At 37.3% G+C, this 72,089-nt stretch overlaps 1 long non-coding RNA gene across 6 annotated transcripts; it reads right to left on the minus strand.

Moving 5' to 3' along the window:
• Positions 1-1,570: 1,570 nt before the first annotated feature.
• LOC118154590 (uncharacterized) lies at positions 1,571-57,990 on the minus strand. 6 transcript variants are annotated; one of them, XR_004744670.3, is made up of 8 exons: positions 57,939-57,990; positions 56,951-56,999; positions 55,793-55,887; positions 41,624-41,702; positions 31,767-31,872; positions 30,603-30,732; positions 4,956-5,115; positions 1,571-4,346 (listed from the first exon to the last, which is right to left on the minus strand). It is a non-coding gene; the product is annotated as an uncharacterized LOC118154590 (long non-coding RNA). The 6 variants fall into 6 exon arrangements; XR_004744671.3 differs by having other exon boundaries at positions 31,767-32,125; XR_004744675.3 differs by having other exon boundaries at positions 41,624-41,742.
• Between the last annotated feature and the right edge of the window lie 14,099 nt (positions 57,991-72,089).

The following is a 72,089-nucleotide window of genomic DNA, read 5'->3' on the forward strand; positions in this document are numbered from 1 at the left end:
ACAGTTAACCTCATTCATCTGATTAACACACTTATGTATAGCAAGCTTCAGCCACTATGCAGAACGTTTTCATAAAATGCGTTTCTTTAGAAAGTTATGGAAGAATTTTAGTTTTCTGGAATATTTTTTCCTGGTCTTGATATATTGTGAATGTTAGCTGTATATACAGCTATACTGGGGCACTGACATCATCTTACAGTCTGCTTTATTTCCTAAATGTACACAGCTTCTTTCAAAGAGATGAGAGAGGTGACTCCCACTGCAGCAAAAACAGACCATTCATTCCAGCAATGAATACTGCCCAACACCATTCAAATGTGACAGTGTGCTAATGTGGACAGAGTATTCCCTTGTAATTTCTATACCTGTTGCTACTTCCCACAACTGGCCTATATTTTCTGAGAAAAAGCCACAGTATCAAGATTTCATCTTCAAAAAAAAAGAAACCCCAAAACCGTAATATGATATCCTACAGTTTACTTCTGGTGGGCATGATTTCCAACAGAAAATATAAAACAATCCTGGCCTTAATTGCATTAGAATCTCAATATTCACGTAATATTTTCAAACATTTCATGTTTTACTTATCAAAATCCTGATCTATTTGATCTCTTCTGTCCTAGGGTTTAACCTCTAAAACTAGTTGACAAAAATTGTAATGAACAGAGATAATTTTTAACAGGTAGATAAAAATAGGCCTTAATTCAAATCAGAGAGTTTTGGAAAAGCCAATAAATTTTTAACGTGCTCTCAGTATATCCAAATATTTTGAAAAGTGAGTTCTTTGGAAGTTGCCATAGCAGCAGGTATTTGAGGTTAGAAAGATCTTTGAGATTATATGTTATGTTGGTGTCGAAATTGTCTTATTATAGAAAATGTCACAGATTTTCCATTCAACATTACTTGGTAACAGTCACGGCAGGTAAGAAAAATTTGAGAAATGTACTGAGGAAGGCAATTGCTAATACTCTTTTGTGTAACTTAGCCTTTCTTAAATTAAAGCAATTTAAGAAAGAATGAAATACGTTACCTGGCACATATTTCATTCATTCAGTGTAACTCTTATTTTTTTAATAACAATATTCAGCACATATCAATAACTAGGTCTGTTTATCTGCCAAAGACACACATTATGCTTCAGATAATACTTTCAATTTTACTAGGCTAGTTTTGTAAACAGAAGATGATTACTTATTCAACAAAGATCAGACAAAATAAAATAGCAGAAATGATAGATGTTACCTCTGTGGTGACATCCAGGGATTCCCCTTCAGGGTTGATTAACTTTACATAGGAATCTAAAATAATTATGATTACACATGCTGAAGAAGGAAATGTTCCCATCAGGCAATGATTACCACAAGTATCAAGAAAGAATTTCAGCAGGCAGTCAGAAATCACCAATTATGCAGAATATCTGCAAGAGATAATGTTGTGGGCTCACAAAAAAAGCAGAAATGAGTAACTGGGTAAGATTGTTTTATAGCATAATTTTATTTATAAAAAATCTATTCATACATATTTCCGTGTATAAACATATACACTAAAGCGTGAACAAAATTTCCATTAATTATGATTTGCGGAGGCTCTATGAAGGAGGCAGAGTGAGAAGAGAGCAACACAGAAAGTAAAATGTGGTGTTTACTTTGTAACCTATATAGTTCTGTATTATTTTAATTTTTTAAAAAACCTTTAGCCTATACATTTGTTAAAACAATTACAAAGATTCAGTATTGACCTTCTTTCTGATTTAGGAGTATTCCTGCACAGATTTTAAAGGGAGCAGATGGACTCATTTCGGCTCCTGACAGTTGACTTACGCGTAGTGTATGCACCTGACCCATGGTAACAGCTAACTACCCACACTCATTTGCAAAATGCTCTTGAGCCACAATGATAGAAAATGAAGCAGAACAATTCTTGTTCAAACAGAATCTATTTCTTCTATACTTTGTCTGCCCAAGTTCTTTACTTTTCCCAAAAGCATGAATTTCTAATTTATGTATCGATGATGCATGCAACAATTACTTTATGTGTTTGCCAGCATGTTTTTTTGAGATGCTTGTTATCCCATCACAACAGGAGCTACCAATGTCTATCTTTAAGATTTTTCTTGCTGGTTATTGTTATTGAACCTTTACAGCTTTATGCCATCAAGAATGGATTCAAGTTTGCAGATTTGGTGAAAGTTTCCATAACAGAGAAATAAGAAGGGACTTTAGTTTTTATGTAGTTCATGTTTCTACCTTTGAGATGTGACATAAAGTGCATAGAATCAAATGTAAACAACTGATGAGTGGCAAGGCCAAAACTAGAATGCAGGTATCCCTAGAACATAGAAGCATAAACCACGATGATTTATTTCTCATGATTTTGTGAGCTGATGGGTAACTTTTCTGCTGGTTTTACCTGGGCTGACCTGCATGGTTGCATTTTGCTAGAATGTCATCCTGGCCAGAAGGAACAAGATGGCTTCACTCACTTGTCTTGCTGGTTGGGGCACTTAGGCTCTCTTCTCAATGGGCTCTCATCCTCAGGGGGGTTGGGCCAGCTACGGGACATGGCAATCTCAGTCCATGTTGCAAGAGAGTAAAAGCAAATTTGTAAGACCTTTTAAAACCTGGGCAAGAACTGGCACTGCCACTCTTGTCCCATTATGTTGGTGAAAGCTGGCCATACAGCCAGATCAGATAAGAGGAGGAGAAATGGATTTCACTTCTTCATGAGAGGAATAGCCAAGAAACGTTGCAAAGGAGCATGGAAGAAATCTCCATAGGATCTTAGCAAATGCCTTTCTATATTTGGTCAGCAATCTCAACGAGTAAGGATTATCTTTCTGTGTGAGCCCAGCCTCTTCATTATTTGCATCATTGTTGCTTTTGCAGAAAATGGGTTCATCCTAGTTTTTCTGTAAACTCTTGGGCGACAGCCAATTTGTAAGGAAATTTACCTGATTTTGGTTGTTTGACTTTATATAACAGTGAAAACTTTTAAACTAGTAAAAATAACTAGGTCCCCTTTTTAAATTAACTTGATTTGTAACCTAATAAATTTTACAAAGTAATAAAACCTTGAAAAAGCCACTTTTTGCTCTTAAGTTGAATCCTTAAAGTTTGATTAGTTTCCAACTGAAAGCTGTCGAGTTGAGAAAACGCCGGTGCTCACAGTTTATGAGACATGCCATTTGGTAACCTGAAGGTGGCAGATGCGAAGGCCGAAAGTGGAGGATGGTAGTGGGGCCAGGGTCGCGGCCCCCAGCTGCTTTTTTGATGGGCTCTTTGTCAAAGTCTCTCCTCTAAGGAACGTGACTCAATGCGAGAGAGGCTGTAGGTCTCAGAATAAATATTTCATTAGTCATGATGGTTTTGAAAACTTAAAGCTGTGAAGGACACATTGGAATCTCTGTGATTTATGATAAAGCTGAAAGAAATTTGATCATTCCAGTCCTGCCATATGTAGCTGTGAGAAATGTGCAAATGAATTGAACTAGCAAACCCCACAGATTTTGTTTCTTGATTAAAAAAAAAGTCTTAAGTCAGATCAGCTAACAGGCAATTTGAAACAGGGACTTAGCAAGGCAGCTGTTTTAGATGAAATTCCTTTCAGATGCTTCTTTCTCCCTTCCCCCTTCCATATTTTCCTTGCAAGGACTCAGAGCAGCCTATCTTCCGAAACTATTTTGGTGCTGCCTATCAGTTTGCTCTTGGAGGGTGAGTGTTTTAGCCATCCTAGTATGCCCACCAATCTTATTTGGACATAAAAATTCTCTATATGGTACATCTAAGGCATTTAGCACAGAAGCTCAATAAAATACACAAATGTGCTTTCGAGTATATTAATAAATTTAGTTAATGTGAGTATCTAGAGAGAAAGAGAAGTAAAGTGACTTGCCAAACTTTATACAAGAGTTACGTCACTAAATCAATTTGAACCCAGGGCTCCTGACTTGTAGCTGAGTTCTTTTTCTGTTACAACATGTTTGACATTTCATAATAGGCGCTCAGTAAATATTTATGGAATAAATAAATCCTCATTGTAATTGTCTTTGTTACCAGGCAATGCCGCTGAGCCAACATAGCATATTTTAGGATCTAAAATTTAGATCAGCACATCTGTCCTAAAACACAGTGATTCCTTGACTTCTGTCTTCAGTGACCCATGAACAGACCACACTGGCCAAAAAGGAAGGAAGTGATTCATCGGGTCATTTGGACAAGGACTTTATTTCCCAATATGACAAGTCTTTCAACACTTGCCCACAGTGATAGAAGCCTCGAGGTAGTCAGACTCAGTGAGCTGAATTTTCTTTGCTTTGTGGCATGGGTCCACATTCCTTTACCAAAACCCTTAGGTGAAAATTCAAAATATTTTAGATTTTAGAAAGGAAATACAATGTATATTCTAAATATTCTGCATATACAGCCATGGGGCTGTACCACACAATAAATATATTAAAATTTATATAGTGAAATAAATATTCTTTCTTAGTAGAATAAACTCTATAAATAGGCTCACATCAGATTAAGGCAGATTTTGCCACTCAAAGAGCTTTGGAGCCAAAATTGCAAAAACATTTACAGATTCAGAATTTTCAACTTTGGAATAGTGGATAAGAGATTGTAGACTTGAATTCCGGTGATAAGACAAGTATCATAGAAATATAGGAAAGACTTTCTCTGAGTGACATTTAAACATTTGGAAAGCAAACAAACAGACACACTGCTCCTCTTCTGTGTCTGTGCCAATTAAAGAAAAAAGGCAAGAATTGTTTTCTAGATGGGATGGAAGAGGTATCTGTATAATGTGCACTTCTCCACTGTCTCAATTTAAATATCGTTCCTTTATAGAGAAGAACAGTCATGTTGCACCTTTTTAATGCCTAAGTTCTATAAGTCGCAAGTATTTCCAGAGAAATCCACGTTTGATTTTTATTGCATGTGAACAGAATGTCTTACCTGACTTTGTCTCTGCTTGTTCAGTAACCAAGGGACTAATAAATGTTACTCATTTTTTGGCCCAGTGCTGTCAGATTCCCTTAAGTCAGACCCAATGCAGAAAAAGATCAATGTAGAATCAGTACAAATGCTGTACATCTTGGAGCATTCATCAGTTCAACTAGGAAGAAAGGAGTGGGGTGGGTATAAAATTATTACTTTTCACAAACCCTACCTCTTGAAATCAGGACCCAAATTTCCTCCATGTCATTTTCTAAGTTCAAAGAGAGTTATTTTCTTAAATTGCATTTTATTCTTTTTCGGAACATCTGTCCCGCTGGCTTCATCTTGTGTGTAAATGAGCTACAATAGCAACAATTTCTGTCATCTTTGTCACTGATCTGGAATCAAAGTTACGAGAGAGCCTCCTGAGAACTGTGGTAGAGATAGTTGTGAACCCTGCAAAAATGTGAGTCCTACATTGCTTTTGTTAACCAAAAATTCTGGAAAATGGATATTTTCCTGATATCATTTCTAACAGCCAAAATGTCTCTGCATAAATCACATATATAAGGAAGGCACTTACACTTTCTAGAGTAATAACATGAATAAGAAATTAACTTTAGATAAAGAATAGAATAGCTATTTATGTGGCAGCGTTTCCTGAGATCTCAGATTATGAAAGTTAGCAAAATAAGATTAAGTCATCCAGGAAAAGAAGAAAGAATTTACCAGTGTGTTGGTTTGTTCTCACGCTGCTATAAAGAACTATAAAGACTGGGTAATTTTTAAAGAAAAGAAGTTCAATTGACTCATAGTTCCACATGGCTGGGGAGGCCTTAAGAAACTTATAATCATGGCAGAAGGCACCTCTTCACAGGGAGGCAGGAGAGAGAATGAGTGCCTAGCAAAGAGGGAAGCCCCTTATAAAATCATCAGATGTGAGAACTCACTCACTATCATGAGAACAGTATTGGGGAACAGCCCCTGTGATTTAATTATCTCCACCTGGTCCCGCCCTTGACACTTGGGATTATGACAATTCAAGGTGAGATTAGGGTGGGAATTCTATAGAGACAAAGCATATCAATCAATTATTTATCAAATTTCTGGTTTGAGCTTCCTAACTCACCTTTCAACTTCTATCCTTCTCTATAACAACCAGCTACAGTACTGTGAGAAGTTAGGGCATAATCCTCTACATAAAACTGTTTAGTGCCTTCCCATTTTACTTCAGAAATGTCCAAAATTCTTAGCAAACCCACAAGGCTCTATGAACTGGCCTTGGTCTACCTCTGAAGCCTCATGAGGCATGACCTACACCCCTGTTGACCATGCTGTCAACATACTGACCTTCCTCTAGCATTTTGAAAGTACCACTTTCTTTCTTGCCTCAGAGCTTTTACATGTGCTGTCTAAAATGCCGTATTCCAACTTGCTGGCCTTCAGCTTTCAAATTAAATGTCCTGTCTTCAAGGAGTTTTCCCCTAACTGACTTGATTTCAGATACTTACTTGTAAAATCTGTGCCTGTCTTCGAAAGAATCCCCAAATACTTTTCATTATGCAATTATTGGGGTGATTGTGAATTCATTGCCTATTTTCCTACAAGCTTCTGATTTCTTTTAGGCTTGAAATTGCACCTGTTTACCCCTTACTCCATTCCCAGTGCCTGGAAAATCTCCTTGAACATGAAAAGCATTCACAAATACTCAAATGAGATGTCAATTTTATCATACATATTTTTTCTTATTGAAGAATCACTCATTTGTGAAGGGTCTTGTGCCTCCTGAACAGTTTCTTGAGAGGTGAAATGAGCATAGTCATATTTCCCTGGGCAGTTGATGTGAGCACTGAAGGCAGAGGTTCATGATTCATGGAGAAAGGCCCAGGGGAGGAGTGAGGGCACCCAATTCTCCAGGCTCTCTCCCAACCCACTTCAGCATGTGTTGATTCACTTCAATGTTGATCACACTTCTCATTTGTCAAATGTGATAATGATGCCTCCCCAACTCCTTATAAAATTATATCAGAAGTAAGGAGATGAAGATGAATGTTGTGTGAAATATCCTATATAATTTAACTACAGTAAATTCCTTTTTTCACACTTTTATTTTAGGTTTGAGGTTACATATAAAGGTTTGTTACATAGGTCAACATGTGTCATGGTGGTTTGTTATACAGGTTACTTCATCACTCAGGTATTAAGCCCAGTATCTAATCTGATCTTTTCTGCTGTTCTCCCTCCTCCCACCTTCCCCTCTCAAGCAGACCTCAGTGTCTGTTGTTTTCTTGTGCTCATCAGTTCTTATCATTTAGCTCCCACTTATAAATGAGGACATACAGTATTTGGTTTTCTCTTCACCCTTTAGTTTGCTAAGAATAATAGCCTCCAGCTCTATCCATGTTCCAGCAAAAGACATGATCTCATTCTCTTTTATGGGTGCATAATATTCCATGGTGTATATGTACCACATTTTTTAATGCAGTCTGTCATTGATGGGCATTTAGGTGGATTCCATGTCTTTCCTATCATGAATATTGCTGCAATGAACATTCACATGCATGTGTCTTTATGGGAGAATGATTTATATTCTTCTGGGCACATATCCCAGTAATGGGATTGCTAGGTCAAATGGCAGTTCTGCTCCTACCTCTTTGAAGAATCACCATACTGTTTTCCACAATGGTTGAACCAATTTACATTCCCACCAACTATGTATGAGTGTTCCCTTTTCTCTGCTACCTTGGCAACATCTGTTATTTTTTGACTTCTTAATAATAGCTGTTCCAACTGGTGTGAGATGGTATCTCATCCTAATGCATCCATTTGCATTAGAGAAATGCAAATCATCCCTGGGTTTGATTTGCATTTCTCTAATGATAAGTAATATTGAGCTTTATTCATAGGCTTGTTGACTGCATGTATGTCTTCTTTTGAGAAATGTCTGTTCATGTCCTTTGCCCACTTTTAAATGGGGTTGTTCGTTTTTCTTATGCTCCCAGATACTTCTGTAATCTAAACCAAGCTGAACTGAAGGGAAAGAGTTGCAGTTTTCCAAATACACCTGCAGATGATAAGAGTATTATAATAAATAAACAACAGAATTTCCTTGAATTATGTCTTAGCTTTCTAGAAAACAGAAGACAACGTTGATCTGAAATGCTTGGATCTGAAGAGTGGAAGTTCTTATTAGAAGAGGAAAATAGTTACACCTGAGTAGTTATGTAGGCAAAGTAGTCTGTACCAAATATATTACCATATATCTCATTAAGTAACTGCTTAGAGCAAGATTGTGCTAACCCATAAAAGCAGGTGAAGACCCCGTCTCTACTAAAAAATACAAAAATTAGCTGGGGGTGCTGGCATGTGCCTGTAGTCCTAGCTACTTGGGAGGCTGAGGTAGAAGAATTGCTTGAACCTGGGAGGCAGAGGTTGCAGTGAGCCAAGATCCCACCACTGGACTCCAGCCTGGGGTCTGGTGACAGAGTGAGACTCTATCTCAAAAAAAAAAAAAAAAAAAAAAAAAAGGAAAAAAGCAGGTGAAGACATGAAAAAATGATATTGGGGATTTAATCTGGAAGTAGACTTGATGCACTTGCAGGTTCAACAAAAATCTCAAACTAAGAGTATCCATTATTTTAAGGAGATAAAAAAGAAGGAGATGAAAACAGTTGTTAAATCTTTGCCCTTTCAAGACTTGATGTATTTATCTTGAAGTCAGAGGGAAGGTGGGATGCACATTATTTCTGATTGAACATTTTTCATCACTGCCTACTTGACTGTGGGTGAGTGCTTGTGAATGTGTGTGTAAGTATGTGTATATGTAATTGTGTGTGTTTTAAGAGGAGTGACACGGTACTTCAAACAAATAATCTTGCAGCCGGCAGCAGCTGTTTATGATTTCTTTTAATAATCCATGACGAAAATATTGAGTGTATAGTAATGCAAACAGCCAAACAAAGAAATAAATATAGGCAGAAGAAATCATTTACTCTAAGTCCTTTTATTTTATTTGAACATACTGAGCAGGTTGATATGTTGAAATCACTGTCACTGTCTATGAAATAGCACAGCTGTGGCACCAATCTTTTATGTGTCGTATGTGTTTGTTTAAATTCATTCATTCTTGGGTTGAAGTATTTGAAGTCAATGTAACTACTCTTGTTATAAAGGTCTTTCTGCTTTACTAATTTGTCCTTTCTTTTTTCATTTTTATGTTATCCTCTAATTTTTTATTATCTAACTCAGCCAGACCTTGAGCAACCACATCAGATGATGAGTGCATAGATGAGTTAGTACATATCAACTTAATATCTGGTACCAGAATATCTCTTACACTGGGAATTGTCTTTTGCCAGGAACAAGCTTTATCAGGCGCCACCCACTCTCCTATTTACCATGCTCTGGAGATGCTGGTCTTTTTTCAGTTTCTTGAACAGGCAATTTTTTTTCTTTCTTTTTCCTTTTTTTTAATTGCATTTTAGATTTTGGGGTACATGGGAAGAACATGCAAGATTGTTGCATAGGTACACAGATGGCAGCGTGATTTGCTGCCTTCATCCCCTTTACCTATATCTGGCATTTCTCCCCATGCTATCTCTCCCAACTCCCCACCCCCCGCTGTCCCTCCCCTATTTCCCCCCAACAGACCCCAGTGTGTGATGCTCCCCTCCCTGTGTCCATGTGTTCTCACTGTTCAACACTGAACAGGCTATTTTCTTTCTGGCCTCAGGGCCTTTGCATGTGCTATAAACGAGCTAGAAGATGAGACTCTGGGGACAGGAGTTAGCACGGACAAAAGGAAATGGAACTGATAGATACAACACTTTACAATAAAAATATGTGGAGAATTGTGCACTTAAGATTCATGTATTCCATTCTGTTACTAATTTCCTGGGCTGATGTAACAAATTACTACTAACTAGAAGGCTTAAAACCACAGAAATTCACTCTCACAGTTCTGGTGGCCAGCAATCTGAAACCATGATGTCGGAACTACCCTGTTCTGTTGGAAGGCTTTAGTTGAGGTTCTGTACCATGCTTCTCCCAGCTTCTGGTGGCTCTAGATGGTCCTTGGCTTGTGGCCACATAAGTCCAGTCTCTTCCTCTGTGATCACACTGCCCTCTCCTCTTTTGTTTCTTTTTTAAAAGGACACTTGTCATTGTATATAGGGGCCATCTGGATAATATGGGGTGATCTCATCTTGAAATCTTTAGCTTAATCACATCTGTAAAGACACTTGTCCCAAATAAGGTACATTTACAAATATGAGGGATTAGTACATGATAATTTTGAATGGCCATTATTCTGATAACTTCTTCAAACTTACTTGCAAAATACTGAGCTGACCTATGTCCTCAGTTTCTTTCAATACACTTTTGGGAAATTCTCATATTGTAATTTTTTGTTTAAGTAGTTTTACATTGTCCTTTTTTTCATAATTAGGTTAGCTAATTTTTTAGGAAAATCATGCAGAAATTTGGTTATCAATTTTGTAATTGTGTTAGCTAATTATTTTTAATACATATTTATCTCATTAATTATTTCTACATTTATTAGAATTGTTGTAGGTTTTTTCTCTAACATTTTAATTTGAATGTTTCATTCAACTATTTGTATTATTTTTTATTTATGTAAGATTTTCATGCTAGGTATTTTCTTCCAAGTACCTGTCTAATCAAATCCATAGTGCTAATATGTATTTGAATCTTTGACCCAAGAGTATTTAAAAAAAAGTTTCTTCTAATTTAGAGGTAGCATGGTATTTTTATTTTTAACTTCTACTACATTAATTTTAGTGTAATACATAGTTCAGAGATTATCACCTTTATTATTATTTATTTTTAGGATTTAGCAAGTTTTTTTGTGGCCAAGATTGTGATTCCATGGGTAGCTGAAAACATGTTCTGCCTTCAGAGTAGGAAATTAAGTAGAACAGCCTTATTAATTATGTTAGTTAGGTCTCCTATATCCTTATTTTTTAAACTTGATTAGGCATAAATTGATAGTGATATGGTTTAAGTCTATGTCCCCACCCAAATATCATGTAAATTTGTAATTGTCAGTGTTGGAGGTGGGGCCTGGTAGGAGGGGACTGGATTCATGGCATGGATTCTTCATGAATGGTTTAGCATCATCCCCTTGGTGTTGATAGTGAGTGAGTGAGTTATCGAGTTATCACAAGATCTAGTTGTTTAAAAGTGAGTAGCATCTGCCCCCACCTCTTTCTTCTGCTTCCACCATGTAAGACTTGCCTGCTCTTGCTTTGCCTTCTGCCACGAGTAAAAGCTCCCTGAGGCCTCCCCAGAAGTGGAAGCCACTATCTTTCCTATAAAGGCTGTGCAACTTTGGGCCCATTTTCCTTATAAATAACCCAGACTCTGGTATTTCTTTATAGCAATGTGAGAAGTAACTAATACAGAAAATTCATACTGAGAAGTGGGGTATTGTTATAAAAACACCTGAAAATGAAGCAGCTTTGAAACTGGGTAATGGGCAGAGGTTGGAAAAGTGTGAAGAGTTCAGAAGAAGATAGGGAGGTGAGGGAAAATTTGGAACTTCTTAGAGACTTGTAGAATGGTTGTGACCAAAATGCTGACAGTGACGTGGACAATGAAGTTCAGGATGAGGAGGTCTCAGATGGACATCAGAAAGTTATTGGGAATTGGAGTAAAGGTCACTTTTGCTATGTGTTACCAAAGAGCCTAGCTGAATTGTGTCCCTGCTCTAGGGATCTGTGGCACTTCTGAGAGCAATGATTTAGGGTATCTGGCAGAAGAAATTTCTAAGCAGCAAAGCATTCAAGATGTGGCCTGGCAGTCTCTCACAACCTATGGTCAATGTGTAAGCAAATAAATAACCTAAAACTGGAACTTACATTTAAAAGGGAAGCAGGGCTTAAAAGTTCAGAAAATTTGTAGCCTGGCCATGTGGTAGAAAGGAAAAGCCCATTTCCAGTTGAGGAATTCAAACAGGCTGCAGAAATTTGCATAAGTTAAAAGAAGAAGCTAAGTGCTAATACCCAAGAAAATGGGAAAAAGGCCTCAAAGGCATTTCAGAGACCTTCGTGGCAGCCCCTTCCATCCTAGGCCAAAAGACCTGGGAGCCAATAATGGTTTTATACACCAGGCCCAGGGCCCTGCCTCCCTGTGCAGCCTCAGGACACTGTTCCCTTCATCTCAGCCACTTTAGCCATGGTCCAAATGGGCCCAGATGCAGTTTGGGCCACTGCTTCACAGAGTGCAATCCATAAGCCTTGGTGGCTTCCATGTGGTGTTAAGCCTGTGGGTGCACAGAGTCCAAGAGCTGAGGCTTGGTAGCCTTCATCTAAATTTCAGAGGATGTATGGAAAAGCCTGGATGTCCAGGCAGATGCTGCTGTAGGGGTGGAGCCCATATGGAGAATCTTTACTAGGAAAGTGCCTAGTAGAACTGTGAGAAGTTCCACTTCTCACACCACCATCTCCAGCCCCTAGAATGGTAGAAAGACTGGCAGCTTGCACCCTGCGCCTGAAAATGTTACAGGCACACAATGTCAGCTCTCAGAACACATGTGGGGATAGAACCCTGCAAAACCACAGTGGCAGAGCTGCCCAAGGCCTTGGGAGCCTAACCCTTGCACCAGAGTGCCCTGGATGTGGGTCATGAAGCCAAAGTAGATTATTTTGGACTTTTAATGACTGCCATGCTGGGTTTAGGACCTGCATGAGGCCTGTAGCACATTTCATTTGGTTGATTTCTTCCTTTTGAAACAGGAATATTTACCCAATTGCTTGTACCTCCATTGCATCTTGGGAGTAACTTATTTTTTGATTTTACAGGCTCATAGACAGAAGGGACTAGCCTTGTCTCAGGTGAGACTTTAAACTGTGGCCCTGTGAGTTGGCACCGGAATGAGTTAAGACTTTGAGGGATTGATCAAAGATGGCTGATCGCTAACAGCTCAGGATTGTAGCTCCCAGTGAAAGCGCAGAGAATGAGAGGACGCCACACTTTCAGACGAATTTTTGTTGCTCACGGACCAGAAAATTCCCAGCGGAGGAGCCTCATGGGTCACCAGTGCGACTCTTGTGGCCAGCGTGGCAGTTTTGCTGGTGCCTCAGTGTGGCAGCTCTTGGTGCAGAGTAAACGGGACTGGTTCCCCTTCTGACTGACGTTTGGAGCTCCGGGAAGGCAGAGTCGCCTATTATGAACTCAAGAAGAAAGCCAGACCAGAGATTCCCAGGCAGAAGAGCAGTATCAGTCTTAACACCACTGTTTTGGCCGGCACAGTGGGTTGCTCAGATTCCAGCGCTGGAATTAATTAATTGGACGTCCACTCAGAGACCTAATTTGAAAGTTGGTAATTACAAAGATGACAGGTGGATAAATTTACAATGATGGGAAGAAACCAGCATAAAAAGGCTGAGAAAACCCAAAATCAGAATGCCTCTCCCTCTACACAGGATCACAGTTCCTCATCAACAAGGGAACAAGGCCTGATGGAGAACAAGTGCGTTCCATTAACAGAACTAGGCTTCAGAAAGTGGATAATAAGAAATTTCTGTGAGTTAAAAGACCATGTTCTAGCCCAATGTAAAGAAACTAAGAACCTTGAAGAAAGGTTTGACGAAATCCTAATGAGAATAGACAATTTAGAGAGGAATATAAATGAATTAATGGAACTGAAGAATACAATATGAGAACTCTGTGAAGTATGCACAGGTCTTAACACTCGAATCGATCAAGCAGAAGAAAGGATATCAGAGGTCGAAGACCAACTTAACGAAATGAAACAAGAAGACAAGATTAGAGAAGAAAAAGTAAAAAGGAATGAGTGGAGTCTCCAAGAAATATGGGACTATGTGAAAAGACCTAATTTACATTTGATAGGTGTACCTGAATGTCATGAAGAGAATGAATCCAAGTTGGAAAATATTCTTCAGGATATTATTCAGGAAAACTTTTCTAACCTAGTAAGGCAGGACAATACTCAACTCCAGGCAATACAGAGAACACCACAAAGATATTCCTTAAGTAGAGCAACCCCAAGACATATAATCGTTAGATTCACCAGGGTTGAAATAAAGGAGAAAATTATAAGGGCAGCTAGAGAGAAAGGTCAGGTTACCCGTAAAGGGAAGCCTATCAGATTTACAGCAGATATCTCAGCAGAAACCCTACAAACTAGAAGAGAGTGGGGATTGATATTCAATATCCTCAAAGAAAAGAATTTTCAACCCAGAATCTCATATCCAGCCAAACTAAGCTTTATAAATGAAGGAAAAATAAAATTTTTTGCAAGCAAGCAAGCACTCAGAGATTTCATCACCACCAGGCCTGCTTTACAAGAGCTTCTGAAAGAAGCACTACGCACAGAAAGGAGCAACCAGTATCAGTCATCCCAAAAACTTACCAAAAGGTAAAGAGTATCTCCATAATGAAGAATCTATATCAACTAATGGGCAAAATAGTTAGCTGGCATTAAATGGCAATATTAAATTCACAAATATCAATATTAATCCTAAATTTAAATGGATTAAATGCCCCAATCAAAGACACAGACATGCAAACTGAATAAAAAGTCATAACCCATCAGTTTGCTGTATCCAGATCCATCTCATAAACAAGGACACACAGACTCAAAACAAAAGGTTGGAGGAAGACTCACCAATCAAATGGAGAGAAAAAAATCAAAACAAACAGGAGTTGTAAGTTTTTTCTCTGATGGAATAGACTTTAATAGTAACAGAGACTAAAGGAAACAAAGAAGGACATTACATGATGATAGATGGATCAATTCAACAATAGGAGTCAATGATCATAAACATATATGCACCCAATATAGGAGCACCCAGATACCTAAGACAGGTTTTCAATGACTTATAAAGATACTTGAACTCCTGCACAATAATAGCAGGAGACTTGACACCACATTGTTAATATTCGACAGGTCAATGAGATAGAAAATTAACAGGGACATCTATGATTTGAACTCAGACCTGAAACAAGTAAACTCAGTGAATATTTATAGAATTCTTCACCCCAGGTCCACAGAACATACATTTTTCTCAGTATCACATTACACCTATTTTGAAAGTGACCACATAATTGGAAGTAAATCACTCTTCAGCATTTGCATAGCATTTCACAGACTTAAATGAAATATTGGTTGGCTGTTTGTTTGTTATTTTCTTTCCTTATTCTTTCCTGTCTCTGCTGTTAAGCACAATTATCAGCATAAAAGAGGTTTTTAATACTACTTTTAGATTGCATTACAGCCTGGGTAATAGAGCAAGACTCCTGTTCTCTCTCCCCCTTTTCTCTTTCTCTTTCTTTAAAAAAAAAATAAAGATAAAAAATTGTGGCTTTACAAAGACATGGAATCAACCTAAATGCCCATCAATGATAGACTGGATGAAGAAAATGTTGTACAACATACACCATGGAATACTATGCAGCCATAAAAAGAATAAGATCGTGTCTTTTGGGGGAACATAGATGGAGCTGGAGGCTATAATCCTTAATGAACCAACACATGAGTTGGCAAGCACATTTCACATATTCTCACTTACAGGTGGAAGCCAAATGATGAGAACACATGGACACATAGAGGGGACACATAGAGGGGAACAACATACACTAGGTAGGGCCTTTCAGAGGGTGGAGGGTGGGAGAGGATCAAAAAAACATAATAGGTACTAGGCTTAATTAAAAAAAATTAAAAAATTAAAAAAGACTTTGGGGGATTGTTGGGAAGGCATGATTGTATTTTGCAATCTGGGAAGGACATGAGGTTTGGGAGGGGCCAGGGGCAGAATGTGCTTTAGACCTGTGTCCTTGCCCAAATATCATGTCAAATTGTAATCCTCAGTGTTGGAGGTGGGGCCTAGTAGGAGGTTATTAGATTCATGAAATGGATCCTTCATGAATGGTTTAGCATCATCCCCTTGGTGGTGTACTTGTGATGGTGAGTGAGTTACTGAGTTATCACAAGATCTGGTTGTTCAAATGTAGGTAGCACCTCCCTCTTCTCTCTGTTCCTCCTGCTCCTACCATGTGAGGTGTGTATGCTCCTACTTTGCCTTCTGTCATGAGTAAAAGCTCCCTAAGCTTGCCCAGGAGCAGAAGCCACTATGTTTCCTATACAGCCAGTGGAACCATGAGCCAATTAAACCTATTTTCCTTAGAAACAACCCAGTCTCTGGTATTTCTTTGTGGTAATGTGAGAACAGACTAATACAAATAGTAAGTGAGAGTCTCTTTCTCATAGTGTGATTCTTCTTTTTTCTTTATGTTTCTTGTACTATTTACTTTCTGATTATTCATGCTTCATTATTTGGTGTATGGCTATTCCTAATTGCTAAACACCATTGTAGATTTCATTCTTTACTAATCTGACAATAATTCTATAATCTAATGCCTTTTTCTCTGTATTTACTTTTTCTAATACTAAGGTCATAACCCCTGCTTTTCTAACTGTTTGCTTGCATTTTCCTTACATGCACTTTCCCATATTTTCATTCCCAACTTTTCTTAATCATTTTTAAGTATCTATTGTGTAAAACCTACAATTAAATTTAGCTTTATAATTTCCCCAAAAATCATTTTTGTTTTGAATGGGCAAATTTGTCTATTAATATATTAATGTGAAAATAATGTTTGATCTTAAGAGTATACAATATTTTATACCACCTTCATCTCAGTTTTTATTCTTACTTTGTATGGTTTTCTATAAGATCTGCATTTTCTTTGCTTTGTGGCTATCTTAATTCTTATAACTTAAAAGGTTTTCATATTTTTTCTGTATGATTGCCATTATACAACATACTTAATCCTCTATTTCTTTTGAAAGACTGTTAATTCCTTCCTATGAGCAATGACAAAATACATATTGTTCTATTTCTCATTCCTTTCCCTGGCATCATCCAATTTTTGGATGATTATGTGTTTTGTCCTAATATTTGCTTTTCTGTCTTCATGCTTCATCTTTTGTGGCTTAACTGTGCAGACTAAAATAACATTGTACCTCCAGCCCTCATGGATTGAGAGTCACCCCTGGAAGCTTAGCTTTCACTGCAAAGCTCCCCCACACTCGCTTTCTGAGCTGAATAGGCTGTCCTGACTTCGATGAAAGCCCTGCAGCAGAAGGGCAAAAAGCCTAACTGGAAATGTCCACATAACTGCACAGGATTCAGAAGTGGGTCCAGGGATGTAATGTGAGCATGAAAAGCATCTATTCCAGTGTCCACAGAAGAGTGGGTGTTAATTCATACAGCATCAGCTGGGCGTTGATATCATGCTTGAACCTCAGGTTGCATCACCTCTTTGATACCAGCAAGTGTGGGAAAGGCTGTGAAAAAGCCTGTTCAGTTCACACAGTCTGGGCTTATCTTCTCTTTTGTGTTCTGAGCAACAGCTACGATTCTTGTTGTTCTTGTTCCCATGAGAACAAACACAGGCCATGTGACTTAGGAAGGTACACACTAGTTTGGGCCTGATCAGGCTTCTGTTGGAAACAGACACTAAAACTAGATGCAGTCAATAAAAATACAGGTCAAAAGTATTATAACTATAGTTGCCAAAGTAGCTGGTCAGTAACAGCTTTCATAAATCAGGCTGTTAAAAATGGATTTCTCTGTGTCTCTTTCTGGCCTAAATACACAAGATGAAACAGGTCAATTTCTTAAACTGCTTAGATATGTCTTTTTTTCTAAATTGCAGTTACTAAGTGCACATGCCTTTGGGCCTCACATCTGTATTAAAATCTTGCCTTTGCCATATACTGACCATGTGAACTTGGACAAGTTACTGAACCTTTCTGGGACTCAGTTTCTTCATCTGTTAAATGGAGGTAATAACAGTACTTACTTCACAGTGTTAACAAGGAGATTTTAAAAAATGATATATATGTAAAGCGTTTTAAACAGTGCCTGATCCATAGTAAACATTGTATAACTATTATATCTAATCATTATTATTATTGTTAATATACTCCTATGATTAGGTGAAGGGTCCCTTCTTGTGTGTGTCTCTAATGCTTTTTTTTTTTTTTGAGATGGAGTCTTGCTCTATCACCACGCTGGGATGCAGTGGTGCAATCTCAGCTCACTGCAACCTCCACCTCCTGGGTTCAAGCAATTCTTCCACCTCAGCCTCCTGAGTAGCTGGGACCACAGGCATGCGCCACCATGCCCGGCTAATTTTTGTATTTTTAGTAGAGATGCATTTCACCATGTTGGCCAGGATGGTCTAGATCTCTTGACCTCGTGATCCACCTATCTCAGCCTCCCAAAGTGCTGGGATTTCAGGCGTGAGCCACCACACCTGGCCTCTAATGCTTTATAAAACTGATCTTACTTACAATTACTTAGGCAGTGCCCATCTTACCTACTAGACTGCATGCTGTGAAAACAGGGATCCTGTTTATCTAATCCACAGTTTTTTTCTAGCTCCTCGTAAATAGTGTGGAACATGGTATGGTTCAACAAATACTTTGTTGCATAAACGGATGAATTAACCACTGAATCATTCAATCAGTCCTTCTCATTTAGCTCCCTTTATGTGCAATTTTCTGAAGTAAAGCATATATTTTGAACTCTCTTACTCATTATAGAGAAGCACAAATTCTGATATAAGCTTTGAACATGCTTCTTAAAACTATATTTATATTTCCTTTTCAGTGATAAAATATAGATCAGACTGACAGATTAACCCAGCCCATAATTCTCCTCCCTAGCCACCATACACATATTGACTTAAATTACTCAGATAAAGGATACTTTTTCTCAACAGATTATTCAGACCCTATGACGTGACCATTCAGGCATATTCTTGAAAAGATTCTCAGTCCTGACCCTACCTCATCCTATTCCTGTTACCCTGGAGAAAGAACATTAATACCTCTGCTGCCATATGGGATAAAAATGGGTTAATTTCTAAATTGTCTGATGTAGGTAATTACCTTTTTCGCTATCTTTCACTCTTTTTAAGTTGTATGCCCCCAAAGTTAGAATTGATAAGCTTCAAACTGAATGGAGAGAAACTAACTCCAAAATTTCTGATTTCCAAGCAGTCTGAGGTGATTCAGGGGTACAGGACCTGGATGAAGGAGCTAAATGAGCAGGATTGATTGACTGATTCAGTGATTGTTTATTCATTTATGCAATAAAATATTTATTGAACCTGCTTCAGATGAGATAAAATTATCCTTTTTCAGGGGCCTGAGATTTCTTCCAACATGGCAACACTGCAATACACTAACACATTAAGAACACTCATTGGCTGGGCATGCCTGATACAAAACCATGAAGAGGGGCAAAAGTGGAAGGGAACTAGTATTAATTAACCCCCAGTTGTGCCGGATGCATCATCTTATTTAATCCTCACAGCTATGAATCCTATAATTAAACCTCTTAGACGGGAGGAAACCGAGATTCAGAGAGTTGATGCTACTTGCTCAGAGTCCAGATAGAAAGAAACAGCTGCTTGTTGATTACTTGCCATTGCTGATAACTAACATTGGCTCACCCAGAGTTTCAATTGCCCAGTTAAGTGGGTCCAGGGATGTGATGTGAGCGGTAAAAGCATCTCCCCACTCCCATCTTCCCCTCAATTGTATGAGACCCCACATTGCGGGAAACACCTCCTTTGCTGTGTCTATTGCTTCTTCAATCCTACCTACCCCTAGACATTGGTCTTTCTATCAAACAGCCCCTGTTTACATAGGGTTTCCTTACCTTTGTCCCACTCTGGGACCTGCTCAGGTAGAAAGTGATTTATAGAAAGTAATTAATAACATGTTTTATATTTGCATTTTAATTGGTGCTTAGATTCCAGTATATACAATCTGTTCTTTTCTTGACTTGGTTAGTTTCTTCCTGAGTTCTTCAAATTCTGTTTTTACTTCTCCATCTCCCTTGCTGACTCCTGCTCCCAAGGACCTGCCCTTATCCTCTTTTGTGAGCTACACAATGTTCTCTTCTTAACTGAAGTTTTAGTTAAGAAGAGAACATTGAAGTTTTTACAGCTTTTAGTATCATTTCTATTGAGGTGAATCTATTTCTGGCCTCTCTGTTAAGTCCAAGATGTGCATTTCCAACACCCAGTTGGACATCCAATAGATGCTTGCTCAGGTTTGGATATGTTGATTCTGATGCAGGCCTAATGTCTGTTGGAAGACTCCCATTCATATCTTTATTTATTTGTTAATCTCTAAATGGATGCCAAGCTAATGCTTCAAAATCAACAAGCCCAGACTTGTCCTTGCTCCCTGGTTTGATAAATGTTATCACTTAGCCACCCAAACTTAAAACCTAGTTACCTTTGTCTTGCTCTCTTCCCTAAACACTCACATGTGGTTGGTCACCAGATTTTGTGCACTTTACTTAATCCTTATACGCTCCCCTTTTATTGATCCTTCATTAGGATCCTAGTTAATCTTACCACCTTTTGCTTGACGACTTTCTATATTCTCCCAATTAGTCTTTATCCCTGCACATCTTTCTCTGCAAGTCCATTGACACTGACACTAGTTATTCTTCAAAATTACAGATCTTATCTTGTTTCTCATTTATCCAAAACCCTCTAGTTTTACTCCATTGCCTCCAGGATATTAATACAAGTCCATAGTGGGCATTTTAGGCCCTCTCAAGAATCAGCCTATGTTTCCCAGCAGTCCTAACTAGCAATGTGCTGCCCTAGAGCCAGACCAGACTAATTCAGCATGCACTGAACACTCTGACTTTCCCTCTCTGCCTGCATTCATGGCATGCTCTTTTGCTTAGAAAGGCCTGCCTTCCTGCTCTGTCACACTCAGAGCCAATTCAACTTTATCTTTCAATATCCCAATTCCCTCTGATATGGTTTGGCTCTGTGTTCCCACACAAATCTCATTAATTATAGCTCCCATAATTCCCGCATGTTATAGGAGTGACCCAGTGGGAGATAAGTGAATCATGGGGTGGTTTTCCTCATACTGTTCTTGTGGCAGTGAGTAAGTCTCATGAGATGTGATGGTTTTATAAGGGGTTTCCCTTTTCACTTGACTCTCATTCTCTCTTGTCTGCCACCATGTAAGACATGCCTTTTGCCTTCCACCATGATTATGAGGCCTTCCCAGACACATGGAGCTGAGTCCATTAAACCTTTTTTTCTATATAAATTACCCAGTCTTGTGTACATCTTTATCGTCAGTGTGAAGATGGACTAATACACTCTCCCAATCAGAGTTTATTGTCCCATTAATTAATTGAAATAGTATAAACATCTATCTTTCTATGTTTGTTTAAGCTTTTTGAGCAGAGAGAATTTTCACAATCATTTCTGTAATTATGCTACCCCAAGTAATTCAATACAAGTTGAAATTAACTTATGAGTATTTTATCTCTTAGATTAGAAATCTAACAATAGGACATTTATATTGAAGCAGCTTATATTTAAGTCATATTATGTCATTGATGTTTTTACTTAGGGACTATGAATTGTAAGCACCATTTTAAAGACAGGAAAATGAACACAAAGGGGATATTTGGTGAAGGTCAGCCAATAAGATTGTGAAAGATTTTAGAGAAGGATTTGGTATTCCTCATCTTTAATGCTATTTTCAAGACAGGCTAAGATAGAAACATAGACAAAAGTAACTATTTAAGTGTAAATTAACTAAAATTAGAGGAAAAGGCAAAACTCAGTTATTTATTCACATTAGAAACATTTTAAGCACTCAGTAGCCACATGTGGCTAGTGCTACTGTATTGAATAGTATTGGTGTAGACATTTTCATCATCACATAAAGCTTTTTCAACAGCATTGTTCTGTACCCCTTTTTTTCCTTTGTAGCATACACTTGATAATTCATTACCTATTAAGGTAAGATTCTACTTCCCTTTTGATGTTTTGTTCTTTGTTTATTTTTATTTGCTCCTGCATAGTGAGATCCAGTGTTTGGAGTGTGTCAAAATGAATACTATATAATTTTCCAAATACCTTTTATAAACTGGCTGACATTCTTCCAAGTCTCTGCAATTTCTTTCAGTCCAGCTTTTTCTCAGCTGAGGTCATGCAAAAAAATGGCTCATTTACACATGATACTTTCCTTGAGGAATTAAATAATAACTGTATCCTTTTGTGCAAATCCCTTACACATCTCAGTTATGGATCTGTACAGCTCCCACTTCATTTATTCTGGCTTAGTGATCAGCATAAGCCTGTAGAAGTAAACATTTGCTCACAAATGGAAGTAATAGCAAAGAAAGCTAAGGACGATTTGTTTCTCTCAGGAGATGGGAAGCAGAGATACAAACAACTTTGGTTCCGACACCCTTTTCACCTAAAACACACACACACACACACATGATATTTTACTATTTGAAAATGAGGGCATTAGAGTCAAGATAAAAGGGCAGAGTACATGAGTGTTAAGATCTCTTGTCAGTTGTACATTCTGAATAATCATTTCATCTTACCTTAATGCATAGGAAACCCAAACGTGTTTTCAGAACAGTGAAGTCATTACTCCCAGCTCAGTACTACTTCTAAGTTCTGTGCCTAGTTCAAATATTACTGTACATATTTTATTAGTTTGCAAAGTCACCTACTTGCCTATAAAGCTCTCTCACTATACTGTAAGTATTTAAGCCAGGTGTGCCTCTCATCTTTTTATCCCCAGCGTATATTCAGAATGGGCTGATACAGCCCATTCCTCAAGTCCTGAGTAGTCCAGCCTTCTGTATCCCTGGCCACATTCCCGATTCACCATCACCAGCTCTCCTTGCATTGCGTATTGCAAAAGAAGATTCCTAGAAGCAATATTCACCATCTCTCTTTCCAGTGATGGACAACTCTCTGCTGTGCCAAACATACTCATTTTTACCACCCACTCCCAAACTCACACCTCCTTGTTCAACAAGCCAGTTAAGGGTAGTGAATGAACCTAGGATGCCGAAGACCCCAGGGGCATCTTTTCACTGGGCACTGGCTGGAATGCAATTGGATTAGATTTTCACAATTGCTTTGTTTCCAAGCAAGGAAGGAGTAATTGAATGCAATTCACCACTTTTCTATATCCAAGATGAAAACACAGTTAGCACTCTTCTAAACTTCAGAGGTATAACTGAGTGGGTTAGTATTTCAGATCTAGCCTGAGGCAAAATTATGATTTTTTCCAAAAGATTTTTTTTTAGCATTATTTTCCTTATGCACAGGCCTTTCATCAAGCTACAGTTTTGAACTGATTATAGCTTTTGAAGCTTCAGAAGATTTAAAGACCCACTACATTGTTAACAATGGTGTTTTAGGTGTGTGGGGTATTACTCAGAGGAGTCAGGTAAGTGCAAAATCCTGAAATTTACACAAGGTTTGCAGCTGCCTCCTCCACTAGTCATGAGTGCACCTGGCAAGGATAGGTCTCAAATGGAGAAAAATCCTAAAGTTAAAAATAATTAATTTATCTTTGAGATCAGAGTTTAAAAGCTGTGGAAAGAATTTCATATTTCCCTCCAGAAGGGAAAGAATTATAGTCAGCTCAGTTCCAATCAAGTCTTTTTATGACATATGGAACAACTAAGTTCTTTTTCCACAGAGGACAGCTTTCATTAATCAAGTTTCTCACTTCTATAGAAGAAAGACTAACATACAACTTAAACAAGTGGTTAAACCAAAAATATGGCATAGTTTTTATTTGGTTAATCCATTATTTAATAGCTTAAGCTGAACTTTTAGGACTTTGTTTATTTTCAATTTTCTTTATCAACAGAATTAGATCTAATTGACTACATAAAATTGCTCATTAAAAAGATTGATCAACGAAAGGGAAAAAAAGAGTGAGGTAAAGTCAATTAAAGTGGCAGCATAAAGACAGAGCCACTGATACTGGGAAGCTCCAGGAAGCTTATACATCATGTAGAGATTTTTTTTTTTTTTCCAAAAACTTCCTTTTAAAAGGTGGTATCGATCTTGTTTTGGACAAAAGCAATATTTTCCCCAGGCCCACCTTATGTTTTTTAACGTTATCAGAGTTATTTCTTTAAATCTTTCTTTGGTCTGTTAACATAGCCTATCTGGATACCTCATAAACAATCCACAAAACTGTGTCTCTCTACTGAGACCAGGCTAATGCTTCCCTGTATTTGCTTTGTTCTCTCTGCTCTTGTGGTAGCTTTCCTCATCCTTTCATATTTAGAGCTTAATATAAGAAAGCAAAAAAAAAAAAAAGTGAAAAATACGGCAGAGGATTGAGGATGGGGAGGAATACCTAAATCTCTGCAAAAAGGTATATGGGCCATGCATTATTATTATGCCCATGTCTTGTCAGTATTGCATAGTCAATTTAGGGTGTCATTTTTTTTCAAGTATAATTTTACCAAACAAGACACTCAGTGTCTCTGCAGAGTTTGGACAGAGGGAAGTTGATCACACTATGATGCTGAAGAAGAGTATGCATCAGATGACTTTGCTCTGGATCCATATATTTAATACCCAAATTGACATCCTTGAAGCTCTGGCTGTTTTCTGAACAGAACATACTTGAAACTAAATGCCCAGTTGGAAGTGCCTTGACAGCCAACTAAAGAATTGATATTGGGAGCATACACTTTGGAGCATTAAGTGATTGAGAGCAGCAGATAAGCATTCAGACTTGAGAGTCCATTTTCCTTTTAAGCGGCATAGACGCCAATAGTAATAGGGCAAGGTTACCTTTTTTCACTTTTGGCGTCTGTCTTAAGCTATAGGATATAAATGCCCCAGACAATGCACACTTAAAATTGACTTTATACAGAATTTGGAGAGGGAGAGTAGTGATTGTGCAACCAGATTACAGAGGCCAGCCACATTCCAGCAAATTCACATTTACTCAGCATCTGGGATAGTTTAAAGCTTACAGAAAATGGGAATGAATGTTGACAAAGGTAGAATAGTACACATTAAGTTCAAAGATAATACAAGCAAACCATATAACCAATGACATTTTCCTTGAAGAGAAGCCTGTCAAAAGAACAGTGAGAGGCCAAGCTGTACACCCCTTTGGGTGTCTAGACATTCGGGTGGAAGGAAACTAACCAGATTGTTCCAAATTCTTCTCTTTTTGCCCTGATTGAATCTGGCTGCAATGACTTATCCTGTGTCTAAAACAGAACAACTCAGTCTTCCTCATCTTCCTCCACTGTTTCATGTTTCAGAGTTAATAGTTTGGGTCAAGGAAGTTACAGACAGCATATGAGTCCATGTATGAAAACCAGAAAGAACTCAATGATCTTGAACCTTAGCTAAGTGTTTCCTTCATTTATAGGAACTCTGACTTTCCTGAGTTGTCAACCTTTAGGTGCTCAAACTAGACACATCTATGGAGATGGCTGACCGCTACCAGGAGAGCCCTGCAGTCCTTAACACTGAGTACACTTGAAGGCAGGGGCCTCTCTTCACTCTCTTAAACCTTTGTTAACTTCTCTGTAGAATTCCAAAACTAACTTCTAGTAAAAAAAAAAAAATATGGCCAGGCGTGGTGGCTCACACCTGTAATCCCAGCAGTTTGGGAGGCCGAGGCAGGTGGATCACAAGGTCAGGTGTTCGAGACCAGTCTGGCCAAAATAGTGAAACCCGGTTTCTACTGAAAATACAAAAAATTAGCTGGGCGCAGTGGTGTGCACCTGTAATCCCAGCTACTCGGGAGGCTAAGGCAGGAGAATTGTGAATCCAGGAGGCAGAGATCACAGTGAGCCCAGATTTCACCATTGCACTCCAGTCAGGGACAGGGCAAGACTCCGTCTCAAAAATAAAGAAAGAAAGAAAAATAAAAATAAAGATGCAGGATATCTTTAGCTTTTTTTCCTTCTTACCGGATACTTTGACAGTTGCTACTAATTGACTGGGTTGAAGATATCCATTCTTGAGGTAATTTATAGCCATGTTTCTAGGGTCACCTTTATCTAAGGGTCAAGGATTAAACTGGGATCTTGAGAAGGAAAGTGAGTATTGACATATAGGCACACATTACAAAGGAAGCAAAAGAGCCTATTATCATTTAATTAAATAGAAATAAAACAGATAAGATTTTAAAGTGATGATATTTTGAAATCTACCGACTACAAACAGGGATTGCAAGACTTTTAAAACAGTGTCTGTCTACTGAGTGGAGAGAAAGCTAAATATTTAAGAAGAGAAAAACTGCCACACTAAGTCAGACTATCTTATATCTAGAAATTTTTTTTCCTCTTTCGACAAATAACTTTTTGTAAGAAAGTAGTTACTTCCTACATTTAACTCTGAAAGGTAGGGATGTGCCCCAAACACATAATTTACTCTAATCAAACATGGATGATGTTAAGTTCTTCCGAATCACTGCTTGCATGACTTTAGTATGTCCAACTGAATGATATCATCAGTGCAGACAGCCAGAGAAAAGCCATTAAGAACAAATACTATTGGCCAGGTGCGGTGGCTCATGCCTGTAACCCCAGCACTTTGGGAGGCCGAGGAGGGCAGATCATGAGGTCAAGAGATCGAGACCATCCTGGCCAACGTGGTGATCCAAGGTCAAGAGATCGAGACCATCCTGGCCAACACAGTGACAAAGTGGCCTGGTGACAAAGTGAGACTTTGTCTCAAAAAAAAGAACAAATGCTATTTAGGAGTCTATATTCACTGAAGCATCTGAATTCTTTTTTTTCTCTCCTTTTTTGAGATGGAGTCTTGTTCTGTTGCCAGACTGGAGTGCAGTGGTGTGATCTTGGCTCACCACAACCTGCGCTTCCCGGGCTCAAGTGATTCTCCTGCCTCAGCCTCCTGAATAGCTGGGATTATAGGCGTGCGACACCACACCCAACTAATTTTTGTATTTTTAGTAGAGACGTGTTTTCACCATGTTGGTCATGGCTGTTCTTGAACTCCTGGCCTCATGATCCACCTGCTTCAGCCTCTCAAAGTGTTGGGATTACTGGTGTGAGGCACCATGCCCAGCCAGCATCTGAATTCTCTCTTTTTTTTTTTTTTTTTTTTTTTTGAGACAGAGTCTCCCTCTGTCACCAGGCTGCAGTGCAGTGGCATGATCTCGGCTCACTGCAACCTCTGCCTCCAGGGTTCAAGCAATTCTCCTGCCTCAGCCTCCTGAGTAGCTGGGATTATAGGTGCCTGCCACCATGCCTGGCTAATTTTTTGTATTTTTAGTAGAGGTGGGGTTTCGTAGTGTTAGCCAGGATGCTGTCGATATCCTGACTTCATGATCCACCTATCTTAGCCTCCCAAAGTGCTGGGATTACAGGTGTGAGCCACCATGCCCGGCCGCCCAGCATCTGAATTCTTAAAAGGAATCCTTGCCTAATCTCTGGAAACACAGAATAGTCCTCATCCACCACCTGCAGAGTTAGCCTGCCTGGGACCAAAGCCTGGCTCTACCACCATACTACTGTGTGACTGTTTTTGTCAGAGTTCTCCAGATAAACAGAACCAATAGGATTTAGAGAGAGCAAGAAAGCAAAAGAGATTTATGTTAAGGTATTGTCTTACATGAGTGTGGAGGCTTGATGAGTCTAAAATCTGATGGAGGAGGCTGCAGGCTGGCAACTCGGGAGAGAACAGCAGTTGGAGTTTACAGGCAGTTTGCTGGCAGAGTTCCCTCTTACTCTGGGGACGGCAGTCTTTTGTGCTATTCAGGTTTCCTTCTAACTGACTGGCCGAGGCTTACCCACATTATGGGAGCAATCTGTTTTACTCAAAGTCCACCGATTTCAATATAAATCTCATCCCCAAAACACCCTCATGGAAGCATCCAGAATGTTTGACAAAATATCTGGTCATTATATCCCAGCCAAGCTGGCATATAAGATAAACCATCACAATGACCTTGGGCAGGCTACTTAAACTTCTTGTTCTTTACTATGCTCGTCTATAAAGGGAGATTATTTAAAGTATGGGCACATACTTCATCGGGTGATTGTGAGGATTAAATAGGTTCGTTTCTAAGTGGAGTGCTTAGAACAGTGCCTGGCTCATAGTAGGCAGTTTATTGCAGAACAGTGGAACAGAAGGGAACTTTCAAGTTATCAAGTACATTCTGAGATTCAGAGTGGTGAAACAACTTGCCCAAAGTTGCAAAGTTAGTTATTACTAGGGAACACCAGTCCAACCTATTGCAGAAGGTTTTACTGCTACTTCCCTTCCCTTGTAGACTCAACAACAGTGTATCAGATGAAATGTATTATCACTGAAATTTAGAACCCCTTCATTTTTTGAGATGTTATTAAAATAAGTAATTGGTAATCACTATTGCAGAAATGTATGTTTGATTATTTATATCTACACATTATTGAAAAAATACCTCTCTTGTCCACTGAATGATTTATTGAAACTGGGATTCCTTTATTCTTCTGCTGTTCCACATTAGACATTACATTCCCTTGGGACAGACTGAACTAACACTAACACCTGGTGTTTCCACAGAATCTACCCTCTAAGGTTCAGTGAGAGTCAAGGTAAAACTAATTGAAAATACTTGCCTAGTTTGACTTGTTTGGGTTTTTTTTTAACTTTCTCTAAGGCTTAGATTTGCATTCCATTCCCAGCCTGCTGAGAAGAGCTCTCTCTGCAAAGCCTTTTCTTCCTTTCTATGCAAAATGTTACTCAATCTGAGTTTCTAGATCAATGTTTCTCAGAGTGAGTTCTTCCAAGATTATTCGGATTATAATTACCTGCAGAGTTTGACAAAAATGTAAATTGGTCAGCACTACAGAATCACTGAATTTTAATTTCTGGAGGAGAGATTTGCGAAAAGATACTTTTATTAAGGTCGTCATGTTGATCCTTATGCCATAGGAGCTTGAGAATCACTGCCCTCAATTAGCTTGATCTTGCTAATAAACACTCCTTCATGGAATTTCAAAGCTGTAATAATGTCCATTAAAGTGTGTAGGTGTAGGTGGATCAATCTCCACTTACTTACTTATGTTGCATTACACGTTCCCTCTAGCTGAAAACAGTTTAGTTCTTCTGCATTAATGAAGTGTAGCTGTGCTTACACAGTATTTCCTGATACGAACTGCAAGGCTGGTGATTATTGTTAGCTGTGCCTTATAGAAGCTCCAGGATAGGTATTGTGTGTTTTAATGCTGACTGTTAACATTCCCGGTTGATTACATTAAGTGCCAAATTTTTAATCACTGAGTGTGAAAGTTTCCATTTTCAAAGCACATTAAATCCCAATGATATTCTCAACTGAAGTCATTCATATCCTTAAACAGTTTGGTAAGTATATTTGAAGGGCCAGTTGGTAACAGGTGGAAAGATACATGTGTAGATATTGGTACTGATGATAAAAACTTACATTGAGGAAAGAAATCCTTGCAACCTCAGGTGAAAATACCCACTGGAATTAATCCTTTACTCCTGCCTGATCAATTATCATTGACAATCCTAAGATCAAGAACAATTCAACATTTTAACATTTAAATGTTCAACAATTTAACATTCAGTGAATGTTCACTACACTGAGGTGGACCAGTATGCATTATATTATTTAATTCTCCAACAACGCATTCAATTAGATAATTTTATTTATCTCCACCTTTCAAAGAGTAACTGGGGCTTGGAAAGGTCACGGCTCTTGCCCATATTCACACAGCCTGTCAGGGAAAGAGTGAGGATTTGAACACGGGTTGATCTGACCTCAAAGCCCTTGTTTTAACCTTGTCTTTCAGTAGACCAGCTTCCTGCTTCTCTTCTGTTCTGACATTCATAAAATGAGACAGTAGACAAAAAGAAAATGGGATTTGGCCTTTGAGAACTGTGTCAGGGCATTTTGAGCATGCTGCCACTCCAAAATTAGAACCATGCCATTTTAGTTTCAGTGCAGAGGAATATGGCGTTGCCTAGGGCCCAGCTGAGCTGAGCCGAGCTTTGGAATAGCTCATTTACTAGTTAAATATGGACTCTGTGCCAGTTATTTATTTCTGTGGACTCCATTGGCCATATGTAATTCCAAGGGACTAGAATCACATGCCTTCAGGCTTCCGTGATTTTACAAATATTGTGATTTTTGTATATTTTCACAGAACTTGAGAACCAGCAGGGATGATTTGGTCAGGAATCATTTGGCTGTAAGAAAAAGAGATCCACCCAAGTTTCCTTAGGTAGAGAAGTTTATGGGAAGGAAACTGGCTTATCTCACAGAAGCAAACTTAAGGGATACAGCCGGGAAAGAAAATCAGGAAAGAAAAGTCATCATTTGTCTTCTGTTTTTCTTTTTTCTGTATGGCTATATTCATTTCTGTGTGCTGTGACTTTGTTTCTCTCCAACTCTGGAGACTGGCTTTCTTTCCTCGTGTTCTCACGGCCAGTCAGAGCTGCCCGACTGGCAGAACTCAACACTGGCTCACTTCAGTCTCTGGGTATGAATTCCAAATTTTAAGACAAGAACATCTAACTGGTTGAGTGTGGGTTCCATGTCTAACATTAATTATTCAAGCCAAAGAGATGCGGTGGGATTGTTTGGTATTTGGTGCTATTCTTTCAAGAAATTATTTTAGTAATTTATGCAGAGATTATACAACTTTTGTGAGAAATTGAAGATGACCCTCTAATGTATAGGATAGACGTGGTTTGCACTAGGAAAACCAACAGCGTTTTTTACTCTCTGTTATTCTAATTCTGTATCTTTTGATCCTATTTTATTCTCGTTCTTTCTTGGTGCCTTCATCTTACCTTTCATCCTGGTGTTTTCTGATCTCCCGGTTCCTTTCCTTCCCTTACTCATGAAATTTCTCGTTTCTTTGAGGTGCTGCTTTAGGTCTTTGAGGTAGTAGCAAAAAAAATCTGATGAAGTAATTTCTACCTAGAGTTAAAATAAATACATGTTCATTTTTCACAGAGTGATTATTAGGTGCCAAATCTAGCACTAAGCCATTCATATATATTATTTTCTTTATTCCTCACTATAAACACAAAATAAACATTAACTTGTTTTTCCATCTGAGAAACTCAAGGTTCTGTGTAGTTAAGTAATTTGTATAAGCTCACACAGCTAGTAAATGAAACTGCTGGGATTTAAAATCAGCCTCTAGAGCCTGAAACACTATATGCTATGGCTGCTATTGTCATGACATATCATCCAAGCATGTGAAGCCCTGGGTTTATCCTGACTCACATGCATCAAATGTTACATTTGCGGAATTTTGAGAGCTGATTATTAAACACAACCATTGTGAAAATTTAAATTATAAAAACTTACAATGAAATTACATTTATTTTTAAAAGTTATACTCAAAACACATCAATAATTATGTTACTGTATTTGACCATTATATATGCATTTGAGTTTATTTCTATCATAACTGTATGGTAGAAACACTGCACCTCTCCCAAACTCTGAGAGTATTTACACCATAGAAACTGACAACTGCCCATCTAAATGAAATTAAATTTTTTAAAAAGTGAGTAAGTAGACAGCCATACAGGCACAAAAAGCCCACTTAAAGATTGAATAGGACTGTGAGCCACCAGTTTTTGACCTCTGTTTTAAAGAAATGTACCTACAATGAATGAATCTCAAGCGCTTATGCCAGATCACTTTTTAAGTGTGGGCATCTGACACAACTTACACATCTGGTCAATCATGACTGCCTGAGGAAACACCAATAGCTCATTGCCCAGACCAAAAAAGGAGTTAAATGAGTGCTAGCCAAGGGTTGCCTGTGCCTAAGTTGAGGACTTTTTGAGGTCTGGCTGAGGTTTCCTGTCCTGCACAGCCAGGTATTTGCATTGGCAGATGTGGCGTCACCACAGTCCCTGCAAAGAGCTGGCTGGACTTCTTGACTAAAGCAGTAGTGAGCAAGAAAGAGCTGACCCAGAGATTACATTTTTGCTTACCCGCAGCAGTATACTTCTTATGTGGACTGCCTTTGCATCTGTTTTAGACCTTATTCATTAGTTCTTTCTAGGTCAGTGAGAAGCCGAAGAGAAGAGGGTCTTGCAGCTGGAGGAGATAAATATGTGATGGGGTGTGTGGGTGGTCATTTAATGTTGCTTTCTGGGCTGAAATGAGTCTGGTTTCTTATGTTGTCTGTGGAAGTAGCAATTATCCTTCTCTCTTTGACTGAAGCAGTTATTTTTGGTAGAAGCTATTAAGTCTTTTGAGTAAGAACATTTTGGGTGCCCTGTGGTTGGTTGGCTATGTATAGATCACTTGATCTGTGACCTTGGACAAACCTCCCAGCGTTTCCATTTCTCTGTTAAGTTGAAAACGATAGAGGGATCTGTCAATAACTAGACAATAAAAAAGGGTTTTAAAGAATTTTTTAACTTCTAGAATATTATTTCAATTAAATTATGATTTAATATTATTTAAATTTTTTATCTCCTAGAATGTTATTTTCATTCACATTTTAGCAGAGAAAAAAAATCTTATTTATTTACTTAAACAATTACCCCAGTGACCACTAATTCATTTTGTGCTTTGGACACCACATCATATCCATAATGTAGTCAACATTTGAATGCAGGAACCATATTCTTAGTTTCCTAAATGTTTCTATGGTCTGGTTGTCTCAGTCCAAATTATGGTATGCTGTTTCAAGTTGTGAACCTTTGGAATGTTTCTCTTCTGTGCAGCTCTAAAAAGCCTCTTCACTTCACCTTGCTATTTGAGTTTAAGGAGCAAAGAAAATGTACTGAATGCTTTATATACATATGTATATATTCTGTAAAATATCGCTATGCTTTGCTATGAGGAAGGACCTAAAGGAACTGTAAACTATGTCTCTGGAGTCAACTATAACAGTTTACTTGGGAAAGATAATCATCACCCAAAAAGCAGTGTATAATCAAAGTTGAGTAATGAGATAGACTATAAATATAAATGAGAAGTCTTTCTCTTCACCATCCACTTAACCAGTACTCTGGAAGAAATTCAGATCTTCATTCACCCCGTCAAATATGCTGACCTTTGTCATAGCATGCCATCTGCTCAGATCTACCCTGCACCCCTCTGCTAGGGCCACATGAGCAGTGTGCAGCCCAAGTGTTTGTTCCAAACTGTCAGTGGCACTTGTTATTAAAATCATGTAACATAAATCAATAAAATATGGCACATAAATGGAGGTATGGGGTTTTTTGTACGAAAGCTAAATTGATTGCATTATGAAGAGTTTTAAATGTGAATGACAAAAAACAATTGCTAATGAATTAAATATTGCAAGAAAACTTTCTAAAAATTAGGGACAGAAATCAGAAAAATTTTAAAAATTAGGGACAGAAATCAGAATAAGAAGTCTTTGTACTCACAATATTTGGAAGCTGCTTGCTCTATTTTAAATAAACCGAGACTGGGAATCATGGAGGATGCATTATAGATGAATTGTATGCAAGAAAGATGCTGTAGGATTCCTATTAGCAGACTCTTGATCATAGGAAAAAATGCCCCTATGTCAAAAGCTTAAGAAATAATATACAGTTTAAAAAATTTTAAATTGGAGTATTTATAAAGCATATGTATCATTGTTAAGGTTCCTTCTTTAATTTTTTGGGGGGGCGGCTGTTGTAGTCGATTGGCAAATCAACTATTGATCTTGCTTTCATCAAATTTTGAGAATTTGGAAAATGATGAAATTGGTTTTGTTTAATAGTTGGGAATTTGTGAAACGATTGGTGTGATTTTCTCACCACAGAAGAATAAAGTGGGCAACGTTCTTTTATGTATTTATGTATTTATTTATTTTGAGATGGAGTCTTACTCTTATCGCCCAGGCTGGAGTGCACTGGTACAATCTCAGCTCACCTCCTGGGTTAAAGCGATTCTCCTGCCTCTGTCTCCCAAGTAGCTTGGATTATAGGCACCTGACATCATGCCTGGCAAATTTTTGTATTTTTAGTAGAGATGGGGTTTCACTATGTTGGCCAGGCTGGTCTCTAATTCCTGACCTCGGGTGGCCCACCCGCCTTGGCCTCCCAAAGTGCTGGGATTATGGACATGAGCCACCACGCCTGGCCCAAAGCAACATTCTTAGAGAATAAACACACAAACAGCAAGAGAATACAAACTTCAGAGCAGGAGAGGTAAAAATCTATGCAAAAGAGTAAAGAAATGGGAAGAAAAGACCCAGAAGAAGTTTTTGGGAAGATCTAGTAAAAGCTAAGGGACCTGATTGTAAGTAGTAGGCAGTATTGAGCCATTGACTGATTTTGATTAGGACAGTGATAGGAAAGCAATATTTTGAGGTAATTATTCTGATAACAATGTGCAGAATGACATGGATCCTCAATGACAAATATGTTTTTGAGAATTGTAAAACTCAGATTATTGGTAACGCTGATCCGGAGCATTGTTCTGAGAAGTATGAGGCTGAGGCTATCCTCTATAAAAGGTGCTGTTTTCTACTAGTGATGCCTAACATGAGCAAGGGATAAATGGTTGCAGCATCTATGCCTGATATTTGTAGGCCTTTGATCAGATTAAGACTAAAGATAGTAGAAGCAATTATGCCACCACAATAGCACGAGAGATTATAGAAGAAGGTATAAAATATTTTTTTCAAATACATACTAATTTTGTTCCATGGATAAAGTTATATCATAAGTAGGTTTAATTTCCATTTCAGATTCAAGCAAGATTATGCTTTTCCTTATTATTGACATAAGGGACTCATTAGACTATAATCTTAAAGAGCAGCACAGTATTTCAAGTAAGACAAAATTTTGTTCAAAATCCAGACCTGCCATTGGCTAGTCAAATAATTTGAGACAAATTTCTTAAACTCTTTAAAAAATGTATTAAGTTTCTATAAAATAAGAACTAAGTTACCTAGCTCAAATGGATTCAAAATATTAAGTGTATTGGGAAGTATTAAAGGTAGTTGGCATGCTGCCTATCACAAGGATGGTCAATGAAATTCTGCTTAAAAAATGTTTTACTAATTTTTTTCTTATTAAGTACTGTTTTAAAAATAAAAATCCGTGAGATTATTATTCTAATAATTGGAATTGTTTAGCTTCTGAGCCCCCAAATGAAACTGAACTAGATAGAAAAATAAGTTAAAATACATTTTTCCAGGTTTTCAAAAAAGAGACCCCAACATTTCTTTGTCCACAAGAAACTAGATATTATGAAATTCCTCCTTTGTCTGAGCCACTGTTTGCCTGCTATTTAAAGGCTCTATAAATGAGGGATCATCATGGCTTTGAAGCCATGGTCTGAACTGCAAGATGTTGGTATGCCCATATACAGACATTTCAATATAATTTTTTCTCCTACTTCTGTCCCGTGGGCAGTGATTTCTTGGCAATTCATATGCAAACACTGGGCATCCATTTACAGGATTTCTTGATTTGTTTAGGAGAAGTCGTGATGTTCATTTGCAATAGGGTTTTGGCAGACTCTTGACAGAGAATTTCTTTATAAAAAAGGACAGCGCACTTCATTTGGCATAACTCTTTAATGCGTAGGTTTGTATTTCCTGTCTTTAGTTTCCTTAAAAATCTGTAGAAACACACACATAGCCATTCATTAAGCACTTTGAAGTAGCAGTTTGTGATATTTCCAAACAAAACATTACTTTACCAACATGGTTGAGTGTCTCAAACATCTCTTTTCTACGGAATTCTCAATTGACATTTGAGACAAAGAAGGAAGCCAAAAATGTAGGTTCTGACTAGTTGTATGGTGTGTTTCTTGTGGTAAAGAAAGAGTCAAACCAATTCTAATCCAAGAGAAATATCATGAGTCATTGTATTATTTAGGGTGTGAATATCATAGAACTGATTTCTTTTCAAAGCCTACTTCTTCCCCACAAACTTTTCTTTTGAAGCAAATGGTAAGCTTTAGTTTGTAATGTAAAAATGATAAAGTTGTGATATATTAAACACATTTATTCCAATGACTTGAATTATTATAATCATTACCTCTATCACTATTAATCATTCAAACGCAGCTAATTCTAAGTCCTCAGGGGCTCAAAAACAACATCAAAAAGTCTGACTGAAAAGTATGGAATTAACATCATAGAACTGGCTTTAAAAAGGCAGTTTTTAAACTGTTTTTTACATATTGAAGAACTTTCTTTCCCTGCAATGCAAGTTCAAGGAAACTCCCAAGAGTGGATGTTCCATCCTACATGCTCTGCCCTCAGCTTTTCAAAGTGCACAGAAATTCCACCCAGCAAAGATGTCCTGTCAAAATGATTTAAAAGAAGAAAAAGAAAGTTGCTTGAGGGGAATTGGTACTCCAGATCAAAAAACAATTTTAAGTGGCCTCTTTTGGTGGTCTGTGTTGAGACATACAACAGCCCAGGCTGCTGTTTCTCCAGGAGGTTAAATTTCAAAAAGAGGAAACAACAGTAAACAAGCTGCCAATTTACTCACCAACGTTACAACTGGCTGGAGCTCTGTTCAAAGTAAAACCACTGATTTACAAATTCCTGGATTTACTCTTAAATATTAACACTTCTTAGGAAACTTTAGAACTTACATGTCACATTTATGACTCCTCAGCAAGCACAAGCCCTCTCCAAACACATGGTCTTCATGACAACTCTTTGTGCCATGTAATTTAGCCCCACTAAGGGAAGCCACTGTCAACTCAACCTGTAATGCCAAAAAGCAGCCCAGGTACCAAGGGACGCAAACTGAAGTTAACATTAGATGTGTTTCTGTATGGTGTATTTGGAGGAGGATGTTTACAGCACAATTCCAAAATAATAAACCATAGCAGACAGAAGTTTCCCTTCTATCAGACACAAAGAACTAGCTGTGGAAGGCAAGCTGGCTGGACCGCAGTTCAGTTTTTCTCCTCTCCTTTCTGCAAGTGGAAAATCTGCTGGCTGGCAGTGGAAACAATAGGGAAACCACCTCAGAATATTGGAGAAGAGGGTCGGGGAGGAGTTGTAGCTCAGGAATCCTTCAAAGATAATGTGTGGGGGGACGAAGACAGCACACAGACACAGGGAGAAGTAAGTGTTAAATAGTCAGTAGCTCTAAAAATTGAGAGAGGTGGAACAGCATTTAAACATTCTATATCTCAGGCAGTGCTTCCCTCCAGAAAGCAGAAATTTCTCCAGGTTGTTCAGCTGTAAAAAAGGTCCAGGATCCAGTCAGATAATAAATTTAAAGTAGGTCTGGGGAAGGTTGCAGGACTGCATATATAAAAATATTAAATGTATTTTTTTAAGAAGAGAAACAATGTATGCTCCTTGAGTCCTTTAACTAGAAAAGGACTTAAGTTGTCATTCAAAAAAATGCCTTTGCAAACAACTAGAAAAACATAAGACACTCCACTAAAAGTTACACGACTATTAATTGTACTGTATGCATTCATGTTTATATATTTATGTGTTTATTTCATCTATATCATCTATTATCTATCTATCTATCATCTATCTATCTATCTATCATCTATCTATCTATCTATCTATCTATCTATCTATCTGTCTATCTTCATCATCAGTTATTTCCCTATTAGTTTACTTAGCTATCCTTGGAAAAGGAATATCTATAAGAAAAATTTATTAGGGGAAATAATAGTGTTAATCATAACTACATCCCAAGTTTCCATGACATCACTAGGTGTTTTTAAATAAATGTTCCCTATCTAAAAATGAGCACACACATGGTGATAGAGCACCCATTGAACACCTTATTGCTAACTGCATTATGTCCACCTTTTCTAAGTAGAGAAGTAGTAGCTAAGATTTATTGAGTGGTTCTCACCTGCCAGCCTCTGTGCAAGGCACCTCACATACATCTTGCATTTGAATTTTAATGAAATTGAGCCCATTATTACTGTCTTTTTCAGTTGATGAGACTGAAGCTTAGAGAAACAACTTGGCTAAGGCCCACTACATATAGCCATGTGTCATGTTTCAAGGAATAAATGATTTGACTCTAGGTTTATCCAAATTTGTTCAATAATTAGCAACGCAGTAAATGGGTCCTCATAGTTTCTAAGAAACAGATCTTAGAGGATTTGGAGGAAAAAAATGCATGAAAAAGCCTCGTGGGCTGAAGAGTTAATGGACTTTGGAAGCAGAAGGCCTGTGTTTGCATTCTGACTCTATCACTTTTTAGCTGCGTGTTGTTAGGCAACTTACTGATATATTGGAAAAGAAGATTATCTTTCATCGTTTAATCTTGCCAAATGAATGTGTAACGTTACCACTTACTTTACTGAATCCCTTTAGTTCTTTACGTAGGTGATGGTCATAAGTAATTTTAGAACTAGATTTCTTATCCAGAAATACACAGAGCTAGTAATTTTTCTTTTGATCTTTCATAGCAAGCAGGTAATGTTTTTCAGGTAATATTTTTAAGCTGTCATGCTAGGATGACACTGGAAAGTACTCACCAGAAATATTTATTTGGGTTGTTGTCCACAGTTAGACATAATCCATTATTGCTATTAGGTTACAATAAAGGAAACTGAAGTTTCAAGAAAATATCTTATGAAAGATGGTTTAAATTTTGAGTAATATTTACCAGGAATAATAAAATCCTAATAACCCTATAACTAAGCTTTGGGTTACTTCTTATATGATTCACTTTAATCAAATGTGTAACCTCATGTACCATTTTTTAAGAGAATTTCCGCTCTCATTTTGTTAGTTCCTCAAAAATCTCAGAAAATGTTACTGAAAATGCTTCTTTATACTGAAAAGATGAATTTCAGACATCTTTTTATTTACCAAAACTCAAGAATAGGAACCTTACCAACAAGTAAAAATGTGTCATGTTAGTCTTTTCAACCTCAACAAACGTGTTGAAAACATGGAGCCCTGAAAGCTGCATTTTAAACACATGTCCCAGGTAACGCGTACTGAAAATGGAATCCTGATGCCCTAGGTGGTAGGATTATTGTTGTTTGGAGAACGCTCCTGTAAATTTCTTTTCCAATCTTCTCCCCTCACTTCCATGCCTAAGGAGTCTAAGTCCCACTGCCCCTGCTAATTGTCCCTGGTTAATTAGAATAGAGAGTGGCCCCTGAACCAACGTGGGCCCATGAGCCACAGTGGAGAATTGTCATTGAGACACAAAGGCTCGTCAGTCTCCCTGGGCACTGAGAAGCAAGAGAAGCAAGTACATTCTTTGATTAAAGATTAATTTGCTAGCCCCAGAGTTGGAAGTAAAATATGTAGATATGATAGTGGTAAGAGACAGATAAATGCCTAAGCAGCTAAGTGAGGGTCCCTGGAGAATCTCTGACCTGCCCAGGTCATTGTGCACCAGGGGCTTGCCTAAACATGCCCACAGTGAAAAATTTCATTCCTTAACACATGCAGTGAACAGTGGCTCAGACTAAGGACCTTCAGGCACATTTAAAGATGGTGTAGAGCCACCAGGAATTCGCTCCTTATGCAGGGGAACAGCCTTGACTCTTCGGCTTGTGTGTGGTGACCTGGTATTCAATTTGTGAGATGGGAACCTGTGTGCAGGACTCCTCTCTTTGCTGACAGCTTTCCTCTGGCTTCATAAATTCCACCCTCCTCCCCCTTCAGTGTGTTCACACGCCTAATTTTTCCTGGTTGTGAGACAAGAACCTGGATTTAGCTGAACTAAGGAGCAAAAAGTCCTGCATCAGATATACAGATGGATAGACAGATTCAGATATAGGCACAGGCATAGACACAGATGTAGATACAAATATGGATAAAGGTATATTTACAGAGAACACACCCACATGGTATGAGTAAAACAAAAAGTTAACGCCACTCCCGTGCCCCTAAAACAAGTGTGTAAAAAGAAGAAACTAGCTTAAGAGGAATAAAAACTGTGGCTTCTTATTTTCCAGGCAGATTACAGTATATGCCAAAAATGGATGTAATATTTAGGCTCAATTTAGATTGCCTATCTTACATTGAAGGCAGATGGGTTTCAACTACTTTAGCAGATAGTTGCTGACCTAAGACAGAGTTACAAGGTGGCAGATGGAAGGAGAGAGGTACAAAAAATGACACTCCCAGAGTCTCTTAAAATACTTCAGGACTGGCATGATCATGTTTGGCCCATAAGCCAAGGAAAACAGAGGACAGACTCCATAAAGAAAAAAATTAAACACATATGAGTAGAGAAATATGTCCTGCCCTTGGTTTGTACGAGATAGCATTGATTCCTCCTAATAAATCCTTACCTTTATTTTTTTCTTGATATCACATATGTAGTTTTCTGTTCTTTGTAATGAAATAATTCCTAACCAAGAAAGTCACAATAAGCAAAAAATTCGAACTATTAGAGCATGAATTTACAGGGTACCTTGGTTATTTGTTTCATTGATGCCTGAAATTCTGTATTAGGTTTTCCTTTTTTTAATACCATTTTAAATTTCATGTCATTCTTTTGATTTCCACTCATTCAAATATAAATATCTCTGAGAACAGCAATTACTCCTGAGTCCCTACATTGTGTATGCCCTCAGAATTATATCAGAAATTTTTCTTGTGAACACTTTTGAGTAGAGAAAAAAGCATCTGGTGTGGTAGCAGGGGTGGAAGTGATGCTACTGTCTTTGCTGCCAACTTCCTCTACAGTGACTACCTTCCACTATGGACTTCCTAATGGTAGGAGTCTTCCTTCCTAAAGGGTGATTCAGTATGTTCACCTTGTTAGTATGTTCTACCTGGCAGGATCTGAGTTAGACATTTCAGATGTATTAAGGGGGAGTTTCTCACAATAACCCCATGATGTTGGCATTATTATTAATGTTCTACAAATGAAGACTTAGAGGATCAGAGTGGTAAATAAACCAGCTCAAAAAGAGCTGAATTGGAACCCAAGTCTGTCTGCCCGACTCAAAGTCTGCGTTTTTAACTATGGATGTAACACTAAGAGGAGACATGAGTAAATGGAGGACATAAGTAAAAAAGGAAAGTTTTGAATGCCTGTGACATTTCTACAATTTAACTTTTTGCCCAAGAATCTCATTAATAGAAAATTAATTATTTTTTAACATTTGTAACATAACAAGACGTACTATGTTAGCTGTGAAAATTGATCATATGGTATTTAAATATATACAACACATTTTCCTAAATTTATCATTCTATAGTTCCAGTTTCCAGTAACTCTCTGTAAATAATCACAATAAGGCCGGGCGTTGTGGCTCACACCTGTAATCCCAGCAATTTGGCAGGCCGAGGTGAGCAGATCATGAGGTCAAGAGATCGAGACCATCTTGGCCAACATGGTGAAACCCTGTCTCTACTAAAATACAAAAATTAGCTGGGCATCATGGTGCACGCCTGTAGTCCCAGCTACACAGGGAGCTGAGGAAGGAGAATTGCTTGGACCTGGGATGCAGAGGTTGCAGTGAGCCGAGATTGCGCCACTGCACTCCAGCCTGGCGCCTGGCAACAGAGTAAGACTCTGTCTCAAAAAAACAAAAAACAAACAATAAGAGGTAGTTTTGAAGAATTTTTAATCACAAGAACATTCATGCTTGCAGTGTATATAGGTAAGTACTAAAATGAATAAGATGGATATAATCAAAAACTTCTTAAGAAGGATGAAACTTCATTAAAATGTTAGATATGTGTGATTTATTACTTTTGAAATACCAACAAACTATCTATACTATAATTTTTACTGGAAGATGCTGTCTTTTTAAACAGTTTGCCTAGGGGTAGCCATCACAGGCAAAAACTACAGGTGAAAACCCTTTGCCCTTTATAGTGGGACATTTCAGTTAGGTTACAATTGGAGTATTTATCTTGCTTCTTATGTATAGGTTATATGCTATTTTAACTTACCTTTCAACATGATGATTAAAAATAAGTTTGTCCATGTTTGATAAATTCTCTGTGAAGTGGCAATCTCATGCATGAAGTCCTTTTAAGAATGAAAATAAAATTACTTTTCTCACAATTGCCTGGTAGAGAGAAAAACTTTGTTAAGTCAAGTTCTGTACTTTAAGAAATATGATTACTTTGAGTTCATTAGCACAGCCTAATACCCTATACATCATAAAATATGAGCATTTAGAGAAGTTTTCTTCCAAACTTTAATTAGAAAATGAATAAATTAATTAAAAATAATATAATTCTTTTGACAGTTGAACAATACATGCATATGATCACAAGATCTATTTGGTGAGAGAATAATCCATATTGCAATGATATGAAACAGGTAATTGCTTGTCAGCCTCTTAGCTGAGGTCAAGTGAAATGGTCAGATGGTCTGGGCTATATTATGGTCTCTTTACAGTTTTACTTGCTGCTTCTGGGATTCCAGTTTTTAATCAGGAAAGAATTATCCTTATTACTTGGGATGGTCTGGACTATATTGTGGTCTCTTCACCATTTTGCTTGCTGCTTCTGGGATTCCAGTTTTTAATTAGAAAAGAATTATTATGCTCGCTACTTCGTCAAAAAAGAATTATTATCCTCACAATTTTATTTTATTTATTTAATTATTATCCTCACTATTTTATTTATTTTACTGGAAGCTGCATTTTAAACACATGTCCCAGGTAACACGTACTGCAAATGGAATCCTGATGCCCTAGGTGGTAGGAGTATTGTTGTTTGGAGAACGCTCCTGTAAATTTCTTTTCCAGTCTTCTCCCCTCACTTCCTTGCCTAAGGAGTCTAAGTCCCTGCTAATTGTCCCTGGTTAATTAGAATAGAGAATGACCCCCTCACTATTTTATTTATTTTACTGTACCAAGTAGAATAAAATAGCAAATTGCCCATTGCTCAGTCTACTTGGTAGAATAAAATAGGAAATTGTCCATTGCTCAGTCTACATACAATGTATAGATTTTCTGACTGGATAATGTACAATAAAAGCAGACTCCTGGCGTGACTGGTTAAGCTTTTGTATTAACACAATTGACTACACAATTGCTCACTACCTTAGGAAGTTCTGGCTGACAAGTGCTGGCAAGTTGCCCACAAAAATTGGAGTCAACATCACCAATGTAGTTGTAAAGCATTTTAAAAATAAATATATACAAACATCAATTTTTGCAGACAAGATAGATTAAGACATGATTATTTGCCTTACAAATAGTGATTACTCTTCCTTGATTTATTAAATAATGCTATTGTGCAGTGTATTTTCAAAAATTGATACATCCACGAAGTCTCCTTTATCCACAACTTTCAAGGAATACAATTATTTAAAAATATTTGTGTTAATTCTTGTAAATGGGTTTGTATTAGCCATTTTATTTAGACAAGATGGAGACATAATGGTCTTCAAATAATATAGGGATGCTAAGATATGGCTCTGATCCCACCTTTGGGCATATGATGTGAGAGAATAAACAATACCTTACTATAGGCTTTTGGGTAATAAAAAGAAATAAGCCCGAACTATAACATAACACTAGGTAATGGATCTCACATGTTTACAGAGATTATTTCTGCCATAAAGTTTAAAAGAAAAAAAAAGAAATGGCGTAAGGTAATTCCATCCTTTGTAGCTCCTGGGTTGGTTTACTATAGAAGATGGCATGTTGCACTCACCATCTAGGACATTCCTCCATTCTGAAATCCAAGCCTGACAGAGCAAAGCGTGAGAGAGAGAGTAACTCGGACTTCCCTGTTGCACCTCCATAAACTCTCCTTTTGTGCTTCCACTTTGCTGACTGAGAACCCATCTTTCTCCAGTGGTCCAAACTGTCCCATACAGTGTGGTGGCATCTTAGGCTTTAGCAACATTACTACTGCCTTTCAACACACCCTTGCTCATGCAGGAGATATGAAGCTACCCAGTCCTTGGATGCTAAGTCTGACTTTGTTCCTTGTGACCCTTAGGAATGTGGCAAAAATCAGAGCTACTCTAAATTTCACATGCTTTGCTGATTCTATGTATGTGTGTGTTTACAAGTTTATGCAGTATTAGGATATATTCAAAACGCAGTACTATAAAGAGAACTCACTTAAGAAATAACATTTTGTCTAAATAATTGAAGGCCCTGTGTACATTTTTCCAGTTGTATCAACTTAGTTCCCTGCCCAGAATCACCATTTTAAATTTGGTATTTATCATTGCTTGCATTTATTTCCTGCTCTTTCCTTCTATGTGGGCTAGCAATACTCTTAACATGTTTTTCGTAGTATGATTATTTTACAATAAAATAAATAAAAGAAGTAAACTTCTGTTTAAAATGAAAAAGGTATTTTTATAGAGAATAACATCAGTGTAGCTTTACTAATAGTGACAAGAACAAAACCCCAAATGGGGTTATTTTGAAGATCTTATTATTTTATACTAAACACACTTCCCCTCATACCATGCCACTTATTCTCTTGATCAAATTTGCAATTTTAGCACCTGTTGAATCCTGAAAATCTGACAAAGATTAAGAAGAAAAGATGCAAAAAATCTCATTTTTGAAATGAACTACACTACATAAAAGTGGAAAATGGAATTATCTAGAATGAGAGGAACTCAAACATAGAAAGATATAAGCAACTTTAAATGTAAAAACCTAAAGCGACTTAGTGAAATACAGGAACAGAAAGCATGGAATTCTAGCTAAAATTCAGTTGGTTTAAGTTATACCTACACTGACTATTAAGATATGTAAATTATAACATAGATTATTAGGACTCTGTTTATCTTAGTAGCACCCTTCCAAATGGTTTTAAAAATTGGGAAATATAACAAAGAAATCAAATTCAAAATAAGTATTTGTTAGTACTCTTCTGGACTAAGAAGGGCAATTTCTTTCCAACCTTCATTTACCTTTTCTCATGAAATATTCAAAGAATAGATTAAGAGTTATTGAAATCATTTATCATTTTTCCCTGTCAGAAAACTGATGTCATTTTAGAAGTGTTGTGTATTTCTACCCATTGGAGCTTGAAAATAATAATTTCTAAACTTCTTCCTTTTAACAAATCACTCCATGTATAGTTAAAGTGTGTATATACTTTGTTTTAAAATATTTTTTTCTACAAAATTTCAAAACAAGACAAATTAACTATCTGTATTTCAAAAGAACTCACTTAAAATGGAAAGGTTTCCTAAAATATTAAATATGTGTTGAGGCCAGGACTTTTGAGATCAGTTTCAGCAACCTAGTAAAGCTCTGTCTCTAAAAAAAAGTTAAAAATTATTAAGGCATTGTCACATGCCCCTGCAGACCCATCTACTCAGGAGGCTGAGGCAGGAAGATTTCTTAAACCCAGAAGTTGGAGGCTGCAGTGAGCTATGATCATGCCACTGTACTCCAGCTTGGACACAATAGAGATCCTGTGTCTAAAAAAATAAATAAATAAAACAAATACATGTATGTGTCTTTATATCAGTTTTATAAAAATACAGGTATGTTCTTAAAACTGAATTTCAGAAACAACCTTTTTTTATTTTTCCTCTCTTCTTGTGGTAATTGGTCTGTACATATTTAAAAATGCATGCCTTATTCAAGGTACTGTCCAAAGCCTGGAAATCCTCCAAAGTTCTATTGTTGTATTTGTACCTAGTATTTTTTTCTAGTCACATTTGAAAAAGTTCACAATCCTCTAAAATTATTGCTCAGGGTCAAGAGAATAGACCTGCTTAGTGCTCAAGTAAGAAATGATACTGGCCATACTGTGCCTCCAGAAGGGAAAACCATAGGCCTTGCTCTGATATTTGAAATAATGGATTTCAGCAACAATGTAGGTCTTGTCAGCCACTATTTATTCACAAAATCAAATTATTTCTAGTTCTTCTTTTAGACATGAAGAGGAGACCAGCAGGTATGATTCATTCTAGAATGATCTCTTCTGGAAAACTTGCTCAGATAAAATCTAGAGATGAAGTTCTGGCCTTTTCAAAAACAGCTGGTTCATTGGCATGGCATGAGGGGATACATAATAATATTTAAGAATGAATTAAACTTAATTTAGCAGTTATTGGGGAAACTAATTTAAGCAAACAGTTGACCTTCAGAATTTGAATTCTCTGAAATTTGTCCTTCAAATTTTAATCTTTCACAGATATTTAGAAAGATATATTCAATAGGAAATAAGAATGCCATTAGATAATATGAGACCGAAAAACAGTATGGGTAAAAGGAAAGTTATACATTCCAGATGATTTTCCTGGGAGTTCCAAGTTCTAAAGTTAGCATACTAGTACAGTGGGGGAGAATAGTCATGTTTTTGTACAATAAATCAATTGCATAGAATTTTAATCTCAGAGAGTTGGGAGATATTAATTTTGCTACTCAGAGGGTCATAGTAAGTTAAGAATTGGCCTGACCACATGGGAAGCAACATCTAGTCAAATCTTTTAGCATGAAATAAAATCCAAGTCATGATTTTCAGTTTTAAAAAATGTCTAAATTGTTCAAATAATGGTGTCAAAAGTATTACGGTAGAAAAGTGATGGAATTTTGCATAAATTTTTCCAAGTAATTGCTTTACTTAAAAGAATGCCATTAGTTTTTTTAAAATCAGAGTAATACATGTACTTTATTTTAAAAACAAGCCAATGTAGTTGTTATCTCTTGCTTTGCATTGGGAAAGTTAAAAATTTAGCTTACTCAACCTATGTGCCTTTTCTTACCTCACCAAAAAATCAGATGCACTTACCTTAACCTGAAACCAAATTGTTGTTACAATGGAAATACTAGTCACAGATGTTATTTATGATTACACTTCTTTTTGTATAACTTGCTTTCCCTGGAGTTAAGCATTACCTCTTTCTTTTCTTACTTTTTAATGTACCAATTGCTAATTCATCCCTAAACTTTCTGTGAAAAGTGTCCTAGGTATTCCAACATATTAGTTATTCCATCTGGAGCCCTCCAACCTCCTCTCCAGTCTGGACTGGTTTCTATCAGCCTATAGGCCGCTGTTGTTCTGGAACTTTTCTTCATCAGTATCCTGGGAATTTTATTTCTGTTTCTCAACGCTTGTTTCCTGGATCTTCCAGCTACTTCTGCTTTGGGTTATTCCCTCATGTTGCTCAATCACATCTTCTAGCAGCACTTAAAACATCATATGTGGAGGTATATTTTGAGACCTTGTAATTGAAAATACTTATTTTCTTCCTGTAGCTATTTTCAAACCTCATATTTGTCTTTTAAATTTCTTGGCATGGATTTCTAGGCTGGAAATAATTTTTTTCTCAGCTTTTCAAAGCAATTTGTTTATTATTTTCTACTTTCTAAGGTCACTTTCTGATTCTCAGTCTTTTCAAGTGACCCTTCTATTCCTGGCATTTTAGCATTTTACATACCTGTGCCTTTAGTTGAGTATTTGGAATTAATTTTTCTGAAAATCTGAACCAATCAATCTGAAAATTTATTCATGTCCATTCTGGGAAACATTCCTGCATTATTTCCTTGACAATTTTTTTTCAGTTTTGTTTCTCTCTTCTTAGAACTCATGTTATTATACTTAATTTATTTTTTATCTTTCTGAAATTTCATCTATAATTTCCTGTTTTATCTTGTCCTAATTTCTAAAATATATCCTAACCTTTTTTATCTTTCCAGTTTCCTGTTAACTTTTTAAGATAAGTTGACATATTTTTAATTACAAAGATTTTTCTCTGTATGGTCCTTTTCATAGCCTGCTGCTCTTGTTTCTTTTACGCCTTTGAAAATATTACTTTGTAAATATTTTCCTACTCTAAATTGTCTCTATATTCTCCAGATCATTTTGTTTCTTCTTTCTTTAGGTCATTGCCCTTTATGTAAGCTTTTTCCTTTAATATCTATTGATTTGGTTGTCAGCTGACATTTTACATGTAAAGTTTCTAAAAATAAGTCGACGACTAGAAACTTTGATTTTCATATGGGTGAGGTTAGTTGGGTGATAGGCTGAACTACATGGTAACCTGGTGAGGACCAGGCCATCTTGGGAAGATCCCCAACTGCTAGCACTCCAACCATTCCCCACATGTTAGGGTAGTTCCTCAGCTTTTAGTTCTTCAATTTCATACCTGGAGATTATGAACCTGGTTGCCCATATCCTGGTAGTTGAATGAAAGAAGAGGGTTTGAGTGTCTCCATTCAGTATGTAAATTTTCACTTGACTTCCATGTTTTCAGTACAGCATTTCACACTAACCCTCAGTAACCCTGGCATACTGCCCTTTGACTCTGTCTTATTAAATGCCCTTATCTGCTGATTATGGGAGGAGTGATCACCAGACTGGGTGTGGTAGTTGAGGGGTTCTAAGGACCCAAATTTTTATTTAACAGACTTTCCACTTTTCTTCTTGCTTTCAGCCCCACCTTGCCCTTCTGCTTTCACAGCTACTGAGGTATCAGATCCATAAGCTTTTCCAGGCTTTTCTGCTTTGAACAACTTTTTGTTTGTTTGGTGGTGGTAGTCAGGAACAGACTTTCCCCCTTTGAAAGCTTCTCTTGTTTCCTTTAGTCTGATAAATCCGTTACCACTTAAATACCTGCTTCCTAGCTTCTAAATTCATGCTGATAGTGCCCATTTGCTGTCTGTACCTCCCTGATGTTCCTGATGGTCCTTTTTCTTATGGGTTTATTTAGTGCTAATAAATGACTGTCTACGGAAAAAAAAGAAAGGAAAGGAAAAACTCTGATTTATAGCATTTGCCAGATTCCAGTGGCGTAGATACTCTTACTATGACTGTCTTTAAGCTACCAATAATTTAACAACGGCTTGTAAAAGTCCTGAATATTTACCAGTTAAATCTCAGTAGCAAGTTAAGTGCTATCTCCAGCCCAGCACTGTTTATGCCTTTGTTAGTCTACTGTCTCTTTAGTAAGGCTTTTGGAGAGGATTGAGATAAGAGTGTATCTCTCCATATTTTACTGGAAGTCTTAATTTCTTAACTATTTGTGTAGACATAAACTGACTAGGAAAATTAGCTACTTGCATGAAGTAAATTTCAAAAATGGAAATTATCTCGAATATATGTATTGGGCTTTGCCTCAAACAATGACAAATATGTTTTTCCTCCAGCTGTTCAGGGGACTGAGGCAGGAAGATCCCTTGAGCTCAGGAGTCCAGCCTGGGCAAGAAAGCGAGATGTCCTCCTTGAAAAAACAGAAAACAAACAAAAACAATGTTTCTTCATTCAACGTCATTGCCCTAACTTTTCTTTAGGTTAATAAGGCTGCTTCCTGCTCATTCTTTCCCTACCATTCATAAAAACATCTATTAAAGTGACTAAGAGATTTAAAAGAAACAAAACAAAGTTTATTTCCTTAAACATAAGCCTTAAACTAAACAAGTTTACTTAGGAAGACGTGTTTTAAAACACTGAGAGGATATTTAGGGCTATAATATACTAACACCAACTCATGAGCATTATCAGTCCTTTGTATCTTGGAGGTGTGGAACAAGTAAACTGAGGCACTGAAATAATATTTGCCTTCACATTAGTCACTGCTTGGTCACTTAGAGATGTAAATTCCAGAAGATATACAACTTGTAAAAATTATCTTATTCTTTCTAATTGGATTGTGAAATATCTAACACCGGCTCCATTTCTAAGAAATCTTAATGCAAACCTGAGAGAATGGAAATACTGCCAGCGTTGCCTTTTAAAGAAACAGGGAATTTGGCTGGTTGATATCCCTGGACTAATCATCTACAATGTGGAAATAGTAAGAATCATGGCACAGAGGTTGATACACTTAGGCGAACAACATAGTGAGTGAATTAAACTTGCACTTCTTTTAAAGTTTGTCACATACCCACAGAATTCATGAGGAAGTTCTGAAAGGATCATACACTCCCAAAATTTACAGTCAAAATGATCGGAGGTAATGTCTTTTTCACAGCATGCAATTATAGATAACAGAGGCCCAAATTGGTGAAGCCAGTGAGAGAGTGAACTAAAGAAAGACTCATTGTATCTACCTTGCACTTGTGTATTTCCTATCTAAAGATTTCTGTTAGCGCCCAAATCTCCCACAGGATCAGGAGAAAATGAAACCAGGATATTTACATTTCCCATACTTCTCATATGGAAGAAATGCGTTTAGTTCCAATTGCTGTTGTCCACTGAAATATCGGCATACACATTTGGAATGTTTTACTTGCATGAAATAATTAAAATCCATGGTTTTGAGGGTCATGGAATTGTTTTTGTTTATCCTGTGACTTCTGCCACTGCTCATCACGAGACTTTGCATGAGTAGCATGAGTGAGGAATGTTGCCTTTGGTTGTCTTGTATCCTGTGCCTAAAATACAGACTGTGATAAAAAAAAATACTGAAAACACAGCAATGTTGGACGCAAAGCAAAAGATGGTGATTTTGGTAAATGCTCTTTGTTTCCTGTGAAAATAACCCCGGATTTTGTTTTCTTTAATTTTAATTTTTTTCCTCAAATGTTTGAAGTATATCCCATGTTGGACACCAGTCAAATTGTAGCATTTGTTGTCACATGCAGCATGTTCAGAAAATCTGCTTCAGTTTATTTTGCATGATGTCATGCTACACACAACCATCTTAAAATGTAGCTTTTCCTGAGGGAGCTGATGAAAAACATGACAACATGTGCAACATGGCTAGAGTTAACTTTTGGAACTTAAAAATATAGGTAATAAGAACAACATTTCCCTTTAAGTTTTAAAAGATGTGTAGAGTCTAGGTGAGTTTTGATGGGTAATTACTTGTTTCTCTCATCTTTCATGGGGTTTGACCTTTCCAAACCATCACTGGTAAGAAAACACCCAGATTTTACCTTCAATGAGTCGTCCTTTGGGAGAGTCAATGTATATATGGCTTGCCAATCAAAACTGGAGTCCACCCTTTATGAGTAGTTAACCCTAAGTGGTCATTGTTTACATGCTTTGGATAGAATTTCTTTTTAAAAATTTATTTTTGGGGGTAGAGATGGAGTCTCACTATGTTGTCCAGGGTGGTCTTGAAGTGGCCTCAAGAAATCCTCTCACCTTGGCCTCCTAAGTCACTGGCATTACAAATGTGAGCTATTGCACCCAGTCTGGGTAGCATTTTAAAGCTACTTTTAATATCTTTTGTCGTAGGGAGTTGAGGGCACCATATATTTTATTTAATCACAGGTTGACAAGAGTAGATGGCCTTATGGAAGTTTAAAATCCTCTTAGCATTTTGTCAGAATTCCTATCAGCTCTTTTTATACTTGATGACTTATTGTTTACTTGATGTCCTAATTGTCACATAAGAAGTGGAAGAAGTTATGTCATCATAAGTGCTTGATGGAGAAGGGAATTCCTACAGGTCAAGAAAAGGGAACAAGAGTAATTCCTGGCATTGTGACTGATATGGTTTGGATGATCTGTGTCCTACCCAAATCTCATGTTGAATTGTAATCCCCAATGTTGCAGGTGGAGCCTGGCGGAAGTAATTGGATCATGGGGGCAGTTTCTAATGGTTTAGCACCATTCCCCTATTGTGGTTCTCTTGATAGAGTTCTCATGAGATCTGGCTGTTTAAAATTGTATAGCACCTCCCCTATTCCTCTTCCTCCTGCTCCTGCCCTATAGACATGCCAGCTTCCCCTTTGCTTTCCACCATGATTGTAAGTTTCCTGATGCCTCCCTGAGAGCTGAAGCTGCCAGGCTTCCTGTACAGCCTGCAGAATCACGAGTCAGTTAAACCTCTTTTCTTTATAAAGTGCCCAGTCTCTGGTATTTCTTTACAGTGGTGTGAGAACAGACTAATACAGTGACCCATCAGTAGATTGCAATTTACTAGGTAAAAAAATTTAAAACATTTTTTAATTTAAGGAAGTCAGTATAATAAACAAATAAAAATAATATTTTACATAATGTTCTCTAGTTCCTTCCATGTTGCAAATGACAGGATTTCATTATGTTAAGTGAAATAAGCCAGACACAGAAAGACAAATGTTGCATGTTCTCTCTATATGGGAGCTAAAAATAAAAACCTGAATTCATGGAGAGGGAGAGTAGAATGATGGTTACCAGAGGCTGGAAAGTGTAGTGCAGAGAAGGAATAAAGAAGGAATGGTTAAAGGGTACAAAAATAAAGATAGAAGGAATAAAATCTAGCATTTGGTGGCATAATAGGGCAGTTATAGTTAAGAATAATTTATTCTATATTTCAAAATGACTAAAAAAGTGCAATTGGGATGTTTCTAACACAAAGAGATAATAAATGCTTGAGGTGATGGATACCCCAATTATCCGAATTGGATCGTTGAACATTGTATGCTGTGTCAAAATACTACGTGTACCCAATAAATATGCCCAACTAGTTTGTATCCATAACAATTAAACATTTTAAAAAATAATATTTCAGGATTCATTCTTTCTTTAAAAATAATTCCAGGGAAACTCAAAAAAAGTACAATTAAAGATGTGTCCAGAATCCTTTAACTTTGTGACTGCTGCCATTCTAAGTCATTCTGAGAGAGAACTAGAAAATTCGAGATGAATAAGCACATGTGTGCTCCTACACATCACCACACTATCACAACTGCAGGAACTCTAGACAAAGAACAATTAGACTTTTAGAAAAATATTGCTAATGATGTGCTACAGGATATCTACTTACTCTCTGTAATTATTTGGGGAACTCCTTGTAAGTTCTTGTATGGATATGTCTTTATTAAGATCATTATGTCCAATAATTTACTTGCATCCATGCTGCTCCCATTTTTCTAAGAAGAACCTTTACCACTCTCTTCTGGGGAGGATTTTATTTGTGTAGGGCAGGGGGCTTCTTCTTTTCTATTGCTCTTCTGTCATGTTTTTCTCTTGACTTATTACAGGACATGCCTCACAGACATTTGGAACTTAACTGGCCTTTATAGTTTGCTTTTTCCCAAAAAGTCACATGAAGGGCTGAAAGTTCCCTAAAAGCATGTAACTTCTTTCCTAATCAATTATAACTGTTTTCCTTCAACCCCACCTGTCTTTTTTCTCAAAATAAGGCAGAGGAAAATGATCAAAAATTCCTGCTGCTATTATATCATGGGTTTTGGTCAGCAGACTGTGTTAATGTGAACAACTTCTGATTTTTTCATGACCTATGACTGTCATTGGATGCGTAGAGTTTGGTTATCATTGAAAGGCTCTGACTGGGAGGTAGGGGAGCTCCATCAACCAAGGAAGGGGACAAAGGAGTGAGGTTTTAGCTGGAGATCCATAGTAGATTGTACCTCACTGGTTATTGGTCAAGAAGACTTATTCTAGGGTGTAGAGAATGATACAGACAAATTGCTTGCTTTTTTAATGGTGCTGTAAAGCATAATAATCTTATGGTGTAGATAGAGGCCAAACCTCTGGGCTGGGGAAAAGCAACACATTTAACAGCATCTAACCTTGCACAGAAACATAGAATGCTAGGCAGGTGCCAGCAAGACACTAGGACATCAGTGAGGAAGCAGCTTCCTTGTGTGACTCCACAACCTGGCTTTTGGACCTGGGAGTATTTTAGTGGCCAGAGGAACAGAATACCTTTACAAATCACCAGGGATTTACTTTTTAGCATCAATGATGTCATGAAGATTAAATAACAAAATAGAACAAAAACAAAAGCAGTCGATGTTGCTACCTTTGAATAATTTTCCTGTTGAAGGTAGTCAGCCTAAGCAAGTGCTTAGAGACCAGTTGACCAAGCAGCATTGACTCTGATGCTGTTTTCCATTTTTATCTGGTTTGTTGATAGTATGTTGAGACAAGTTTAGGCAGCACACTCACGTCCATACAAAGATAGAAGATAGTTTATGAAATCTTATGAGAGAGACCAAAACAAATATTTTAAACTTTTTCTCCAGAAAAAGATTAGGCCTTCCAAAATTCTACTGCTTTACATATGACAGGCTTTTCTTCTATAGCGGTACTTCTCCAAGCCTTAAAATCATTTTATGAGTAATTACACAAAATTCACTAGGTTATTTTTCTCTTGAGGCCCTCTCCTGCCCATGCCAATTAATCTACCTTCTTCTGAATCTATTCACTATCTTACAGGAAAAAAAATTACATACATATATATGTATACATACACACACACACACAATCTTCATACACACACACACACGCACACACATACACACACATATATAACTCCACTCAGTTTTTGTAAATAGAAATATTTAAAAAATCTGTACTACATTATAAAATCTAAATATTTTTAAGTTATGTAAACTTGAATATCTCATCTGTAAAGTGAGTTTAATTATATCTACCATTCAAAGATATCGTAAAGATGAGAGGAGTTGTGTAAAGCACCTAGTCCGGTCCCTGACATGTGGTAGATGCTACATAAATCCCAGCTCTCATTATTAATATTATTTATATGTTTTCTAATGTGCAAGTAAGCCACGTCACATAAGGCACTACATTTAAAACCATAGGTTGTGATCAGAGCTAGGTCATGAAGTCAGTTTTGTGGGTCATGGTAAGAATCAAAGGAAAACAGAACAACAGAAAAAACAATCTCAGAGTTCATTACCATAAAAAGGTAAGGAATGTTTTGAGAAATTATTGTTCTGGTGTGTATAGTGCGTAGTCAGTATTTGTGTTTGTATTTGTGCTGGGCCAAGATTTCCACAGGGCATGTTCAAAAAACATTGCAGGCCATTGATAGAGAAACGGATGGAGAAGTGGCAGGAGATGTGACAGGCTGGAAGATGTGTCTAGAATCTCACAGCTGGGAAGCTTGTGGTCCTTCCAGCTTTGCCCCATTTACAAGACTGGGAGAGCGTGCTATTCCAAGGCCAGGAATTTATTCCTCTGCAGACATTTCTGGGGCTGATGACTAGGGAGGACTGGGAGAAAATCACCCTAGGATGCAATGGATGGTGGTACCAGAAGCTCAGGCCCAGGAATTCCCTGGTCAAACATGGATCCATATGTCCTAGAGCATTGGGGATGGGAAGTCTGACTGCCAGGTACTCATGGTGATCCCACCATTGATCTGGTAGCAATAAAGCTCTGGGATCTACCTACCATGCTCTTCTGCTAGTCTCCAGGGACTTGCAGGCCATTGTCCCCTCTATTGGAATGAAAGCCAGGATGAATAAAGATCCAGATCTGTGGGTGAGATGCAAAGATATGCTTTCCTCCTGCCTGTACCTTAAAGAATCTGGTGCTAGCCTCTTCATGGGGCCAACGCAAGAATTAGGCCTCTCTATTTTTCGGTTAGAAAAGAATGAAATAAATCTTTTGTAAATTCCAAAACCTTGTTATTTAAGATCAGATATCTTACAGTGTTCTGAAGAAAGAATGTATAATCAAGATGTGAGCAACAGAATGTGATTAATTCCTGATATTATCATGAAAATGTTAAATTATGATTCAAGAAGTTCTGACTGTACTTACTAAAGAAAATATTCACCCAAATGAAGACTGAACAGACAGGCTTCCACTAGAGTGTGGAAAAGAGTTCATCTGTTCTTCATGATCATGGAGGTGCTCTGCACCTCACAGGCTCCAGGGAAGCTGTGGATCTCAGGGAATCACACACAGAGAAGGAGGCAGTTGCTCACAGGGTTCACAGAGAAAATGATGTCAGAGATTCCAATTTCTATTCTGCCCCAGGCTCAGGTTCAATTTTAAGACCACTGGAGTTATCTCTGGGCGCAATGCTATAGTGTCAAACACTTGGAGGCTATGGAGAACTTAAGCCAGGGGCCTCATGCTTTGGGCCACCTTCTGATTACCTGGCCTTCCAGGTAACTAGGCTTGAGGACCACCCACCATGTGTCACTGCCCTCTTTCCAGTCTGTTTTATGAATCATCTCCTCCTGTCATTCATCTGTCCCTGGGGCTGGTCAGTGTCCTCCTCCTGCCTTGAAGGGGATGGAGCAGAGAAGGATGATGCACTTGTTACATGGAGGCTGAGTAGAGCACCATGAAACTATTCTGCTTTGAGGAACTTTTACAGGAAAATTACATCTACATGTAAATTTTTGTGCAGGTAACATATGCACAGACTCACTGCTCTTTCAGAGAGCTTGGAATCACATGGGCTACAGGTGAAAAAGAGTACAGCAGGGAGGAGAGAAACCTCACAAACAAAGCCACTGTCCATACCTGAGAGGGAGATGGTGCCCTGATCTCCTCTTCATCCTCTTCCAATGGCTGAGATGTGCATGCCTACCTCTCAGGAAGCCGACCTCTCAGGAAGCCTAACATAACACGTTAATGAGATAAGAAAATGACTAACATTGCACATATAAGTGAAATTAATGCAAAAACATCAGAAAAGTGGTATGAGAATGCATTATTGAGATGCAAGTGCCCTATTTCTAAATATATGTTGCTGTATGTTTTACACACACACATATGTACACATACAACCTATCTACCCACCCCACCCCAGCCACTAGTAAGGGGTTTTCCAAGTCACATTTTGGAAATCCTGCATTATTCAGGGTGATATTTGGAAGAGTGCATAATTGGCTGCCTTTTGAGCCAGTGCACACATTTAACACAGAATTGAAGTTTTAGCAAGGACTAGTCATTCCAGGATGTGACTGTGTGTTTCCACAATAGTCCTAGACATGTTTGAATGGGAAAGCAATCCAATGTATTACAGACTCCATATATTTAGCTTTTGTTACCCACTTTTTTGTGTATTTTTAAAATATGTTTTATACTCTAAATCAAGGGCATTTTGCCAGGACTTCCCTCAGAACCTCTTAAAAAGTCTGTGCATTTGGAGGTAAATGAAATCCATGTGTTCCTGATTTATTCTCACTTTCTTCATCAAAATGTTACTTTCTACAAGGCACTTGATCATCAATAAGCTATATGAGATTTTTAAAGGCCTTTTTTTCCCTAGAAAAGGGAAACCACATTTGATCAATAACATAGTTAGTTATAAAGCCAAAGTTACACAAGAATTTATGAAGATATATTGTTTTACTATTTAACTTTAATAACTTAGGCTATAGATATTTGAAAACTCACCAATCATTGTCAGAAAAATGCACATTTTTGTTTTTTTCCATAGGCTAAAAATTCTATTTTTTGTTTGTAAGATGCACTTTATCTTCTCTTTAGAGTGACTTTCTAAAAAATCTGGTCCGAGATCTACAAATGTAGTTATCTTACATTTCAATACATCTGAATACATATACCTTTACAGAAGAATCCTAAACCTGTAAACGTGAACACATAGTCATAATATATAGTTCTATGCACATAATATAATACAAGACAGTATGTCTCTGTAGGCTCAGAACTCACCGAAGATGACGGAGATGTCTTTCTCATCTTGGTATGCACAAAGTAGGTCCTTGATAAATATTTGTGGACCAAATGGAAACATAATTAAAAATAACAGTAAGGAATGCAGTTATAGAAGAGAGTCTGCTGTTTCAGACCACAAAGGGATGCCAGTTGAACAAGAAAGAATATGTCAAGAAGACAAGGCAATACACTAACTCATACTACAGTCTTATTTCAAAATTGATTAAAAGTACATGGCTGAGGGCAGGAGGGAATGGGAGATGTTCTCAATCACACAGCTGTTTAGCCTTCCCCAGCATAGCCCTTTGTTGAGAAGAGGAGTTTGGAGTTGGAGTTGGTTACAGGGCTGGAGATTAATTTACACTCAAACTTTTAACATGAACATCATCATTGTACTTCAGAAATAACAATATTTTTGTTTGTCTATGTAATATTTATACATACATATACACACATACATATACATAAATGTAACATAAATATATATAAAAATATGTGTTTGTTATATGTATTTGTTCAGCTATATATATCAATTCTACATGTAAATCGGTGTGACTGTAATATATTCACAACATATATGTAATAAGAATTTCTCTATATATTATTTATAAAGGAGAACAAGGTAAGACAATACCATTGCAGTTCATATATTCCTTTCACATCCATATTATTTACCTAAAAAACATTATTTTCTTTTGGACCCTTCAAGGAGACTAGACATGATTTCTGATGTCTGAGGCTTGTTCATACTCATAATGTGATGGGAATTACTGAAGTGTAAAACACGAAACTCCCTAGAGACACTCAAGAAACTTAAACCCTCCCTAATTGATAAAATCAAATTTCTAGAATCACAAAAGAATAAAGAAAACTTGTTTGAAGGCTAGATTCCCCATCAAAGATTTTCATTGGATTATTTTTTAAGCTGCAAAGACTATGAAATGAGACCGAAATGAGTTCTGAACAGCAACACTTTCCCACATACCGGCATTCCTGACTTCTAAACATAAAGCTATCCATCAGAGTGTCAGGCGCACAGAATTCCATTTCCACGGAACCCTCATTCACCTTTATGCAAAATTGCTGATTCATAGCAGACATTGTGAGGAATATTTAGATGTGTAGCAACTCTCAGTTCTAAACACTGGACATGGAGAAAGGAACTTGTGGAAAGCAGGAACTGGTATAATTTGCTATGGGACAAGACTTCAAAATGCAAATAACAGAGGAATAATAATGCTCTTAGTCATTTAAGCCTTAGTGGATATTAGTTTAATCAGGGATTCTGTCATTCTCATTAAAATTAGCTTCTTCTTTTAGCCTTTCTCATCACCCACCCCTGCAGAGATTTTATAGTGAAAATATATCACACAAAAACGTCATTGTGGAGGTACGGAGTGGGAGTGGGGAGCGGGTAAGAACTGCACAGCATGGTTTGAGAGACAATTGCCAGTAATAAAAAAAATAAAATGTGAAAGTATATCCCAAATGAACTTGATCTGTTTTGGAATTTTGACAAAGCCACACCAGGCACCAGAAAACTGTCTTCTTTCTCTGTCTTCTTCCCTCCCACAGTATACCATGACCACCTGCTCCTAGAAGATTCATAGGACAAAGTCCAACACAGCACTGTGGTGATTTCATCTCCATGGATGGTTTATGGGTTTCTGTTTCATATATTACCCAGCAGTGATTTCTGTAATAGAATCAGGGTAGATTTAGAGACTTCCTTTTATAAGCTCATAATGATTTCCAAGTGATTACAGAAACTATTTGTTTTTTTAAATCAAACCAGTTAGAGGAGAGGAAGATCTTCATTTGTCAGTTATTGGGCATATGTAATACATTGTGCACTGATCAAAGCACAAGGCAACAAACAATGATGAATCAATTGTCTCCTCTTTCAGGAAATCACAGTCTTGTAGGGAAGATGAGTGTGCAAATACATGAAGACAATTGAATGTTAAAGGTATTGCAGATGTTCATGCAGTTTGGTGTGAGTGCTGCAAACAAGTAAGGCCAGCTGAAAATTTGTTTGGATGGTAGAAACTTTTCCAGTATTCAATATTCACAGAAAAAGTGGATTCATAAAATCCAGTGGTGTTGCAATGACTGACTAGTGACAATGGAAGATTATCTAGACGAATCGGTAGCAAGAATGTCTCCATTCACATCCTGATTACATGTGAGTTCCTAGGATCTGTATCCCAAAGTCAAATATCTCCAGCTCATGCATGCAAATGTGCTAATGGGCAAGAGTGGGCAAAAGAGACAAGCCAAAATGGTTTCCAAGCGAAGGCACTTTGGACATGAGAACAAAAGAAGATACATATAAGTGTAAAAGACTAAAGCCAGTTAGTAGCGCTCTCTCTATATATATAATATGCATTTATATATAGTATAGATAATGATATATGTATTATATATATGTATATATGTAGACATATATGAAATGTTATATAATATATATATATAAACTCTTTCCTAGTTTGCTTAATTCAACAAACTCATGTTCCCTCTACATATGTGTGTGTGTGTGTGTGTGTGTGTGTGTATACTAGATTTCCTGTGACTAACATAGCACAAGGTGACGATGTTTGGAACCATTGCTTGGGCATGGGAGAAGTGAAATGAAAGTTGTCCCCTGAGTTTAGACATTTAATGTACTGTCTTAGATGAACATGTATTAGCATTCTAGCAAAAAAAAAGCTAGATGAAAGAATTATGAAAATAGAAAAGCCAGTGAAGGAAAAACTAATAAACCTATTAATGTATGAAAATATTTTTAAAGTTATTTTGGTATGGTTTTTCTTTTTTTTTAGTAGAAACAGAATCTTGCTATGTTACCCAGACTGGTCTAGAACTCCTAGCCTCAAGTAAGCCTCCCACCTTGACTCCCAAAGTTCTGAGGCCCCCATGCTTGTGGGATTGTCAGGAGAATGATTTGTAGTGAAGTTGTGTCAATAAATGTAATGTGAAGTATGAAATGCAAGTTCCTATTCAAAGAATGACAGCCAGCAAAAAAAAAAAAAAGATTTTTGATAAAATATTAAGATAAGTAAATTTAAAAAAATTATTTGGCTGCAAGATCTAGCCACATATTTTTCTCAGATCCCCATCTTCCTATTTAATGGGCAAAACCCACTATAGAGACCTAATTTAATAATCTCTAGAATGTCTTTAATATACTTTTACATTTAATCTTGGTTTTGAAGAAAAGGTATAATACAAAGCAATAATTTCCACAAAAGAAAAAAGAATGTTTCAACTCACTTGAATTTAAAAATTTATACAATGTATATATAATATACATTTATACATTGTATAAATATAATATATATGTAATATATATTATATATACTTATATAAAATATATCATAATGTATATATTATATTATATTACTATATATTTATGTATACTATATAAGGTGTATATGATATATTATATATGATATATACTATTATATATAATATATACATATATACATAAATGTGTATATTACATGTATACATATATTATATGTCTATTATATGTATATATGTATGTATATTATATTTATATATATGCATATATAAATATATGTATTATATTTATATATATGCATATATAAATATATGTATTATATATATAATGTATAATATATGCATATATACATATATGTACATATATACATATAATATATATTATATATATATGTCTTCTCTAGGAGATGCACAGTGAAGATAATGAATTAAAATTAACTGAAAGAAATACATTATTCTATCATGTATAATACCTAGATATTGTTCTGGTGTTAAAAGTATTTCTTGAAATATTTTTTCTTTCTCTGAGTTAAAAATAGAAATTAAGTGTTCAAAGTGTCATTTTGTATAGTACAGAATATCAATAATATGTCCAAAAGATACCTGTGGTGAAATATTATATGGGAGTTCCTACGTGCATGCAACTATTTCAAAATGATTTCAGAAAAATTCCACCGTCACAGTTGTTTCCCAGCAGCATTGGCTCTACCAGTAACCAGACAGATACTGGCTTTTCTGGTTCAGAAGAGCAAAGAATGTTGACAGAAAGCACCACCCCATGATTCATGTGTCACAACAAAGTTTAAATCATTCTGCAGTAGAAGAATTTCCAAGGTTATTCCTTCCTGCAAGCTTTGTGTATAAGTTACTGTGCTATTCCCATGGTTACCAAAAGGGGAGAAAAAACAATACACTTCAAATTTTGACTGCTTTACTTTTCAATCCCAAGCATAAAGTAACCTTCATCTGAACACTGTCTCCTAGAAAGTTTATTTTTTCAGTTGATTTGGATATGACCTGTCCGTTTGAAAACAATGTAAAAATATCCCAGACAAACAACAATAACACTTATCTCCTATGCACATAATAAAAGCTAGAGTTTTGCATCCAGCTACACTGCTTAACTTTAAATAATTTGAAGGGATTGGACAGCAAGGAAATTACCCAGAAAAATATTGTCTGACAAATTTTTTTAAACAAAGCAAAATAGAAAGATGGAACAAACGATTCTTCGAATTGGGTTGTTGGGCCCAGAAAGCCATGTGAAGGATTCCGATGAACTCCAGTTTAAAGGGGCTATGTTAAGTTTTGTAGTTAACAGGAGTTATGAAGATACAAAAGGACAAACTATCTAGGTTATGTGGCTCATCGTTTTACCAACTCTTTTTCCTCAAGGAAATCCAAGAAAGCAAACAAGCAAAACAAAACAAAAAGACTTGTAAACCAGAAATAAAATTCTAAGGCCGCCTCAACCATCTGAATAGACTTTCTCCTTGGCAGGATGCCCTTTTAAAATGTAACCTGAACTGTTTCGGGCCATGAAAGGAAGTGGAGGTCAGACATGTCTCATTACATCTCTCCAGTATCAATGTCAACACAGACCTTAAGTCTCATAAGAAGTATTTACAATCTATTCTCTCTGAAGCCTGCTACGTGGAGGCTGTATCTGCATGATGAAACTTTGGTCTCCACAACTTCTCAACTCAGACATTTCCTTCTGTTGATCCCAGGTCTTCAGATGAACTCAGCCAACTGTCAACCAGAAAATTTTTAAGTCTATGTGCAAACTGGAAACACCTCCCGCTACCACCCACTTACACCCAGCTTCAATTTATACCACCTTTCTTAATGGAAGCAATGTATTATTTTTTATTTATTTATTTTTTTAAATGGAGTCTTGTTCTGTCACCCAGGCTGGAGTGCAGTAGCATGATCTTGGCTCACTGCAACCTCTTCCTCCCAGGTTCAAGTGCTTCTCCTTCCTCAGCCTCCTGAGTAGCTGGGACTACAGGCACGTAGTCCCACCACGCCCAGCTAATTTTTAAAATATTTTTACTAGAGACGCATTTCACCATGTTGACAAGGCTGGTTTTGAACTTCTCACCTCAAGTGGTCCATCAGCCTCGGCCTCCCAAAATGCTGCAACTACAGGTTGAACCAACATATTTCTTAAATGCATTTGATTGAAGTCTTCTGTCTCCCTAAATGTATAAAACCAAGCTGCATCCCAGGCACCTTGGGCACATGTTCTCAGGACCACCTGAGGGCTGTGTCATGGTCACTTACATTGGGATCAGAATGAATCTCTTTAAATATTTTACTAGAGTTTGACTCTTTTTGTCGACAGACTGCAACAGCAATGAAACATATATCTTGTCTCTTTTTATCCAAATAAATCTGTAGTCTTTAGTCTTAGAGTTAGCTCAAGCCTTGTTATCAGTCATAGAGGAGATGGTCTGAGATTTGTGTTTCCAGCAAAGTTCTTTCCTGTTCTTGTCCAGAAGCAACAACACAATAGAATGACCACAAGCAAATCAGTACTTTCATTGTATCCTCAGTATGAGCCCATGACACTAAATAAGATTCATAGATATTCCAATTCTTGTTTTCAGTGTACTTACAGTCTAGTGGGGAAGCTAAACACCTAATTTTACCTTTTATCGTAATTTAATTTCCTCTTTGTTGCTTTTACAAGAAAATGAAATAAGAGTTCAAAGGAGAAAGAATTAATCTCTCTTTGGATTCAGAAATTACTTTCTCGAGGCTGACTGTGAATGTGTTAAAAGGGGAGGATTTGAATAGGTGGCAATCAAAGGGAAGATTATTGCATGTAGAGAATGTAGCATCAGCAAAGGCATGTAAGTTGTAGTTCAGTCATAATTAGTTTATAATTCATGTTATAGGGAGGATATAGACTGCAGTAGTAGATACTAAGTAGGGGAATTCTATGGCAGTCCTAAAATGCTACTTTAATAAAAATTCACTTCACCTTGTAGACAATTAAGTCATTAAATATATATTTAAAAAGTAGTGGTTGAGCTTTCTAAGGTGCAGTTCTGACCGTATCTATCCCTTGAAGCACTGTATAAAGCAAGTGCAAGGAGGAGACATATTTAAGGGGAAGCATGGTGTATCAGTCTGTTCTCACACTGCCATGAAGAAATACCTGAGACTGAGTAATGTAAAGAGGAAAAAGGTTTATGGAAGGGGAAGGAAACACATCCTTCTTCACCTTTCAGCAGCAAGGAGTGCCCAAGAAAAAGGGGGAAAAGCCCCCTTATAAAACCACCAGATCTGATGAGAACTCACTATCATGGAAACAGTATGAGAGTAACTGCCCCCATGATTAAAGTACCTCTCACCAGGTCCCTCCCACAACATGTAGGGATTATGGGAACTACAATTCAAGATGAGATTTGGTTGCAGACACAGCCAAATCATATCATTCTGCCCCTGGTCCCTCCCAAATCTCATGTCTTCACATTTCAAAACACAATCATACCCTTCCAACAGTTCCCCAAATTCTTAACTCATTCCAGCATTAACTCAAAGTAAGTCTAAAGTCTCATCTGAGACAAGGCAAGTCCCTTTGACCTATGAGACTGTAAAATCAAAAGCAAATTAATTACTCTCTAGACACAATGGGGGTACAGATATTGAGTAAATACATCTGTTCCACATGGAAAAATTGGCCAAAACAAAGGGCCTATAGTCCCCATGCAAGTCTGAAATACAATAGGGTGACCATTAAACCTTAAAGATCCAAAATGATCTCCTTTGACTTCATGTCTCATATCGAGGTCAAGCTGATACGAGAAGTGGATATACCATTCTGGAATCTGAAAGGATGGTGGCCCTCTTCTCACAACTCCACCAGGCAGTGCCCCAGTGGGGACTCTGTGTGGGGGCTCCAACTCCACATTACCCTTTCACACCACCCTAGCAGAGGTTCTCCATGAGAGCTCTGCCCCTACAGCAAACTTCTGCCTGGACATCCAGGCATTTCTATACATCCTCTGAAATCTAGGTGGAGGTTTCCAAACCTCAGTTCTTGTCTTCTGCATACCCACAGGACCAACACCACATGGAAGCTGCCAGTGCTGGGGGCTTTCACCCTCTGAAGCAACATCCTGGGTTGTACCTTGGTCCCTTTTAGCCATGCTGGAGTGGCTGGGATGCAGTCCTGAAGGCTGCACACAGTGCCAGGGGTGGTCCTGGACCTGGCCCAAGAAACCATTTTTCCCTCCTATCCCTTTGGGCCTGTGATGGGAAGGACTGCCGTGAAGGTCTCTGACATACCCTGGAGACATTTTCCCCATTGTCTTGGTGATTAACATTTGGCTCCTTGCTACTTACACAAATTTCTACAGCCAGCTTGAATTTCTCCCCAGAAAATGGAATTTTCTTTTCTATTGCATTATCAGGCTGCAAATTTTCTAAAATTTTATGCTCTGCTTCCTCTTGAACACTTTGCCATTTGGAAATTTCTTCCACAAGATACCCCAAATCATCTGTCTTAAGTTCAAAGTTCCACAGCTCTTAGGGCAGGGGCAAAAAGCCACCAGTCTGTTTGCTAAAGCATAACAAGAGTCACCTTTGCTCCTGTTCCCGACAAGTTCCTCATCTCCATCTGAGACCACCTCAGCCTGGACTTCATTGTCAATATCACTGTAAGTATTTTGGACATAGCCATTCAACAAGTCTCTAGGAAGTTCCAGACTTTCCCACATCTTTCTGTCTTCTAAGCCTTCCAAGTCTCCAGGAAGTTCCAAACTTTCCCACATTTTCCTGTCTTCTGAGTCCGCTAAACTGTTTCCAACCTCTGCCAATTACCCAGTTCCAAAATTGCTTCATTTTGGGGTATTCTTATAGCAGCACTCTACTCTACCAATAACAATTTGCTCTATTAGTCTGTTCTCATACTGCCATGTAGAAATACCAAAGACTGGGTCATTTATAAAGAAAGAGGCTTAATTGACTCACAGTTCCTCAGGGCTGGGGAGGCCTCAGAAAACTTAAAATGCCCTTCTTCACATGACAGCAGGAGAGAAGTGCAGAGCAAAAGTGGGGAGAGCCCCTTATAAAACCATCAGATCTTTTGAGAACTCATAATCATTAGAACACCATATTGGTAACTGCTGTCATGATTAAATTACCTTCCACTGGTGTCCTCCCACGATATGTGGGGATTATGGGAACTACAATTCAAGATGAGATTTGGGTGGGGACAGAGCCAAACTATGTCACATGGTCTGCGGTTTCCAGAAAAGCCAGTGATGGCTATTACCACCATGCTGAGACTTTCATCTCTTCACTCTTCACTGGGTCTGCCCACAACACTTCATTCCTCCTCACTCTCCCCGCCACTTTCCTGTGCTGAGAATCCAGATAAGCCCACTCCATCATCAATCCTTGTTATATTGGTAATATGTCATAAACAATGCATATGCTGTGCAATGTCTCTATATCCTTAATATTTAGATAAAGAACAAGGCAACAATAGACCTGAGATGAGGAGAATGCTTTCTGGATAGTACAGTGGTTAACTCCACAATAATGTCATACATCCTTTAATTCTGCACCACTCTCATCTTCACTGCAGCCCTACCTCTGGACCCAGGCAGCCCTATGGACATCCCTGGTGTTTCCCAGTGTTGAGGATACAAAGCAAAATATACTAGAGCTGAAAAAGTGCAGTGGATGGTGTCCACAGAAGAACATCTCAAGTAGGAGACCTAAAAGCTAGGGACCTTGGTTATGCCAAATTCAGTGTCAGCCCTACCTTAGCCATACCAAAAAATACATACACCATGCATCTAAACGGGGATGATATCACTTCCAAGAGGTGAAGATTGGTTCTTGGAGGGGTGAAAACACCTAACTTGTGTTATGTATAAAACACAGATATACATACAGTACATAAGCAGATACACAGTACACCTGTGGTATTAAATTGTTATGGGGAAATGTTAACTTGGTACTAATGTGTTAGGAAGAACATGTCTAAAAAGGCTCAGAGCAATGGTGAGAAAAAAGGTTGAGAAATGCTGTCATCATAGGCTCAGCCTTGCCCCAGGGGTTTACAGGGGAAGTGGAAAGGGGGAAGGAAAAGAAAATCTCTGAGAAACCTCCACGTTGACTTTTTATGCCACAAGTCAAGGTAGAACTGTTTGAATACTTCAGCATCCACTCTGACAGGCTGAAGGTAGCTATTCAGAAAGCTGATGACAGAATATGAGACTGGCTGTTCTTGCCAGGGTAGAGAGAGAGCCAGTGTGGCAGCAGGGGAAGAGGCAGGCCTGCCAGCTTCAGTGTGGTGCATTAAGCTTGAGGGTGGGGATTTCCCATGGCCTTCCTTAGAGCTCAGGCTTGTAGGGACAGAGCTGGAGTTCCCCGGGTATTGCTTTGTACTCTGAAACATGCCTGCAAGGCTGAGCTTAGCCTTAATGCTGTCTCTCCAAGGCCTGCAAGTCTTTCCCTTCTTGTGGGCTGGGGAGGTGCTCTAAAAGGAAGTGTTCTGGCTACATTGGACCTTTGGTAAGCCAGTGGATTGACATGGAAGAACACTTGGGCGACCAGATCCTGCTTAGACTGATGCCATATTCTCCTCTTAGCGGCTAAATAATAAACAGGTGGAGAGAACCGGTTGTGGTCTAGGACCATTCACAATGTCAGACAGGGAATCTTCTGTGTTTCTATTAGAGTTTCTATGTAATTGTTTTATCCACCCACAAACAGCTGGAGTCTGGCCCAGTATCTGAGACTCGGGAAGAGGGTGGGAGAGTGAAGAGAATCAGAGTAAGAGGAAGGAGGTGGCTCACCAAGGAAGGCATAAAATGTGAAGGATGGTGGGGGAGGGTCAGAGGAGAGCAGTGGGTGAGAGAGACACTGCCGAAGATGAGGGTAGGGTTATCAAGGCTATTTTAGCTAAGGAGGAAGAAAATATGAAGAAAATTGTTCTGACAACTAATTGTCTAGATACACAATTTTCTCTAATTATGCTGTATGAGAAGATTATGCACATTTATATATGCCAGAAAATGTATAGCCCCATACAAACATGCAAACACATGCATATCTCACCTTATTATGTATTTGTGTGATATTTAAGTATATAATTTTCTAATTTGATAATTGTTTAATGAAGTTCTTCTTTCAAGGTCCCGTCCTTTGAATTCCTTTTTGTGTTCTTGTATGTAAAGGAGAAAGTGAGAGGATACTTCCAAAAATGGAAAAGCATCAAGGTGGGCAATGAAAATTTAATGAGGCTGTCACTCTTCAGATCTTTAAGGCATTTCTTGTAAAGGGTGAATAATACTCAATAGAATTAGTTGCTAAAGGATTAGGGTATATTTTTTAATTATAAGTTTATATAGGTAAATGTTCAAGGGCTTGCACTGACAAGCTTCAAGAGAAGTAAAGAAGTTGTAAGTCCGGTGGGAGGAGAAACAGGTCCACAAAAGGAAGTAATATTGTTATCCCACGTCATTTCATGTAAAATCAGCTTTGGAATTTATGTTCATGCCTTTTATGGTTAAAACAATGAAGACTTGATTTGCATTCGAAATATGTACTCAGGTTCACATCCAGTTAAATCCAACTAAGCTCACACACCCATGTCATTTTGACAAGACTGAGGTGTAGATGAAACTAAGGATTCTCTGAGTTGTTCAGACCAACATTCTTTCTCAGCCTGCCAAGAGGAGAGGAAGGACAGAGATTTTTTTACCTCAAATTCAAGACAGAAAATATGTCTTGCTTTTCCATATTTCTAATGTTTTTTAAATCCAAGTTGTCCACATCATTATCTCAATTCTGCACTTATTTCAGCACACACACACACACACACACACACACACACACACACACAAGCACAGAGACAGAGATTTTGTCAAAGTCATATTCACTACCTTGGGAAAACAGATTTCCATCCATTCTAAGTTTAAAAAGAAAAACTATTGAATTATGTGGGGATACTAACATGGCATGGAGAAAAAGAATTCTTAGTCATAAATCAAATATGCACTATAAAAACCACATGCTTCAAAAAATAATGATTTCCATCTTTATAAAAAAATTACAGTATTTGAAAATTGTAAGCTATCGTTCCTAACTCCAGCCACCTGTCATCGTTGCACCAGAAATACCTTTGTATTCAAGTCTCTATGCCTTTTTAAAAGGCACTGCCAGAAGCCCCGCTCATTCCTAACTGCGCAGGGGGTTCAGCTGCTTTAGGGTGCTGATTCTTCCCTCAAAGCTAACACATACCTTGGGATGAATATTTTGTGTGTGTGTCCATGAGCTGTGCCTTACACTTGGGCTTCTAAATACGTTTCTGTTTGCTTAGTTGGTTGGTTGTCATGAGTTTACTCATGTCTCTATTGTATGTATGTGAAAGAGTCCAATATTGGCATTACTAAATTCAGATTATAAACAAGTACTTAGGCATTACAAAACTAGAAAATACGAGAAAAGGATGCTTCGTTCAGGCTTCATAAATCTCTATCATTTCATTTTAAATACTCTAAAAAGGATTTTTTTTGCAATTAAGACCTTTTGTTCACAACAATTTCTCCAATATGTTTTTATTTTACAAAAGAGCAAGGGTTAAAAGAGGTGAACAGATGCCAAGATTTGGGGAGGATGTTACTGTGTTTTCTCTTTTGTTGTTTGAAGAATTTGGAGTGGTTTTATTGTTCTTTTCTCTTTTCAAAATCCAGTTAATATAAATGCTTTTCTAATTGCAGAATCTGTCTTTGATGTCACTTAATGAGACATTCCTGAGGAAGTACAAAGTAAAAATAACATAAATAGTTACACTACAATTATTAAATCATCATTCCACCATGATAAAACCCAATATATGGTGAAATGAAAGTCATCTGTTCTGTAGGCAATGAGAGAAATTAAAATCCTTTAAATCAAAGAAAGAAATTCCCAAATGTGTAATTGTAATATGTGAATTTAAATACATGGTCATTCATTTCTTAAAAAAATATTTTGATGAAAAAGCAATTTTCCAGATAGAAACATATACATTAAGAAAGAACTTCTCTGCTGAAAAAGTTTCAGCTTTGAACATGTAATGCCAATACTGATGAATTTCTTTTACTTAATCACACATTTGCCCCTTCCTGAAATGAAACAAACTGTGTAATCTGTTGGTTTTCAAAACAGTCTACCTTAACTGGAATAGAAGCTAAAGAGACAAAGATAAAAAAGATTTCAATTGAAATAGTATGGCCTTTGCTAAGCCCTAGGTCACTATGGCCACCACAAATACAAAGTCAAAAGATCCTGAATCATACGGGAATGATTGCCAAATGCTGCTGCTCCACCTAGGAGCTACTTGAAAGGGCAACAACAGAATACTATTTGTAAAAAAGTTACTAAAAGGTTTTTTTAAAAGCCAATTTCTTCCATACCAAAAAAAAAAAAAAATGAAAAAAATATATATCCTAAAAGAAAAACAGGAATCTCATTTTTTCTAATTAAAGTGACTGAATCTACGAGGAATTTTAATTTCTGCAAATGGCTAAGAAGTATCGAGAGCGGGAGAATTATTGTCACGCCAGATACAAGCAAGGCTGTTTGCGTATCTTGTGGCTTGTCATCACCTATTCAAAAGCTATTCAGAATTGTTTTAACTTCACTAAAAATCCAAGAGGAGTTTATTGTAACCTCTGCAGTAGGAACCCACTCAGCTAAAACTTGCAAAGTTGAATTTTTATGACGTTACTGAAATTCAAAGACTTTAAAATTTGGTAGCCATGGCAAGAAAACACTCTAGAAAGAGAATTCTACAATATTAGCCCTACGAGTAATAATAAACCTTTTATTGGCTTCTCTGATGAACCTTAACATGTTCTCTATTAATATTTTAAATGGACAACTTTAAATATTGACACAAACATTAATAATAATGCTTTTAGGGTAAAAGAAAATTTTTGAACCATTGAATTCAGTAACTTGGATAATGCTCCATTTTGCTCACTGCTTCATATCTTTTATGTAGATTATGCCTAAAAACATCTTTCCTAGATTTCATGTCAGTTGGTAAAGTCAATGGATTAAATCATTCAAATGTAGCTATTTAATGGTCAATAACAATCCCTAGAAACCAATTTTTTCATCTGTAATACTAGAAGACTGAATTGGTTGATCTTGAAAATCCCTTCCAGATTTACAGTTCTTGTTCTAACAGTAAAAGAAACACAGAAAAGTTCCAAACAAAGTTGGACGGGAAGCTAATATTTGTAATGTCACACAGACAGATTAGCTCAACAATTTCCATTAATAGGAGTCATATGGTGAAATCCCCCAGAGCTATTTAGAAACAAATCTCTGATTGCTTAGAACTACAGGTAGAGCCAATTTACTTAGACTTTTTTTTTATTAAAAAATTCAGGGCATTCAAAGGTTATGCTCTGTCTTTCTTGGGATGAAGTGATAGACACTTGGAGACTAAAGTTGTGTTTTTCAATAAATACCGATAGAGGACTGACCTGAGTAACACTGGGTAGAGAAGAATGGGAGATGCTATAAAGGTCACAGTAACAGAACTGGGCTGTGGACTGGCATGTTACAAGTGTTTCCAGACCCCATGGTTTCTTGTCTAGCCTACCAATCTTGCTGAATAACTTAAACAGTGAAAGAGGTATTGAAATACTATAAGCAGTGTGTTTGCCATTTTATTTTAAGTTGGCTGTTGGATAACTGAGGCAGGATTAGGAAAATGCCAAAGTCCAAAAACGGAGAAACCAATGAAAGGAAGTTTTTAAAGATTTAAAAGAAACATTCTAACATGCTTTTCTTCTTTAAAAGTCAGTGTATTTGGATGAAGAGGCTGTGTAGGGAACTGGGAAGAATTGCTATTTTTCATAATTATGTGAATTTATAAATAAGTCTTGAAAATTGAACATAATTGTTTCTAGAAAGTTGCCACATGTTTCATATTTCTATAAATATGAAAAAATTTCATATTCTTGAAAAATCAGAATAGAAATATTAGAATGAATGCTTTAAGAAAACAAAGGAACTATGTTTCTCACATTTCTAATACTCATCCTTCACTTGCTCCTTAAAAATATTTAATTTAATGGCAATGAAATACATAGATTTTAAATAATTTACTAAAATTTTTGAGAATAAAATATATTAAAAGAAAAGTCTATGAAAGAGTTGGGACTTATATTTGATTCATGCAATACAGGTATATACTAAAAGTTCAACAGTCATGTCAAATTAATGGGTATAAAAAGTTAAGAATTCATAGAAATAAAAATTCTTTCTTCTCTGTGAGTTCTTCCCTGATAATCCATAGGTAGTTTTAGGTGTTCTTTCTTTCCTGCCCCCAGCATGCATCATGTTATAAACTTACTGGAGTAGAATTGTTTCTTTATGGGTCTATCTGCTCCTTGTACTAGAGGCCCTTTGCAATCAGGATTGTCTTTTCACCTTAGTGTCTTCTGTGATTACTGGACAGAATGAGCATTCAGTATGAATTTACTCAATAGCTTAGTATTGCTTTGATTTATTTTTAATGTAAAGAGAAAAGTCACACCAATAAATACTTTTATCCAAGTGTTTAAAGCCCTGGAGGGTAATATTGAAATACATATAAATTGAAAACCTAAAACAAACAACAGCCTGGGAGAAAATACTTGCCTCATATATAATAAAAGGAATATCTCAAAGAGACAAAGAACTACACAATAATAAGAAAAAGACTAATGGCTAAATAGAAAAGTCATAATGATGGAGAGATACAAATAAAATATAAGTAACAAATAAACATATGAGAAGAAGAGGGAATTATTAGAGAAAGTAAAAT

Source organism: Callithrix jacchus, chromosome 6 (genome assembly GCF_049354715.1).
Source record: "Callithrix jacchus isolate 240 chromosome 6, calJac240_pri, whole genome shotgun sequence".
In the NCBI taxonomy this organism is placed as follows: Eukaryota; Metazoa; Chordata; class Mammalia; order Primates; family Cebidae; genus Callithrix; species Callithrix jacchus.